The sequence below is a fragment of the Salmo salar genome, chromosome ssa10 (assembly GCF_905237065.1).
Source record: "Salmo salar chromosome ssa10, Ssal_v3.1, whole genome shotgun sequence".
Taxonomy (NCBI): domain Eukaryota; kingdom Metazoa; phylum Chordata; class Actinopteri; order Salmoniformes; family Salmonidae; genus Salmo; species Salmo salar.
The window spans coordinates 116,715,212-116,775,293 of record NC_059451.1 but is presented as its reverse complement, the minus strand read 5'-3'; the positions used below and the strand labels follow the sequence as shown (position 1 = coordinate 116,775,293).

The 60,082-nt window shown below is 46.4% G+C and overlaps 2 protein-coding genes across 2 annotated transcripts; both read left to right on the top strand.

Moving 5' to 3' along the window:
- Positions 1–3,916: 3,916 nt before the first annotated feature.
- LOC106561675 (shaker-related potassium channel tsha2) lies at positions 3,917–6,972 on the top strand. The gene is given in 2 exon segments (XM_045688473.1): positions 3,917–4,161; positions 4,163–6,972. Coding segments are annotated over 2 exon segments (1,452 nt in total). The 5' UTR covers positions 3,917–3,930; the 3' UTR covers positions 5,384–6,972.
- A 4,879-nt stretch (positions 6,973–11,851) lies between these two features.
- Positions 11,852–17,560, top strand: LOC106561674 (potassium voltage-gated channel subfamily A member 1-like). The gene is made up of 2 exons (XM_014125857.2): positions 11,852–12,505; positions 12,942–17,560. Exon 2 carries the CDS (start codon positions 13,204–13,206, stop codon positions 14,680–14,682), a length of 1,479 nt encoding a protein of 492 aa, XP_013981332.1. The 5' UTR covers positions 11,852–12,505; positions 12,942–13,203; the 3' UTR covers positions 14,683–17,560.
- Positions 17,561–60,082: the final 42,522 nt, after the last annotated feature.

The window sequence follows — 60,082 nt, the reverse complement described above, 5'->3', positions numbered from 1 at the left end:
GCGGTTCTAGACCATTTCAACTGGGGGGGCCAAGCTGGGGCCAGTTACATTTACATTTACATTTTAGTCATTTAGCAGACGCTCTTATCCAGAGCGACTTACAGTAGTGAATGCATTTTTTTTCCGGTAACAGTTGTACTGTTAGAGGGGCCAGTTACTTTAGACGTTATTGTTGTCATCGTTTTCTTCACTGCATTGCAGGCATTAGCAGGCAAAAGACCATGTTCATAATCATCATCGTTGCCACTGTCTAATAACGGATGTAAAAAAAAGAACGATAGCAAAAATTTGTTATGTAAAAATTATTTCATACTCCAGATTTAGGGGGGGCCACAAGGGGGTCCAAAATTGTAGTCACAGGGGCACTGCCCCCCCCCCCCAGAACCGCTAGTGGCCCTCACTAATTGTTTGGTTCTGCCTGCTGTAGTGCTGTCCGGTTACAACATGATGTTGAGGACCATCAGTGTACTCCTGATAGTCACCACCACACAGACACAGCTGTTTCCATTTCAGGATGTTTATATCATTTTTGTAATCCAAATGATTTGGAATCTTATTGGTGTGGTTATTTCAATGCATGCACAACATTCAGACATTTGTGTTACTGTCGACAATAAAAAGTCCTCAGAAACATGGCGTCTTCTCCCTTCAGACGACAATATCGCTCTGACCTGAATGGGTGGGTGCAGTGTCCAGATGTGCATTTCCAAGCGCTCTGATTGGTTTGGAATGGCAGGGCTATGATGGGTGAGGGATAACTTAGGTAGGCTGAGCAGCCAAACTAACGGGACTTAAGGGAAACTGAAGAGGCTGTGAGGGGAAGTTGGGTAGAGAGGAGAGGAGCAAGACAGCCTTTTTTTACACTTCTTCTCTGCCTTAGTCCTGCTTGTAACCAAAGTATTTTGTTATCGGAACAACTTAGTCCTTTTTTAACAGACTAAGGGAAATGTATCTATTTGATAAGAATTATAAATAACTTGTTAACCATAGCAAATCTACTGTGACAATTTACCCGACACTTTGTATGAACGAAAACTAATGTTGGTCTAGCCTACTTGTCACGACCTGACCAATATAAGTTGTTATTTTCTATGGTAGAGTGGTCAGGGCGTGACAGGGGGTGTTTTTGTGTTTGTTCTATGTTCTGTATTTCTATGTTTGAGTTTCTAGTTTATCTATTTCTATGTTGAGGTTTATTGGGTTGACCTTCAATTGGAGGCAGCTGTTCCTCGTTGCCTCTAATTGAAGGTCATATTTAGTAGGGGTGTTTTTTCCTGTGGTTCGTGGGTAGTTATTTTCTCTTTTGTTCTTTGTACCTGACAGAACTGTTGTCGGTCGTTTTGTTGTTTTTGTATTTAGTGTTTCATTAAACGTAAATTATGAGCACTTCACACGCCGCGCCTTGGTCCCCTTTGTACGACCCGCGTTACACTACTGTTATTATTTTATTAGTTTCCTATTTATGTTATCCAACATTGTCTGGTATGATCATTTCTTATCAAGATCGGGGTAAAATATCCCTTGACTGTCCATTTGGTAATGTGACCCTAAATCAAGTCAATAGGGGGATTGAGTTATTTGTGCCAGAAGGGTGTACTCTGGAATCGAACCCATGATGACTCGGTATGTCTATATGTGCACACGGAAGGCAGAGGCTCTAACAGCTCTGAATATATTCATGCTTGTGCACTGTGTACATGTGAGCCCTGTGGAACCTGGCATCGACCTCTATGTTGCCTTCCATTCTTGGTGTGAATGACTTGAGGATATCCTGTTGACATGAGGGTCTCCTGCACCCGTATGTGTGTGTGTGTGTGTGCCCCACAGCAAACTGAATAATTTTTTCAGCACACCTATAGTAAACCACTACAGTTCCTTATTTACCGATTCACATCTGCCATATTTACTCTGGGAAAGAAGTGAGTCTTTCAGAGGCAAATGAGGTGACTGGTCATCAGTTAGGTCTATTTTCAGCTTCATCGCCGATGGGGAAAATGATGGAGAAATTCTTCAACTGGATTCCTAACAGTAATGATGAAAGCGGCATTCTTAGAACCCTTTTTTTTATTGTAACCCATTTATCATCCTGCAGTAAAGCCATTACTCAGACTGTTTGTTTACTGTTTGTTTCCGTGGAGACAGAAGCCCCCGATGCCTTGGCCTGACCTAGACGGTTGTTGGGTAACAGATTATAGCAGGCGGCACGACGTCCTTTTACACTGACATTTAACTCTGACATCCAACCCTGGGTCTGTATAGATAGAGGGGGCAGTTAAGCTGTGTCCACTATGTTCATGGTCACCCATTCACAAAACATTTGATCACCACAAAAGTGAACTTCATTGGCCATCAATTAGCAAGCTGTTAGCATGGGTTGGGTACATAGGCTATTGCATCAAAAAATGGTTCCCTTGTGGAGTGTAGATGCATAGCCTATCTTGGGTTTGGTGCTTCAGTTTTGACACAGACATTAATCAACTGTGTTCCTAGGAAAGATTGTTGATCTTGTTTCGGATTATTTCTCACAGTCTTCAAAGTACATCATGTGTGAAGCATATGAAACCGGAGCTCCAAGTTGATGGACAATGTTGTGTAAGAGAGAGATGTATTTACAGTGTGGGCCTACCCTACACTCATTTTTAGGAACATGACACAAACAAAAAAGAAAACTCTCCCTTAGAGGGTTGTAGCCATTCTTAATTGTAGAGGTATGTAACGCTGCTTACCACATGTTACTTACAGAACATATTAAACTGTAAACATGGTGCACTTTAATGCACAACTGCTTTTGACTTAGGCCTACATCCAATCTCAGGGGATATTAAAATCTAAATTTGGGGAGCTAAACTCTTGACTACTTCTCCTCTTACAGGCCTCGTCCAGTTCGATTCAGAATCAGTGGTTCTTATTAGGACGACATGGGCACCGAACGCAGCACGGAAAGTGTCATTCAACCTTTCTCACTATCTCTCTCACCTCTCTTACAAACCACTAGCGAGCCGTTCCAGGCCTACTGTTACGGAGGCAACAGGGTCTGAGTGGAGGTTACACTATAATTGGGGTGAGCATACATGTAGCTGTTTTTTTATACCCCCAGTCTCTCTGGGACCCAAATGCTAGGTCACATTTCTGCGAGAGGCCCCCCTGCTCCAAGTTGTAAAATGGAACCCTTTAAGTGCTGGGAATAGGGGGGGGGGATATTTTGGCTGAGGTTTCCTGAAGACGTTATCCACTGTGGGTGCTCAGGTGTCAGTCAAGCTAGCAGTTTCCATTGGCCCGGTCCAGGAGGGCCCCTGGTTGGATATGTGAAGCTGGGGCTTTACACTCTGCTTTCTGCTTTAGTTTAGAGCCCCTAGTAATCTGCTTTAGAACCCCTGTGGTTATTTCAGATTGGTAACAAACATTCAAAATGCAACAGGAAAAAAATACCTTGTAAAATCTACAGAGTTATGATTTTTTTGTGTAGGCAGGGAATACAGTTTATAAGGTTAACTAAAGGACACTTGGACAGTCCTTTCAAAAAAATTATGGCTGTGATTTGTTTGTCTGAAATATGATATTAGAGAACTGATCAACACTGCAAGTCCTGAGTTGAGGAAACTTTAAGAAGTGTAATAGGTGTTTACTAGTTGAGTTAGATTTAACAACATGTCACAGGGAGAGCAGTGAGTGAGCAGGGCAGCAAGTGTCATCACGTCAGTCAACCTGGGGAAGGCATCTGGTAGTTTAAAATGGTGTGAATATGATCAGCATCAGTGTAGACAGCCAACGGTAGCAAGTAGACTCCCTGGATTAGATGTCAGTACCTTCTGCAACTAAAAAGTGTATGAATTTAAATGGAGGAAACCATCAAGAAGCAAACTTTTCCTGGGCAGTAAAAAAAAAAAAATACAGAGAAAGTGACCTCCACACCATTGAGAAAGGTAAAAGATGACTGTTGTGTCCTGTGAGAACCAGGACGAGACTGTGGTAGTTTCTCCCCTCTACCAGGATGATTGCGACGCGGAGCGGGGAGATCAGGAGTGCAGCGAGAGGGTCGTCATTAACATCTCGGGATTGCGCTTCGAAACTCAACTGAAGACCCTGTCGCGCTTTCCCACCACGCTCTTGGGAGACCCACGTAAACGGATGCGCTTTTTCGATCCGTTGAGAAATGAGTACTTTTTTTGACAGGAATAGACCCAGCTTTGATGCCATCCTCTATTATTACCAGTCTGGAGGAAAGCTTAGGAGACCTGTCAACGTTACCATGGACATTTTCATGGAAGAAATGACATTTTATGAAATTGAAGAGGAAGCCATAGATATGTTTAAAGAAGATGAAGGTATGATCATAGAGGTGGAACGTCCGATGCCTGACAACGAGTTTCAGCGCCAGATGTGGCTGTTGTTTGAGTACCCGGAGAGCTCAGGGCCTGCCCGGATGATCGCTGTCGTATCAGTCAGTGTGATTGTAATATCCATTGCGATCTTCTGTCTAGAGACTTTACCACAGTTCAGGGAAGATACCAGCGCAGGCACACCATTAAGTAATCGCCTTACCACGAATGGGACTACTCTCCATAAAAAACCCAATCTATTCACAGATCCGTTTTTTATGGTGGAGACACTTTGCATCGTGTGGTTTTCCTTTGAGTTTCTCGTCAGGTTTTTATCTTGCCCTAGCAAACCGGCTTTTTTCAAAAACGCAATGAACTCCATCGATATCTTAGCGATTGCACCTTATTTCATCACCCTTGGCCTGGAACTAGCAGAGCAACAGGGAGCAGGAAGCGAGCAGGCCATGTCGTTAGCCATACTCAGAGTCATCCGTTTGGTTCGAGTGTTCAGGATTTTTAAACTTTCCAGGCACTCCAAGGGTCTCCAAATTCTGGGCCAGACACTCCACGCCAGCATCAGCGAACTCGGGCTTTTGATATTCTTCCTTCTCATAGGGGTTATTCTGTTTTCCAGCGCCGTTTACTTTGCAGAGGCAGACGACCCTGAATCGGGATTCTCAAGTATCCCCGCCGCTTTCTGGTGGGCGGTGGTGTCCATGACTACGGTTGGATATGGAGACATGTGCCCGGTTACTATTGGTGGCAAAATAGTGGGATCTATGTGTGCCATCGCAGGAGTGTTGACCATAGCCCTACCTGTCCCTGTTATCGTGTCCAATTTTAACTACTTCTATCACAGAGAGCGTAATGACGAGGAAACCGCGGTGTATACCCACGTGACTTGTGGTCAACAGAACGTTTCGTTCGGAGAGTTCAAATCGACCAGCGACAGCAGACAGTCCCTCACCAAATCAGAGTACATGGAAGAGAATTGTTGCGAGACTATCAGATTAACAAACGTCAACCCATTTGAACATTACACTGGCAAGCTGACGGATGTATGAAAAACAAGCATCGGCCTAGTTGAGCAGGAAAAACTGTCTCCGTGAGTGGCCCCTGAGTACTTTATTAAACGCGCATTTACGCACGCTGTTAGTTGGCATGTAATCTTCAAATATCTTGAATTAATTTGTTGGATACCTACAGTAGGCTTATAGCTTCGTTACAGTAATGCCAGGTCAGTGCCAGCCCTATGTGCATGTTTGAATATTTGCGCGCGTTTTTACTCACGCTATTACTCAGTGTTTTTGTTGTCATATAATCTTCAAATAGCTGGAATTAATTTGTTTGACACCTTCAGTAGGCCTATAGCTTTATCACCACAACAATTTTTAGAACTGGGTTTCTTTTGCATAGCCTATAGAATTTCTGAACTCGGAGCGCCACTGTGTGGTTGAAACGCAGTCGTTTAGCAGACGCTTCTAAGGCAAAAATTCTAACCGCTATTTAGGTTATCTGAACAAATCAAATCAAATGTATTTATATAGCCCTTCTTACATCAGCTGATATCTCAAAGTGCTGTACAGAAACCCAGCCTAAAACCCCAAACAGCAAGCAATGCAGGTGTAGAAGCACGGTGGCTAGGAAAAACTCCCTAGAAATGCCAAAACCTAGGAAGAAACATAGAGAGGAACCAGGCTATGAGGGGTGGCTAGTCCTCTTCTGGCTGAATATAACAGCCAGAATATAACAGCCAGAATATAACAGCACATGGCCTAGATGTTCAAATGTTCATAAATGACCAGCATGGTCAAATAATAATAATCATAGTAGTTGTCGAGGGTGCAACAAGTCAATGCATTATCTTCTTTGAACAGTGTGCAAGACATTGCTGATGATCAAAGTGTGTGTATTATTTACTCATGACTATACATACATTGTCCCTAACAAGCTTGTTAGGAACATTCTGGATTGAAGTGATGGAATATAACCGCACAAAAAAGCATTATCTTCTTTCTACTTGTAGGGTACAAGATCAAAGAGCCTTGCCTTTCTGCTACACTTGAAAGAAAATGCAAGCAATTCCATATATATTTGTAACTGGAAAAGTCAAGATAGTGAACAAACATCACACACTTGTCCCATGAACTACTGGCCAGCAATGTGAGATGACAGGTGCTGCTACATTATCAAATGGAGAGTGCCTTGAAAAAACTACCAATCTGAATGTTCAATGAACCTTTCAATGTACTTTGCAATGTATTCAATGAACTGAAATGACTACTGTGTAGATATCCTGTAATATATTGTTGTAAATATGCCTTTTTTTGAAATGCTAACCTTATGTTCTCAGCTCAGAATCTAAATGCGAACATGCCTTGCTCTGTGTGCCTTTGTGGAAAATTTTGAAGGAACTATTTGTGTAGTCCTTTATTTTATATAACTATTTATTGCACACAAATTCAGATTTAGCTGTAAATGGTCCTTGGGAAGGAATCACTGGTGTTAAAATAACTTGCCCATAGGAATCTGAATTATGTCTGCATGTAAAGAGAAATCAATTGTTCTCTAAAATGTTAATGAAAGGTCTATTTCTATTTTTCTAAGATTGTAACTTTTGAACTATATTTTTTAAATAAATAAATCCTCATTATTTAGTTTTTATATTAACTACAGATCCTCCCAATTGGGGGGGGATAGGGCCGTGGGATGAGACAGGGATGCAGCTTGAGCCCCAACCTCTTCAACATATATATTAACAAATTGGTAAGGGCACAAGAACAGACTGCAGCACCCGGCCTCACCCTACTAAAATCTGAAGTCAAATGTCTACTGTTTGCTAATGATCTGGTGCTTTTGTCCCCAACCAAGGAGGGCCTACAGTAGCACCTAGATCTTTTGCACAGATTCTGTCAGACCTGGGCCCTGACAGTAAAAATTGTGTTCCAAAAAAGGTCCAGTTGCCAGGACCACAAATACAAATTCCATCTAGACACCGTTGCCCTAGATCCCACAAAAAACAATGCATACCTCGGCCTAAAAATCAGCACCACAGGTAACTTCCACAAAGCTGTGAACGATCTGAGAGACAAGGCAAGAAAGGCCTTCAATGCCATCAAAAGGAACATAACATTTGACAAACCAATTAGGATCTGGCTAAAAATACTTGAATCAGTTATAGAACCCATTGCCCTTTATCATTGTGAGGTCCGGGGTCCGCTCACCAACCAAGAATTCACAAAATGGGACAAACACCAAATTGAGACTGCAAAATGATTCTCCGTGTACACAAAATAATTACTTGACACATTGGAAAGAATTAACAAAAAAACTGAGCAAACTAGAATGCTGTTTGGCCCTAAAAAGAGAGTACACAGTGGCAGAATACCTGACCACTGTGACTGACACAAAATTAAGGAAGGCTTTGACTATGTACAGACTCAGTGAGCATAGCCTTGCTATTGAGAAAGGCCACCGTAGGCAGACCTGGCTCTCAAGAGAAGACAGGCGATGTGCACACTGCCCACACAATGAGGTGGAAACTGAGCTGCACTTCCGAACCTCCGCCAAATGTATGATGATATTAGAGACACATATTTCCCTCAGATTACACAGATACACAAAGAATTCGAAAACAAATCCAATTTTGATAAACTCCCATATCCATTGGGTGAAATACCACAGTGTGCCATCACAGCAGCAAGATTTGTGACCTGTTGCCACAAGAAAAGGGCAACCAGTGAAGAACAAACACCATGGTAAATACAACCCATATTTATGTTGATTTATTATCCCCTTTGTACTTCAACCATTTGCACATCGTTACAATTCTGTATATACACTGCTCAAAAAAATAAAGGGAACACTTAAACAACACAATGTAACTCCAAGTCAATCACACTTCTGTGAAATCAAACTGTCCACTTAGGAAGCAACACTGATTGACAATAAATTTCACATGCTGTTGTTCAAATGGAATAGACAACAGGTGGAAATTATAGGCAATTAGCAAGACACCCCCAATAAAGGAGTGGTTCTGCAGGTGGGGACCACAGACCACTTCTCAGTTCCTATGCTTCCTGGCTGATGTTTTGGTCACTTTTGAATGCTGGCGGTGCTTTCACTCTAGTGGTAGCATGAGACGGAGTCTACAACCCACACAAGTGGCTCAGGTAGTGCAGCTCATCCAGGATGGCACATCAATGCGAGCTGTGGCAAGAAGGTTTGCTGTGTCTGTCAGCGTAGTGTCCAGAGCATGGAGGCGCTACCAGGAGACAGGCCAGTACATCAGGAGACGTGGAGGAGGCCGTAGGAGGGCAACAACCCAGCAGCAGGACCGCTACCTCCGCCTTTGTGCAAGGAGGAGCAGGAGGAGCACTGCCAGAGCCCTGCAAAATGACCTCCAGCAGGCCACAAATGTGCATGTGTCTGCTCAAACGGTCAGAAACAGACTCCATGAGGGTGGTATGAGGGCCTGACGTCCACAGGTGGGGGTTGTGCTTACAGCCCAACACCGTGCAGGACTTTTGGCATTTGCCAGAGAACACCAAGATTGGCAAATTCGCCACTGGCGCCCTGTGCTCTTCACAGATGAAAGCAGGTTCACACTGAGCACATGTGACAGACGTGACAGAGTCTGGAGACGCCGTGGAGAACGTTCTGCTGCCTGCAACATCCTCCAGCATGACCGGTTTGGCGGTGGGTCAGTCATGGTGTGGGGTGGCATTTCTTTGGGGGGCCGCACAGCCCTCCATGTGCTCGCCAGAGGTAGCCTGACTGCCATTAGGTACCGAGATGAGATCCTCAGACCCCTTGTGAGACCATATGCTGGTGCGGTTGGCCCTGGGTTCCTCCTAATGCAAGACAATGCTAGACCTCATGTGGCTGGAGTGTGTCAGCAGTTCCTGCAAGAGGAAGGCATTGATGCTATGGACTGGCCCGCCCGTTCCCCAGACCTGAATCCAATTGAGCACATCTGGGACATCATGTCTCGCTCCATCCACCAACGCCACGTTGCACCACAGACTGTCCAGGAGTTGGCGGATGCTTTAGTCCAGGTCTGGGAGGAGATCCCTCAGGAGACCATCCGCCACCTCATCAGGAGCATGCCCAGGCGTTGTAGGGAGGTCATACAGGCACATGGAGGCCACACACACTACTGAGCCTCATTTTGACTTGTTTTAAGGACATTACATCAAAGTTGGATCAGCCTGTAGTGTGGTTTTCCATTTTAGTTTTGAGTGTGACTCCAAATCCAGACCTCCATGGGTTGATAAATTGGATTTCCATTGATTATTTTTGTTTGATTTTGTTGTCAGCACATTCAACTATGTAAAGAAAAAAGTATTTAATAAGATTATTTATTTCATTCAGATCTAGGATGTGTTGTTTAAGTGTTCCCTTTATTTTCTTGAGCAGTATATATACATAATATGACATTTGAAATGTCTCTATTCCTTTCGAACTTTTGTGAGTATAATGTTTACTGTTAATTTAAATATTGTTTATTTCACTTTTATTTATTATCTATTTGACTTATTTTGGCAATGTCAACAAACATATGTTCACCTTGCTAATAAAGCCCATTGAATTGAATTGAGCGAGAGCGAGAGAGAGAGAGATAGAGAGAGAGAGATAGAGAGAGAGAGGAGAGAGAGAGAGAGAGAGAGAGAGAGAGAGGGAGAGAGATAGGGAGAGAGAGACAGAGAGAGATAGAGAGAGAGAGAGACAGAGAGAGAGAGAGGGAGAGAGAGACAGAGAGACAGAGCGAGAGAGAGATAGAGAGATCCAGAGGAAAGAGAATAGTGTAAGAGAACACCTATAAGATGGCTTCCGTCTCTGTAACATTATTTATGGTTTGGAGTGTTAAGCACAATGGTACCTACATAGCTGAGCTTTACAGTGAGTGGGCTTGATCCCTCCAATTACTCCCAATTCCATTCTCATATGTCACATACAGTGATGCTGTTGTCAGATGTGTGCTTTGTGCTTTATAACAACCACAATACAATGTATTATACATCTGTCTGATCCTGTAATACTATGTCAGTGATTAGGTAATGGTAATATCACGGAGAGAGTGTCATGGAGATGTGTTGTGCAGAGAGGGAGGGTTGGGAATACGGTCCATTTCTTATTAATGATATTCTATCAAGGGATTGTCAATGGATCATGTCCATAGCTGCCTTCCTTATTGTTGAGTGCCCAGTTGACTGTAACAATCTAAAAAGGATATTGTTGATTTACAATTGTAATTTCGAATGAAATAGGTGACCTAACTCCCAAAACGCGTTTTACATTTTAATACTAGGCCTACAGAACACTATTTGAGTTGTAGCATTAATCCTAGACTCGTTCCTAATGGATATATCGATAAAGCTACACAGATGTGATGAAATTACAATGTGTGGTAATAAATATTAAGTTGTGGGATATTGATACAATTAGCTTAATCTGCTGGCTACATTGGCACATGGCCATTGGTGTATTTATGCCTATAGGCCTACTTCTACAGTATGTACAATTAATCATGCTTTGTAAATTATCATGTCTTTTTTGTTTATTCAGTTTATTTCATCCATAAGATCCAAAAGTAATGACCCTAGATATTCAAATTCGAATTTGGTATGTTAATTAAATCAATTTTAAAAACACACATAACAAAAGACAATTTCACAAAATCATCGTGGATGACACGAAAGAGTTAGTTATTCGCTTATAAATGATCAGACAACTCCTAACATTCACTAATGCAAGCCTTCTAAAATAAAAAATATAAAAAGTTAATTAAATGAACTCACTGCAACCTGACACAGATCTATCTTAAAACAGTGACGTGCCTATTTTCAATTAGTCCTATCGATTAGATTGACCGTAAGAACAACATAACATTGCGCCATGCACTAGGAAGGGCAGGGGGTAGGTGGTCAGGATAATGGTCGAGCGCGCTCTGTTCGGAGACGCGCTGCTCGAGACCGCTGTCCGTGGTGCTGAAACAGGCACTCCTGCTGAAATGGTCTGTACCGCAACCGCTCTTTCCGGTCAGTGGCCACTCACAGAATTGAGCTGAGAAGAGAGTATGAACAACTGCGAAGTTGAGAGAGAAACATGTAAACTGTATGAATTAATTACTGTAGTTTAAGTTATAAAATATTAGTTTATCAGTAGCCTATCATTAGGGACCATTGTTGATTGGTTGGGAAATAATGATTAAGGTACTGGCTGGCTCATAACCCTTCCTTCAGAAGAGCAGATATTACGCCAATGCTGGCACACACAATGCTCTTGCTTTTGTGGTGTAGAGAGACCTCGTGGCAGCGTGCTTTAGTATAGCCGGTCTGCATTGCGTCGAACCGCGCTCTCCTCCCTCCCTCCCTCCCTCCCTCCCTCCCTCCCTCCCTCTCCTACGCTCACCCCCGCCCCACCACCCTCAAACTCAAACACACACACACTCCACTTTCTCTCCACCTCCACTCTCCTTGCATGTGAAATACCTAACAACAATATGCTGAACCATTATTATGAACTGATTCTCTCTTCACATAATCGATTCCTCACTCTATAATCGATTCCTCCCTCTATTTAAGCACCTCCAGTCTCCATTCCCTCTTAACAGTGTGCCGGCTCGAGGTAAATCACATCCCAGAATGCCCGTCATCTTGTCTAGGCTACTAGTAACAGGACATTTCTGCTGATGCGGTAATGTCTGAAAATGGCAAGGGTTCGCTTATTGCCCCTTAATGTATCTCCCCTCTGAACGGCAGAATAATACTTTCTCCTGCGGTATAAGCCGTTCAGTTCGAAGTGCCCAACCGCAAAAGCGGCTACAGACGTTGCGGCTTATAGTTACTTTTTCTCCGTTTTTTTCCATCTTCACGTTTCTCCTCTGACTCCCGCGTGATTTTACATCGAATATGAAGAAGAGACGACAGGATCAAGATGTAGACAAATAAGACATTTAAATTATCCGAGACGAACAGCTCAGACAGTGATGCCGTGAGAGTTTTAGTCTACCAGGGCGATCTGACGCTGCAGAGGAAAGCTCCAATGTGTTGCGGTGGGGTGCAACGTAAAGTGTTAATGTATTAACACATGACAACAACTCTCCGGATGTCCTAGCGTTGAATGACTGTGCTGAGTCGCGGACAAGACGCATTCCGTCAGGATTCCTTCACGATCATCCTGAGGTAAGCATTGAAACTGGTGCACTCTGTCTGTCTGTCATTTGAGGGTTAGGGTCAAGAGGAATACTTCCAAGGCTCTTGTTATCTATTACTATTAGGCCATTTATAGACTGTTACTTTTAGTGTATTTAACACTTCATTATTTGCGTGAGGCAAGTTTCAAACAGCGTTATGTGACAAAACATGCATATAAAGTGGTGCAATTATATAACATTTAACCCTGTCAATTACAATATGCATAGTCGATTACTTTATGTCTAGATTATCACCAATAAAACAATACAGTTTGCCCCTTTAAACGCTGATAAATAAACAGACAGGAAATGTAGCCTAGAGGCCAAATAAATAAATAAATGGCAGAAATTGCTGAGCCAGCAAATATCTCCACTGCTCCTTAGATCCGTTATTTTCTCTTTTTTTCTCTCTGACTGTGTGACAGAGGCATCAGCAGCAGCAGCAGATGCAGCGGAGAGCAGCAATGCTTGAGTCAGCCAGAACCGCAGTGGAGCCGCACTGAGGCAAAGCAAGTTATACCCCCCCCTATCTGGGGACTAGCACAAGAAATAGGGGGAGAAGAAGAAGAGTGGAGAAGGAAATTGTACCCTGCCAAAACCTGAATGCCGCCTGTTCAATCAGATTAACCGGACAACCGGAATTCCACAACTCCTGCTGCAACAGAGCTCCCGAATTCGAGCTACAAGATGACCGTAGTGGCAGGAGATAACATGGACGAGACCGTGGCAGTGCCGGGGCACCCGCAGGACTCGTACCCCCCCGACCACGAAGACCACGACTGCTGCGAGAGGGTGGTCATCAACATAGCGGGGATGCGGTTCGAGACGCAACTCAAAACTCTCTCCCAGTTCCCCGAGACATTGCTAGGCAACCCCAAGAAGAGGATGCGCTACTTTGACCACCTGAGAAACGAGTATTTCTTTGATAGAAACCGTCCCAGTTTCGATGCCATCCTCTACTATTACCAGTCTGGCGGTAGGCTGAGAAGGCCCGTCAACGTCCCGTTGGATATGTTCTCGGAAGAGATCAAGTTTTATGAGTTGGGAGTGGATGCCATGGAGAAATTCCGTGAGGATGAGGGCTTCGTCAGGGAGGAAGAACGTCCTTTACCTGAGAAGGAATTCCAGCGTCAGATCTGGCTGCTTTTTGAGCACCCAGAGAGCTCGGGTCCGGCCAGAGGGATTGCTATAGTATCTGTTATGGTCATTCTGATTTCTATAGTCATCTTTTGTTTAGAGACTTTACCTGACTTGAAAGAAGACCCTAGGGGTCGGTTTAAGACTGTAGGGAACCATACTTTTTACTACAAACCAAACATCCTAACCGATCCCTTCTTCATTATTGAAACTCTTTGCATTATCTGGTTCTCGTTTGAGTTGTTAGTGCGTTTTTTCGCGTGTCCAAGCAAGGCGGTCTTCTCCAAAAACATGATGAACATCATTGATATAGTGGCCATCATTCCTTACTTCATCACACTGGGCACGGAGCTGGCTGAGGACCCCGAAGACCAAGACGAGGGCATGGGGGAGCAGGCGACATCTCTGGCCATCCTCAGGGTGATCCGTCTGGTCAGAGTGTTTAGAATCTTCAAGCTGTCGCGACACTCCAAAGGATTGCAGATCCTGGGACAAACCCTCAAGGCCAGTATGCGCGAGCTCGGATTGCTGATCTTCTTCCTCTTCATCGGAGTCATCCTGTTCTCCAGCGCGGTGTATTTCGCAGAGGCCGAGGAGAAAGGGTCGTTCTTCGGCAGCATCCCAGAAGCCTTCTGGTGGGCCGTGGTATCTATGACAACTGTGGGCTATGGGGACATGGTGCCTGTCACTATAGGGGGTAAGATAGTGGGTTCCCTTTGCGCCATAGCTGGTGTGTTGACGATTGCGCTCCCAGTGCCTGTCATTGTGTCCAACTTCAACTACTTCTACCACAGGGAGACCGAGGGAGAGGAGCAGGCCCAACTCTTAAACGTTAGTGAACCAAACATTAGTGAAAGCAATTCTAGTCGCCGTAGCTCGTCCACTGTCAGCAAATCAGAATACATGGAGATTGATGGAGATATAAATAATAGCATCGACAACTTTAGAGAGGCAAACCTCAGAACTGGCAATTGCACTATAGCCAACCAAAACTGTGTAAATAAAAGCAAGCTGCTTACAGATGTGTAGAATTAGACGCCATGGGACTTTAATGATGCCGTCACATCAACTGCCGTTAACTGCCGTTAACTGCACTAGACCATCAGGGCTGAAAGCTTCATTCGCCTCCTATAAGCGTTCTAGCATTACAACAACAAACATGCTCAGCAATTTGAAAGTAATTATTACAGGGAAAAAAAGAAAATTAAGCTGTTACTAGAGAATATAACATATAGATAGAGTAAATTAATTATTCTAAAATGATCCTTTAAATAAGTATTGAAAAAGAAAAAAGAAACAACTTCTATTTAACACGCACAAGCAAATGCGGGCGTCCTTGGAGGAACACTAACCAACAGCACTCATGAGGACATATCTGTCTTTATCAGACGAAGCCAGGCGTCGTAATTAAAATGTTATGCATGGATTACAGATAACATTTCAGCAAGTTGCACAATGCATCCAGGAGAAAATGCATCAGAAATACGCTCTGCTGCCTGCAGAGAGACAGAGAGAGACGCAAGTCAGCATCTGTAGCAGTCAGACAGTGGTCGGATCGAGCGACGCCTCGCCTGAAGTCAGAGGCTACTCCTCTACCCCTCTGTCATCAAAGGATTTACTATCCAGCAAAGCGACCAGGGAAAAGACTGATCACTGATCTCCTGGTTTGGATGATGACGAGGAGGATCTAGGATACGGACATCCGCAATGCTGCTATTTTCCAGCAGTAAGATGCTGTAATTATGATATCACTAAGTGATTCAATGGGATTTTATCCCTTTAAATGCAAGACAGCAGAATTATATAACAAAAGAGCTTCACATGAGCATGTTTAGAAACTCCCCATACATGTTGATATTGGCATGCGTGATGAGACATAACCTCATAATAATGGAGAAAAAAAAATATTTTGGATATTTGCATCCCCCTTATGCCTTCATTCGATTCTTCCACCCCTTTATGCTTTTGTTTCACTGAGAGTGCAGTACTGGTTTCAAATCGTTTTTCATTTCAAAATGCTAATCGTTTAGAAGAATCTAGGGAGTGAATGTTAAAAATCGTAAGGGAAACAGTAACTAAACTAAGATCATAGCATGAGAAAAAGCAACCTGCATTACGGCCTATCGACGAGATACTGTGTATCCTAGTATATCTAATGCATGACGTCAGTATTCAGCTTGTTGCAGTTACAGACACTGAATAGTGTCTAATACTGTCATGGAAACGAAACGTGGGCAATTAAAAAAAAAATCCTGAAACGTTTCTGAAATGTGACAAAATACAGTATATCCAAAACCAACTCGGGGGTTCAGAATTAAAACGTTCTCGATCAAAGAAGCAAAATAAATACCTATTATCAAAAATGCATATTCTCATAAATACGCACCAAGTATTACAGTATTACTTCAATAGTGCAGTGCATGGACCTTCTTTGAACAAAGAAAAAGTAAACATATTATGAGTCATGTCTTCCATTTCACCACTAAATTTAGGGACGTTTGTTTATTTTCACAAACAAAACAATCGAAATAGCTCTAATTTTAATGAAATTAGCGTTTGTTTAATAAATATTGCAAATCATTATTTTGCACTTTAGTTGCTAGTGCCTTTACCCTTCTCACCATGCAACAGGCTCAGTGAAAGTGCCTCTGTGTATATAGCCTACAACATAAATACATGTTGAACAGATCAGGTGCAGAAGATCTTGTTTCCGCATTATGCTGTTATTAATGCTGTTATTAATGCTGTTATTGATGTGGATGGTGATGATGGTTATTAATACAGTGAGAGAATGTTCAGTGAAAACAACCATGGAAGTCCATTACCAACATGACCCATGATTGAGTTTACCCAAGATTCTAGAACAAGATTCTAGAACAACTCAAGTTGTTGTCCTCATGATGCACTTATGCTCTTCCTGGAACCAACCACCCTCCTGTGCTTTATCTTTCTTCACCCATGCACCACTTCAAATCCAAAGGGAATATCCATTGCTTTGCATTTGCTTTGCATTGCATTGTTGCTATTGATTTATGTGCCATAAGTCTTGCGTGTCCACCTCAGTGAGGTTACTGCAGAACTCACTGCAGAACTGAAGCCAGACTCCTAGCCAGGCAGAGCTGCAAGCAGGCTATATCGATGCAGAGCAGAGCTTACTTCTTCCACAACATGAAAAATTGCCTTTTAGTGGACTAGGCTGTGGTCATCTAGGGCCAGCACTTACAAAGTGCCTCAGAGTAGGAGCGCAGATCTAGGATCAGGTCCCCCATTTTCCATGTAATCTTATTCATTCTGATCTAAAAGGCTAATCTGATCCTAGAGCTGCACTCCTACTCTGAGACACTTTGTGAATACAGGCCCAGATGCTGAATTGTTAGAAGCACTTAAAATATACTCTAGCACCCTTAACCCTATCCCTTTTCCTTCCAAGCTATGCATAATCCAAAAAGAAAACAAACAAACATTTCTATACAGATGTAGGATCTTAATTTGATCACTCTTTTGTTGATGATACTTTTCCTGCGTGGCAGGAAATGCAAACTTGTTGTGTATTCAAGGTTTTAAAAGGCTTTTAAAGTTTGTAATTTCTGCTTTAAAAATGTCAGATTTGATTTGCCCTAATGGAAAATGTATCAACCCTTACAAAAAAATGTCCATTAATTATAATCCACATTTCCTGTTGCTGCAAAATTATTTTCCTGCTGTAGAAAACTAGCTCAAATTAAGACCCTACATCTGTAGTAGCAGAGTAGACCAGAGCAAATGATATAGACTGGCTGATTCTCGAAAAACATGTTAATACAAGTGGTTTGGTTTCAAATCAAATCAAATCAAATTGTATTGGTCACGTACACATATTTAGCAACGGAAGGAGAGTTGTAGGAGGTTAGTTAACACAGTGTCCAAAGAGGGGCCAGAAGTATACAGAATGGTGTCGTCTGCGAAGAGGTGGATCAGAGAATCACCAGCAGCAAGAGCAACATCATTGATGTATACAGAGAAGAGAGTCGGCTCGAGAATTGAACCCTGTGGCACACCCATAGAGACTGCCAGAGGTCCGGACAACAGGCCCTCCAATTTGACACACTGAACTCTATCAGAGAAGTAGTTGGTAAACCAGGCGAGGCAATCATTTGAGAAACCAAGGCTGTCGAGTCTGCCAATAAGAATGTGGTGATTGACAGAGTCAATGGCGGTTATGATGTCGTTTAGGACCTTGAGCGTGGCTGAGGTGCACCCATGATCAGCTCTGAAACCAGATTGCATAACAGAGAAGATACGGTGGGATTCGAAATGGTCGGTAATCTGTTTATTAACTTGGCTTTTGAAGACCTTAGAAAGACAGGGTAGGATAGATATAGGTCTGTAGCAGTTTGGGTCTAGAGTGTCACCCCCTTTGAAGAGGGGGATGACCACGGCAGCTTTACAATCTTTGGGAATCTCAGACGATACGAAAGAGAGGTTGAACAGGCTAGTAATAGGGGTTGCAACAATTTCGGCAGATAATTTTAGAAAGAGAGGGTCCAGATTGTCTAGCCCGGCTGATTTGTATGGGTCCAGATTTTGCAGCTCTTTCAGAACATCAGCTTTCTGGATTTGGGTGAAGGAGAAATGGTGGGGGCATTGGCGGGTTGCTGTGGAGGGTGCCGGGCAGTTGACTGGGGTAGGGGTAGCCAGGTGGAAAGCATGGAAAGCATTTCATCATTGTGTCTTCCAGCTTTCAGCAAAGCTTACGGATGCTTTGTGAATGCTGTTATGTTGTTTAAGCAACATTTTGGCTGTCATAATCAAAATCAATATGAAATGACAAGAAGATTTAGAATCAAGGCATGCCACTGGTATCACTCCTAGAAATGTTTGTGACACTGAAGTCAAGGGATTACACACAACAGATGTAATGACGCCCACACATCAACATAGCTAAAGATTCAATTACCCTTATGACTGTATGTTACTTGGATGAAAAGGACTGTACCATATTTCCTTTTGGGTCTCCACGACAGTGTGAAAAGGGTCTTAGTGGACTAACAGCAAGCTGGCAAAGCAGGCTAATGTACACATTGTTTGGCGAAGAGGCCTTGTTTGATTCTGTGAATCTAGTCGCTCGTTATTTGCTATGCTTATTTTGATTTGCTGTCATTATTGATTTGCTGCATACTTAGAATGTGTCTGTCTATCAGAGAGCCTTCCTAGATGTCACTTCAGTTGACATATCACTTCAATATGTCAGTGAAGTTGACATTTGAGTCAAAAAAATAAATAAAATAAGTGTTACTTCTGTGTCAGGGATTTTCAGGGTTTCTGACCAAGAGAATGTCATCAAGTCTTAAGAACAGACACGGAATCTCCCAAATACAACCAATACAAAGTCGCTCTCCTATCTCAAGTTTTAAGTGTCAACGTTTATCCGCCACTTTGACAAGATACAACAGCTGTAAAACAGTATAGTAAAATTCTCACCTTGAGAGCTATTTCCCAATAACACAGTGATAATAATAATAGATACGGTCGATACTAATAGAAAGAAACATTTAAATAAAAACCACACAAGAACTACGATGTGAGTTAAAGAAACAAGAGAATGCAAGTATATACAGGCCACTGCCAGGACCTTAGTCAATGTCCAGGGGTACTGGAGTGGTTGTATATACAGGCCACTGCCAGTACCTTAGTCAATGTCCAGGGGTACTGGAGTGGTTGTATATACAGGCCACTGCCAGTACCTTAGTCAATGTCCAGGGGTACTGGAGTGGTTGTATATACAGGCCACTGCCAGTACCTTAGTCAATGTCCAGGGGTACTGGAGTGGTTGTATATACAGGCCACTGCCAGTACCTTAGTCAATGTCCAGGGGTACTGGAGTGGTTGTATATACAGGCCACTGCCAGTACCTTAGTCAATGTCCAGGGGTACTGGAGTGGTTGTATATACAGGCCACTGCCAGTACCTTAGTTAATGTGCAGGGGTACTGGAGTGGTTGTATATACAGGCCACTGCCAGTACCTTAGTCAATGTCCAGGGGTACTGGAGTGGTTGTATATACAGGCCACTGCCAGTACCTTAGTCAATGTCCAGGGGTACTGGAGTGGTTGTATATACAGGCCACTGCCAGTACCTTAGTTAATGTGCAGGGGTACTGGAGTGGTTGTATATACAGGCCACTGCCAGTACCTTATTCAATGTGCAGGGGTACTGGAGTGGTTGTATATACAGGCCACTGCCAGTACCTTAGTCAATGTGCAGGGGTACTGGAGTGGTTGTATATACAGGCCACTGCCAGTACCTTAGTCAATGTGCAGGGGTACTGGAGTGGTTGTATATACAGGCCACTGCCAGTACCTTATTCAATGTGCAGGGGTACTGGAGTGGTTGTATATACAGGTCAGTACCTTAGTCAATGTGCAGGGGTACTGGAGTGGGTGAGGTGGGTTTATACATACAAGGTATCTCTGCCATGTACAGTAGCTAGCTGACCATCAGGTAAATTATATGTTTTTACCATATGTGGTTTCCCTTATGGCCCAGAAGAGTGGTTGGACAAAATATGTCCTGTTCCACCAAATACCCATGATGCAACAGTTCACAGTGAGGTTGAGGGCCGTCACTAGTTACCCCAGCCACAAAGTCATAATTATGGCTAAACCTTTGAATTTGTGGCTGTGGTAGCTAGTGACATCCAAGTTTGAGGGAACCCATGCGAAACCCCTCACGTCACGATACCAGTACATCCATTGCTCTTGCCGTGAGGGCAATCTATGCATGGTGCTATGCATTTAACTATTCTATACAAAATACTAAAAAACAATGCATTCTTATAGCAATAGAATTACAGGTACCTGTTTCTTAGAAACTTTTGTAAAATAAGAGATTCATTAATCTATTTTAAAAAGATATGGAGAAGACAGATGGTCTCGATGTCGTTACAGATATTTACAACATGGCTGTCTGTATATGTTGTTTGTTGTATTCTTTGATTTCATTAAGGTCAGTGGGGTCAAAGGTTAAAGATCAAAGTTAACATCTGGGTCATGTTCATTAGGGAAAACAGTTGTAAAACATTTTGCAACAGGAACATTTTGAGTTTCTTATTGGACAGAGAGTAAATCCCCAAAGTAAAAAAAAAATGTTGGTACAGAAAATGAAAAATAGTTTTTCTTATCTGACAAGTTGGCCTACAAGATGTAGGCCAACTTGGCCAACTCCCCATTTCACTCCGGTTTAGAGTGGTTTATTCTATTTGGTGCCTAATGAACACGACCTTGTCCTAACACTAAGCGGAGAAAAGCTATGAAATGGCTAAATATAGGTATTGTACAGTGGCCATCCTATCCCCATCAACCTCATAGGTTAACCTGGAGTAGTTTTCCAGGAAGCTATGTTGACAAATGGAGCAAAGTAGTCAGTAGCACTCTCCCACAGGACGGAAGGGCTGTGTGTTTACTGGGAATTTAGTGTGAACGAGAGTCTGAGATGGTGCCTATATAGGTTTGTTTGTATAATGTATATTATTCAAAAGAAAAACGAGTGAGAAGGTCTTTTAAAAATACCATTCAGAGAAACTAAAGTAAAAGTAAACTATAAGAAGAAAGAAACACTGTTAAATAGAGTATTACAAGCAACTTTTTAGAGCAACATGTCAAAACCAATGATATCTATGTTTTTATTGTGTATCTTATTTTTTGTTTTCTTTGTCACCATACTACGGTGGATTCCCACTGGGCACAGACGTCAATTCAAGGTCTATTCCACATTGGTTCAAAGTAATTTCATTGAAATTACGTGGAAACAACGATGATTCAACCAGTGGGTGCCCAGTGGGTTGTATTTAGGAAGAACATGACAGAATATGAAATATCAAAGACAATAATAATATGTTCCTTTGCCAAGCCATGATGATTAAACTGAAGTACTATTGTTATCAATTTACTGTACTGACAATGTACTGTACTGTCAATTTACTGTACTGACAATTTACTGTACTGACAATTCAGTATACTGACAATTTACTGTACTGACAATTCACTGTACTGACAATTTACTGTACTGACAATTTACTATACTGTCAATTCAGTATACTGACAATTTACTGTACTGACAATTCACTGTACTGACAATTCACTGTACTCTCAATTCACTGTACTGTCAATTCACTGTACTGCCAATTTACTGTACTGTCAATTCACTGTACTGTCAATTCACTGTACTGTCAATTCACTGTACTGTCAATTTACTGTACTGTCAATTCACTGTACTGCCAATTTACTGTACTGTCAATTCACTGTACTGTCAATTCACTGTACTGTCAATTCACTGTACTGTCAATTTACTGTACTGTCAATTCACTGTACTGTCAATTCACTGTACTGTCAATTTACTGTACCGGACTACAAACAACTGTGTTAGCATCAAGATGTATGGATAGTCTTTTTATTTAATTTAAAGAATCACTGGAAAACCCATCCAAACAAACCACACCATTTAAGAGAGTTTCCAAACTTCCATCACTGAAAACCAACTGATAATGTATAGATAATGAATACATATCTCTATGGCAACCAAAAACTGCATGGTCAACAGAAGACTGCATGAGCTTATAACCTTTCCAAACTGTGGATCAATTATAATAACGGTTGCATCGTTTAAAGAAAACCCTTGCTTTCATCTAAACCAAAGGCTTCTATATCAAATACTTACCTTTATTTTGAATGTATTTTTGAAATTTTTATTGAGAAACATTCTTGTTTGCTTAAAGAAATGTTTTCATCTCAGACCAGACGTACGTTCTGATTGGTGCTTGCTGCAGTATGGCAACACTATGTACTGAATCTGATCAGTTCTGATGTAAGTATTAACATCACTCCATGTTCAAACTAGCCTGGCCTCAGATCTGTTTGCGCTGTCTTGCCAACTATATGCTCATTGTCAGGCCAAACACGGCAATTACCAATGACAACAATCATAGGAGTTGGCTATACAGCACAAACAAATCTGTGACCAGGCTATACGTTCAAACCTGTCTTTACTAACATGCTGCGTGAGCGTGTGCGAGCGTTGCAAAATAAATGTACACATACATGTTATTCAATCATTGCACCCACACTGCACACGTGCGTCAATGAGCATCTGCGTAGCCAGGCGCTAAAATAGAACTTGGTTCTATTTGTGATTCTTGACGCGCTGCAAGTCCCGCCTCTCCCATCTACTCATTGGTTTTTAGTAGCATATACCCATGTGGGTGATTGAAAGATGAACTGAGGTCCACACTCCAGTCCAGTTGGTGGTGGTAATGCACCTTAAAGTTGGTCGCTAACCGCAATATAAAGTCCAAAGAAGAATAAGAAGCCTGAAAGAGGAGAGATTAGTAGAAACAAACTCGGTTTACCCTTTTGTCTGTGGATTAATTGTCGGAGTAGAGGACCTTGTGCATTTCAGGTAAAATAACAACCAAATGTTTATATCCCAGGACAAATTAGCTAGCAACAGCAAGCTAGCTAAATTGCCATATATGTTTAATGCTTTTCGACATGTCCCCAAATTAATGTAGTTGGTTCAGAATTCGTTTTGATATTTCAACCTGGTCTAATCAGCATGTAGAATGGTGATGAGAGGTGACTAGTTCCTGTTCGATGACAGGCAGTGATGTGATTGGTAGATGTGATTGATACATGTTTCTCTTACCGTCCGTCCGTCAGACATTATTTGTGTCCGAAATGGCACCCTATTCCCTCTATAGTGCACTACTTTTCACCAGAGTCCTATGGCCCCTGTAGTAATAGTAGTGCACTAGAGTCCTATGGCCCCTGGTGGTCAAAGTAGTGCACTAGTCCTATGGCCCCTGGTGGTCAAAAGTAGTGCACTAGTCCTATGGCCCCTGGTGGTCAAAAGTAGTGCACTAGTCCTATGGCCCCTGGTGGTCAAAAGTAGTGCACTAAAGAAGCAATAGGGTGCCTTTTAGCATGCTACCATTGTGCATCTATATAGGAAATGTGATCCAATAAGATATCTATAACAACCGATAGAAAACCTATTGGACGCTATGGGAATGTGACCGAGCAGCTCAGAGACAAGAGAGACTGTTAACTCCCGGGGTCTGTTAAATCTAAATCCAATCGAATCAAATGTTATTTGTCACATGCTTTGTAAACCACAGCTGTAGACTAACAGTGAAATGCTTCCTGACGGGCCCTTCACCAACAATACAGAGAGAAACATAGAAAACATTATAGAAAGATAATATTATAGATATATAAAATGTTTTGTCTAGATCAGGTATGAGTGTCATGTAGAACTGAGTCCTGTCAGCTCTACTCGTTACATTTCTACCTGAAATGTTGTTGACGTTTAACCTCATCAAAACACCCCTGCTCTTTTTATTTGTATTATAAGTAATCCATTTGCCTACTACCAATGTTTGTTTGTCATTTTTTCACATTGTATATTGAGGATTACACTATGGTATGTTGGGCTTGGCAGACGTCAGAGAAAAACACGGTCTGCGATATATGCAAAGGTATTTCTTTTCTAAGTTATGTCACACTGTATGATTTCATCGTTCATCAAATTCAATAAATGTTAAGGATCAGATTGTGTATTGTCATTAGTTACTTGGAAAACAAGGTCATTTGGGTGTCTAGTCAAGTCTATAGCTGCTGAATGTTTGTGTACTTGTGAGCCATTAAGAGTTTAAGTTTCTATCGAACCCCAATGGTGACTTTCCCAAGGACACGGTAAGTGGTCCACATTCTTGATCGATGTTACAAACATCTTAGTAGTTCAATATTGATTAACACCTGCATTAAATAATTTGGATTGAAAACGATGTACCCTGCATTCAAGTACTGCATTCAGTACCTGGCTACAGAACCTGGCAACAGAACCTGCCTTCAGTACCTGGCTACAGTACCTGGCTACAGAACCTGGCAACAGAACCTGACTACAGTACCTGGCTACAGAACCTGGCTACAGAACCTGGCTACAGAACCTGGCTACAGTACCCGCCTTCAGTACCTGGCTACAGTACCTGGCTACAGTACCTGGCTACAGAACCTGGCTTCAGTACCTGGCTACAGAACCTGGCTTCAGTACCTGGCTACAGAACCTGGCTTCAGTACCTGGCTACAGTCCCTGGCTACAGAACCTGGCTTCAGTACCTGGCTACAGAACCTGGCTACAGTACCTGGCTACAGAACCTGGCTACAGTACCTGACTACAGTACCTAGCTACAGTACCTGACTACAGTACCTGACTACAGAACCTGGCTACAGTACCTGACTACAGTACCTGGCTACAGAACCTGGCTTCAGTACCTGACTACAGAACGTCATATCTGTGTCTTCTCGTTTCTTCTCTGCCCTCCAGCCAATCCTGTAAAAAAGATAAGGAGAGAATTAAAACACTACAAGTTAGATACTGTAAGAAGGTTATTAAATAAGAATTAAAACACTACAGGTTAAATACTGTTAGAAGGTTAAATAAGAATTATAATAATACAGTTAGAAGATTCAATAAGGCCATGATATTACCTAATCAATTACATAGTATTACATGACCTTTCCTCTGGTCCTCTCTCTTTGCTCCTGGCCCTCTCTGCTCCTGGCCCCCTCTCTGTGCTCCTGGCCCCCTCTCTCTCTGCTCCTGGCCCTCGCTCTCTGCTCCTGGCCCTCTCCCTGGCCCTGGCCCTCTCTCTGCTCCTGGCCCCCTCTCTCCCTGGCCCTCTCTCTCTGCTCCTGGCCCTCTCCCCGGCCCTGGCCCTCTCTCTCTGCTCCTGGCCCTCTCTCTCTGCTCCTGCCCCTCTCCCCGGCCCTGGCCCTCTCTCTGCTCCTGGCCCCCTCTCTCCCTGGCCCTCTCTCTTTTCTCCTGGCCCTCTCCCCGGCCCTGGCCCTCTCTCTCTGCTCCTGGCCCTCTCTCTGCTCCTGGCCCTCTCCCCGGCCCTGGCCCTCTCTCTGCTCCTGGCCCCCTCTCTCCCTGGCCCTCTGTCTTTGCTCCTGGCCCTCTCCCCGGCCCTGGCCCTCTCTCTTTGCTCCTGGCCCTCTCTCTCTGCTCCTGGCCCTCTCTCTGCTCCTGGCCCTCTCTCTCTGCTCCTGGCCCTCTCTCTCTGCTCCTGGCCCTCTCTCTTTGCTCCTGGCCCTCTCTGCTCCTGGCCCCCTCTCTCTGCTCCTGGCCCTCTCTCTCTCTGCTCCTGGCCCTCTCTCTCTCTGCTCCTGGCCCTCTCTCTCTGCTCCTGGCCCTCTCCCCGGCCCTGGCCCTCTCTCTGTTCCTGGCCCCCTCTCTCCCTGGCCCTCTCTCTCTGCTCCTGGCCCTCTCCCCGGCCCTGGCACTCTCTCTCTGCTCCTGGCCCTCTCTCTCTGCTCCTGGCCCTCTCCCCGGCCCTGGCCCTCTCTCTGCTCCTGGCCCCCTCTCTCCCTGGCCCTCTCTCTTTGCTCCTGGCCCTCTCCCCGGCCCTGGCCCTCTCTCTCTGCTCCTGGCCCTCTCCCCGGCCCTGGCCTTCTCTCTCTGCTCCTGGCCCTCTCCCTGGCCCTGGCCCTCTCTCTCTGCTCCTGGCCCTCTCTCTCTGCTCCTGGCCCTCTCCCCGGCCCTGGCCCTCTCTCTCTGCTCCTGGCCCTCTCCCCGGCCCTGGCCTTCTCTCTCTGCTCCTGGCCCTCTCCCTGGCCCTGGCCCTCTCTCTCTGCTCCTGGCCCCCTCTCTCTGCTCCTGGCCCTCTCTCTCTCTGCTCCTGGCCCTCTCTCTCTCTGCTCCTGGCCCTCTCTCTCTGCTCCTGGCCCTCTCCCCGGCCCTGGCCCTCTCTCTCTGCTCCTGGCCCCCTCTCTCCCTGGCCCTCTCTCTCTGCTCCTGGCCCTCTCCCCGGCCCTGGCCCTCTCTCTCTGCTCCTGGCCCTCTCTCTCTGCTCCTGGCCCTCTCCCCGGCCCTGGCCCTCTCTCTGCTCCTGGCCCCCTCTCTCCCTGGCCCTCTCTCTTTGCTCCTGGCCCTCTCCCCGGCCCTGGCCCTCTCTCTCTGCTCCTGCCCCCTCTCTCCCTGGCCCTCTCTCTTTGCTCCTGGCCCTCTCCCCGGCCCTGGCCCTCTCTCTCTGCTCCTGCCCCCCTCTCTCCCTGGCCCTCTCTCTCTGCTCCTGGCCCTCTCCCCGGCCCTGGCCCTCTCTCTCTGCTCCTGCCCCCCTCTCTCCCTGGCCCTCTCTCTCTGCTCCTGGCCCTCTCCCTGGCCCTGGCCCTCTCTCTCTGCTCCTGGCCCTCTCTCTCTGCTCCTGGCCCTCTCCCCGGCCCTGGCCCTCTCTCTGCTCCTGGCCCCCTCTCTCCCTGGCCCTCTCTCTTTGCTCCTGGCCCTCTCCCCGGCCCTGGCCCTCTCTCTCTGCTCCTGGCCCTCTCCCCGGCCCTGGCCTTCTCTCTCTGCTCCTGGCCCTCTCTCTCTGCTCCTGCTCCCATCTCTCCCTGGCCCTCTCTCTCTGCCCCTGGCCCTCTCCCCGGCCCTGGCCACCTCTCTGCTCCTGGCCCCCTCTCTCCCTGGCCCTCTCTCTCTCTCTCTCTCTCTCTCTCTCTCTCTCTCTCTCTCTCTCTCCATCCCACCAGAGCTCTGCTGTACTGTAGTACAGAATACAGACACTGCTATCAGCCAGGCCTGTCACACACATACACACAAAACAGCTGTCTCACACCACGTGACTGCTAAAAACAGGGCATTGTCTGAGTTATACAAACACGAAGGGAGTGGGTGTTGTGTTTCCGTGGGCGTGAGTTGCATACTCAAACAGTGTGTAGACCCAAGCTTGCGCTGTGTCCAAGCATGGAGCTGTAATGACGCAGCCTACTGTACAAAGAACCACCCCACCACATCCCTAGCTATCTCTACCGTGCGAGTCCGCGAGGAATGAGTTTCAATATTTAATTGAAACTGTGGTGGAAGCCGCTGTCTTGGTAATCCCTCTCCGTCTGTCTGCTACAGCAATTGAGGGACTGTGGGTCAGGTCAGTGGTACAACAGTAATCCGTCCCCTAGTGTCCATCTCATTTTTGAATGGTACTGCATATTTGAATGGTAGTGCATATTTGAATAGGATAGTATATTTGTATTGGTACTGCATATTTGAATAGGATAGTATATTTGTATTGGTACAGTATATTTGAATGGTATTGCTGGTCATATTGGTTTTTATCCGAGTGAGTGCTAATAACCACACAAAAACAAATGAGTGCACAAACAAGCATGCGCAAACAAACAAATTAACACACACACACACACACACACACACACACACACACACACACACACACACACACACACACACACACACACACACACACACACACACACACACACACACAGACACACACACACACAAGGACCTGTCGTTTTCCCTGACTCAGGCTTCTGGCTCACTTGATATTCCTGATCGATTCCCATAAAGACTCTCACCCCATATCCCCTTTAGACAGGAAGCCCATGCTATTCCCATAAAGACTCTCACCCCATATCCCCTTTGACAGGAGCCCTGCTTCCTTTCTTTTAGGAAGCCCATGCTATTCCATAAAGACTCTCACCCCATATCCCCTTTAGACAGGAAGCCCATGCTATTCCCATAAAGACTCTCACCCCATATCCCCTTTAGACAGGAAGCCCATGCTATTCCCATAAAGACTCTCACCCCATATCCCTTAGACAGGAAGCTCATGCTATTCCCATAAAGACTCTCACCCCATATCCCCTTTAGACAGGAAGCTCATGCTATTCCCATAAAGACTCTCACCCCATATCCCCTTTAGACAGGAAGCTCATGCTATTCCCATAAAGACTCTCACCCCATATCCCCTTTAGACAGGAAGCTCATGCTATTCCCATAAAGACTCTCACCCCATATCCCCTTTAGACAGGAAGCCCATGCTATTCCTACGTATATAATCCCAAAAGTTTCTCAAACTACATTTGATTATGGACAGCATTTATGATGACATCTCTAAAACCACAGAAGTATTTATTCATTGACAAAATATTTTACAGTGAGGAGTATAGAATTTCATAGACACAGAGAAAAACTGTCCTGGCTTGATTTGTTTCCCGCATTCGACAATGTTGGCAAAGCACTTCCTAACTGCCAAAGTAAAGGAAACACTTGAGCAAATGAGGGATACAAAGTACACTACATGACCAAAACCATGTGGAAACCTGCTAGTCAAACATCTCATTCCAAAATCATTGGCATTAATATGGAGTTGGTCCCCCTTTTGCTGCTATAACAGCCTCCACTCTTCTGGGAAGGTTTTCCACTAGATGTTGGAACATTGCTGCGGGGACTTGCTTGGATTCAGCCACAAGGGGATTAGTGAGGTCGGGCCGTGATGTTGGGCGATTAGGTCTGGTTCGCAGTCGGCGTTCCAATTCATCCCAAAGGTGTTTGATGGGGTTGAGGTCAGGGCTCTGTGCAGGCCAGTCAAGTTCTTCTACACCGATCTCAACATACCATTTCTGTATGGACCTCGCTTTGTGCACGGTGGCATTTTCATACTGAAACAGGAAAGGGCCTTCCCAACCTGTTGCCACAAAGTTGGAAGTGCAGAATCATCTAGAATGTCATTGTGCTGTAATATTAATATTTCCCTCCACTGGAACTAAGGGACCTAGCCCGAACCATGAAAAACAGCCCCAGGCCATTATTCCTCCTCCCCCAGACTTTACAGTTGGCACTATGCATTCGAGCAGGTAGCGTTCTCCTGGCATCCGCCCAACCCAGATTCGTCAGTTGGCAAATGGTGGTCACACCAGATACTGACTGGTTTTCTGATCCATGCCCCTATGCTTTTTTAAAGGTATCTGTGACTAACAGATGCATATCTGTATTCCCAGTCATGTGAAATCCATAGATTAGGGCCTAATGAATTTATTTAAACTGACTGATTTCCTTACATGAACGGTAACTCAGTAAAATATTTTAAATTGTTGCATGTTGAATTTATATTTTTTGTTCAGTGTATATACAGTACCAGTCAAAAGTTTGGACACAGGATGGAATTTAGAAATGAAATTAAATACGTTTTCTCCATGACAATGTACATTGTACATCCAACAATGAACAGTACCTCTCAAAAGTTTGGACACACTTACTCATTCAAGGGTTTTTCTTTATTTTTACTAGTTTCTACATTGTGGAATAATAGTGAAGACATCAAAACTATGAAATAACACATATAGAATCATGTAGTAACCAAAAATGTGTTAAACAAATCAAAATATATTTTAGATTTGGATTCTTCAAAGTAGCAACCCTTTGCCTTGATGACAGCTTTGCACACTCTTGGCATTCTCTCAACCAGCTTCATTAGGAATGCTTTTCCCACAGTCTTGAAGGAGTTCCCACATATGCTGAGCACTTGCTAGCTGCTTTTCCTTCACTCTCCGGTCCAACTCATCCCAAACTATCTCAGTTGGGTTGAGGTTGGGTGATTGTGGAGGTCAGGTCACAATCAGCTTTGTCAGCGATAGTGTAGTAATTCCACTTCCGATATGGCCCTAACCAAGGGATTTCCAACCCTTTTCCTGTAGAGCTACCCTCTTGTAGGTCTTGGCTTCAACCCCAGCTGTAACTAAGCTGATTCAGCTTATCAACCAGGTAATTATAAGAATCAGGTGCGCTTGATTAGGGTTAGAGCAAAAACCTACAGGATGGTAACTCTCCAGGAACAGGGTTGGAAAGCCTTGCTCTAACTCCACCCCACCCTTAGGCCCTAACCACACCCCATTCAGCCTTAGACCCTAACCACACCCCATTCAGCCTTAGACCCTAACCACACCCCATTCAGCCTTAGACCCTAACCACACCCCATTCAGCCTTAGGCCATAACCACACCCCATTCAGCCTTAGGCCCTAACTCCAACCCATTCAGCCTTAGGCCCTAACTCCACCCCATTCAGCCTTAGGCACTATCCTCAACATACTCCATTATCCCTTAGGCCATATACTATGGATTAATATATGAAATTGCTTCTTCCAATTATTGATAAACATGTACCTGTTAAGAAACTGACTGTTAGAACTGTCAAGGTTCTGAGGATTGATGAGGAATTGAACAACTGTATGGTTGAAAGAAGTGGGGCAAAAGGAGTGGCTAATAAGTCTGGCTGCACATCTGACTGGCTGACTTACTGCAAATGTAGAAATGATGTGATTAAACTCAACACAAAGAATAAACTTTATTTTGAAGCCAAGATCAATGATATAAAGAATGATGGGAAAAAAGTTGAGTACTTTAAATGAAATTATGGGCAGAATTCAACCCCATCTGTCATCGAATCAGATGGCTTATGCATCACAAAACCATTTTATGTCGGCAATTATTTTAATGATTAATTCATTGGTAAAGTGGACAAAACTTAGGTAGTAAATGCCAACAACGAACAGTGAGCCATCGTACTCATGCATAAAAAAAACGAATAATGAAAGAAAAGCATTGGAAATAAGAATTTTATAGAATTTTATGCGGATATCATAAGGTGAATGCACCAATTTGTAAGTCGCTCTGGATAAGAGCGTCTGCTAAATGACGTAAATGTAAATGTGGGAGGGTTGGAAAAAGTATTGTTATTGATCAATAATGACAAGTGTCCTGGCATTGACAACTCAGACGAAAAGCTACTGAGGATGGTAGCTGACTCTATAGCCACTCCTATCATATATTTAGTCTGAGCCTAGAGGAAAGTCTTTGTCCTCAGGCCTGGAGAAAAGCCAAAGTCATTCCGCTACCTAAGAGTGGTAAAGTGGCCTTTACTGCTTCTAACAGCAGAACTATAAGCTTGCTGCCAGCTCTTAGCAAACTGTTAATAAAAATGGGGTTTGACCACATAAAATGCTATTTCCCTGCAAACAAATTAACAACAGACTTCCAGCATGCTTATAGAGAAGGGCACTCAACATGTACTGCACTGACACAAATGTCTTATTATTGGTTGAAAGAAATTGATAATAAGAAGATTGTGGGAGCTGTACTGTTAGATTTCAGCCTTTGATATTATTAACCATAACCTGTTGTTGAGAAAACTGATATGTTATGGCTTTTCAACCTCGTCCATATCGTGGATCCAGAGCTATCTTTCTAAGAGAACTCAGAGGGTTTTCTTTAACGGAAGCTTCTCTAATGTCAAACATTTAAAGTGTGGTGTACCACAGGGCAGCTCTCTAGGCCCTCTACTATTTTCACCAATGACCTGCCACTGGCATTAAACAAAGCATGTGGGTCCATGTATGCTGATGATTCAACCATATATACGCACCAGCATCCACAGCTTATGAAGTCACTGAAACCCTTAACAAAGAGTTGCAGTCTGCTTTGGAATGAGTGGCCAGTAATAAATTGGTCCGTAACATCTCGAAAACTAGTCAGTTTACACACAAATTTGACACACACACTTACCCCACCAGACATGCCACCAGGGGTCTTTTCACAGTCCCCAAATCCAGAACAAATTCAAGAAAGCGTATAGAACTATATAGAGCCATTATTGCATGGAACTCCGTTACATCTCATATTGCTCTAATGAACAGCAAACCGGGTTTCAAAAAACAGATCCCCTCGTCCATCTACTCACAATACCCCAAAATGACAAAGCAAAGACTGGTTTTTAGACATTTTTGCAAATTTATAAGAAAATAAAAAACAGAAAATAGGGAAGGGGGAAGGGGGCTGAATACTTTCCGAATACACTGTATGTGCGAGTATGCGGGCTTAAATGCCGGTGTGTGTATTTATGTGTACCCCTCCTCACGCTCCTTTCTCCTCTGACCCCATTCATCTCTGCTTTACCTCCATCAGTGAGAGAGTAGAGGCAGGCTACTGCTACTGTGTTGCTGCTGACACACTTGTTTAATTATTAAGAACACTTCCATAATTCCCTTCCTTCGTCCTTGTGGAAGTCCACAGAGAGTACGCCCCAAATGGAATCCTATTCCCTATATACTTTCGTGCACTACTTTGTGGAGCTGTCAGTGGCCAGAGGTAAAATAGCAGGCATATTTGGGCCCTTGAGCCCTGTTCAAATGGGTGTTCCACTATATAGGGAATAGGGTGCCATTTGGGATGCAGCAACAGCCCACAAATTGTCTTTGTTGGAAGTCAGGGAGGCAGGCCGGGTAAATGTGCCTGCTCTTTACCTCTGGTCACTGACAGCTCTATATCACGGCAGTGATACAGCAAAGAAATTAATGAGAGATTTAGGACAGGCCAGGGGAAAACTATCAACAAGGCAGGTCCTACAGGGTCTAGTTTTGACACACCATAACTACTGTTCAGTCGTGTGGTCAGGTGCCTCAAAAAATGACTTTTTTCCTTTTTTTGGCTCAGAACAGGGCAGCACGGCTGGCCCTTGGATGTACACAGAGAGCTAATATTAATAATATGCATATCAATCTCTCCTGGCTGAAGGTGAAGGCGAGATTGACTTCATCACTACTTGTATTTATGAGAGGTATTGACATGTTGAATGCACCGAGCTGTCTGTTTGAACTACTGGCACACAGTTTGGACACCCATGCATACTCCACAAGACATGCCACAAGAGGTCTCTTCATAGTCCGCAAGTCCAGAACAGACAATGGGAGGCACACAGTACTACATAGAGCCATGACTACATGGAAATCTATTCCACATCAAGTAACTGATGCAAGCAGTAAAATTAGATTTAAAAAACAGATTAAAAAACACCTTATGGAACAGCGGGGACTGTGAAGCAACACAAACATTAGCACAGACACACGCATATACACACACACACACACACACGATAACATACGCACTATACATACACAGGGAATTAGTACTGTAGATATGTGGTAGTGGTGGAGTAGGGGCCTGAGGGCACACAGTGTATTGTGAAATCTGTGAATGTATTGTAATGTTTTAAAACTGTATAAACTGCCTTAATTTTGCTGGACCCCAGGAAGAGTAGTTGCTGCTTTGGCAGCAGCTAATGGGGATCCATAATAAATACAAACACATAGTGAGATAAGGAAGTGGCCTAGAACCACCTCTTCATTCATTCATCTATTCATTAATTCAATCATCCATCCGTAGTGCCTTTGCCGTGAGTAAATGGTCAAATGTGCTTAAGGAAACCATCTGTAAAGCAGCACCATTGAAGCAGACAGCGACTGAATTGTAATTTTGAAGTTCCTCACCACAGGACAGTGGACAGCGGTCATCTAAGGCTCTACCCATCCACTCACCTGCAGAAAAGTCCTTCCATTCCTCTCTGCCTCCTCCTGCCGGCTCTGAAAGCTAGATCAGTACACCAGTCTAGATCCAGTCCAGTCTATCAAATCTCATTTTATTTGTCAAATGCGCCAAATACAACAGGTGTAGACCTTACCATGAAATGCTTACAAGCCCTTAACCAACAATACAGTTCAAGAAAGAGTTAAGAAAATATTTACTAAATAAGCTAAAGTAAAAAAATAAAATAAAAAAAGTAACACAATAAAATAACAATACCGAGGCTATATACAGGGGGTACCGGTATTGAGTCAATGTGCGGGGGTACAGATTAGTTGAGGGAATTTGTACATGTAGGTAGGGGTAAAGTGACTATGCATAGATCATAAACAGCAAGCAGCAGCAGCAAATCAAATTAAATTTTATTTGTCTCATGAGCCGAATACAACAGGTATTCACCTTACAGTGAAATGCTTACGTACAAGCCCTTAACCAACAACACAGTTTTAAGAGAATCCCTAAAAAAGTAAGAGATAAGAAAAACAAATAATTAAAGAGCAGCAGTAAATAACAATAGTGAGGTTATATACAGGCGGTACCGGTACAGAGTCAATGTGTGGGCACCGGTGTCGAGGTAATTATGTAGGTAGTTACTAAAGTGGCTATGCATAGATAATAAAAGAGAGAAGCCGCAGCGTGGGGGGGGGGGTGCAATGCAAAAAGTCTGGGTAGCCATTTGTTTAGCTGTTCAGGAGTCTTATGGCTTAGGGGTAGAAGCTGTTAAGAAGCCTCTTGGACCTAGACTTGGCGCTCCGGTACCACTTGCCTTGCGGTAGCGGAGAGAACAGTCTATGACAAGGGTGGCTGGAGTCTGACAATTTTTAGGGCCTTCCCTTTGACACCGCCTGTTATAGAGGTCCTGGATGGCAGGAAGCTTGGCCCCAGTAATATACTGGGCCGTACGCACTACCCTCTGTAGTGCCTTGCGGTCGGGCAGTTGCCATACCAGGCTGTGATGCAATCCGTCAGGATGCTCTCGATGGTGCAGCTGTAAAACCTTCTGAGGATCTGAGGACCCATACCAAATCCTTTCAGTCTCTTGAGGGGGAATAGGTTTTGTCGTGCCTTCTTCACGACTGTCTTGGTGTGCTTGGACCATGTTAGTTTGTTGGTGATGTGGACGCCAAGGAACTTGAAGCTCTTAACCTGCTCCACTACAGCCCCATCGTTGAGAATGGAAGCGTGCTCGGTCATCCTTTTCCTGTAGTCCACATTCATCTCCCTTTGTCTTGATCATGTTGAGGAGAGGTTGTTGTCCTTGCACCACACGGTCAGGTTTCTTACCTCCTCCCTATAGGCTGTCTCATCGTTGTCGGTGATCAGGCCTACAACTGTTGTGTCATCAGTAAACCTAATGATGATGTTGGAGTCGTGCCTGGCCGCACAGTCATGAGTGAACAGGGAGTACAGGAGGGGACTGAGCATGCACCCCTGAGGGGCCCCCGTGTTGAGGATCAGCGTGGCAGATGTGTTGTTGCCTACCCTTACCACCTGGGGGCAGCCTGTCAGGAAGTCTAGAATCCAGTTGCGGAGAGAGGTGTTTAGTCCCAGGGTCCTTAGCTTAGTGATGAGCTTTTGAGAGCACTATGGTGTTGAACTCAGAGCTGTATTCAATGAATAGCATTCTCACATAGGTATTCCTTTTGTACAGGTGGGAAAGGGCAGGGTGGAGTGCAATAGAGATTGCATCATCTGTGGATCTGTTGGTACGGTATGCAAATTGGAGTGGGTCTAGGGTCTCTGGGATAATGGTGGTGTTGTGAGCCATGACCAGCCTTTTAAAGCATTTCATGGCTACCGACGTGAGTGCTACAGGGCGGTAGTCATTTAGGCAGGTTACCTTAGTGTTCTTGGGGACAGGGACTATGGTGGTCTGTTTGAAACATGTAGGTATTACAGACTCAGACGGAGAGGTTGAAAATGTCAGTGAAGACACTTTCCAGTTGGTTAGCACATGCTGGGTGTACACGTTCTGGTAATCCGTCTGGCCCAGCGGCCTTGCGAATGTTGACCTGTTTAAAGGTCTTACTCACGTCGGCTTTGGAGAGCGTGATCACACAGTCGTCTGGAATAGCTGATGCGCTCATGCATGTTTCAGTGTTACTTGCCTCAAAGCGAGCATAGAAGTTATTTAGCTTGTCTGGAAGGCTCATGTCACTGGGCAGCTCTCGGCTGTGCTTCCCTTTGTAGTCTGTAATAGTTTGCAAGCCCTGCCACATCCGACGAGCGTCGGAGCCGGTGTAGTACGATTTGATCTTAGTCCTGTTTTGACGCTTTGCCTGTTTGATGGTTTGTCGGAGGGCATAGTGGGATTTCTTATAATCTCCCGGGTTAGAGTCCTGTTCCTTGAAAGCGTCAGCTCTACCCTTTAGCTCAGTGCGAATGTTGCCTGTAATCAATGGCTTCTGGTATGTACGTACAGTCACTGTGGGGACGGCGTACTCAATGCACTTATTGATAAAGCCAGGGACTGATGTGGTGTACTCCTCAATGCCATCGGAAGAATCCCAGAACATATTCCAGTCTGTGATAGCGAAACAGTCCTGTAGTTTAGCATCTGCGTCATCTGACCACTTTTTTATAGACCGAGTCACTGGTGCATCCTGCTTTAATTTTTCTTTGTAAGCAGTGTAAAAACAAAGGGGGGGGGTCAATGTAAATAGTCCGGGTGGCCATTTGATTAATTGTTCAGCAGTCTTGTGGCTTGAGGGTAGAAGCCGTTAAGGAGCCTTTTGGACCTAGACTTGGGGCTCCGGTACCGCTTGCCGTGCAGTAGCAGAGGGAACAGTCTATGACTTGGGTGACTGGAGTCTTTGACATCCTTACTGAGTCAACAAACCAGTCTAGAATGTGTCCATGTTGATACACTTTACTGTATATCCCATCTTACAGTTTCAGGTTGTTCATCATGCATTGTCAGGGGGCCTGTCTGGGGGAGAATAGCTGAAAGTTAGCATTATTACTTATCATCCGTCCATCCACCCATCCATCTAGCAAACCAGTCTAGAATGTGTCCTTGTTGATATCCAGGGTTAGATACACTACATTACCAAAAATATGTGGACACCTGCTCGTCGGACATCTCATTCCATAATCATGGGCATTAATATTGAGTTGGTGCCCCCTTTGCTGCTATAACAGCTTCCACCCTGTCATTGTATGCTGTAGCGTTAGGATTTCCCTTCACTGCCACTAAGGGGGCCTAACCTGAACCATGAGAATCTGTTCCAGACCATTATTCCTCCTCCACCAAACTTTACAGTTGGCACTATGTATTCAGGCAGGTAGCGTTCTCCTGGCACAGATTTGTCCGTCGGACTGCCAGATGGTGAACGTGTTTCCACTGCTCCAGAGTCCAATGGCTATGAGCTTTACACCCCTCCAGCTGATGCTTGGCATTGCACATGGTGATCTTAGGCTTGTGTGCGGCTGTTCGGCCATGAAAGAAACATTTCCTTAAACTCCCGATGAACAGTTCTTGTGCTGACGTTGCTTCCAGATACGGTTCCGTTCTGTGAGTTTGTATGACCTACCACTTCACAACTGAGCCGTTGTTGCTCCTAGACATTTCCACTTCAAAATAGCACTTACAGTTGACCGGGACAGCTCTAGTAAGGCAGAAATTTGACAAACTGACTTGCTGGAAAGGTGGCATCCTATGGCGGTACCACATTGAAAGTCACTGAGCTCTTCAGTAAAGCCATTCTATTGCCAATGTTTGGCTATGGAGATTGCATGGCGGTGTGCTCAATTTTATACATCTGTCAGCAACGGGTGTGGCTGAAATAGCCGAATCCACTAATTTGAAAGGGTGTCCACATACTTTTGGTGATGTGGTGAATCTCATTTTACAGTCATCATGCAGTGTCAGCGGACCTGTCTGGGGAGAAACGCTGAAAGTTAACAGTTAGCATCATCCCATCCAGGAATATATATGACCTTACCGATTAGATTACAGTACATCACTGCACAGGACACTGCACCACACAAGGGGTTAGCCAATAGAAACCACAGAGGAAAGGAAAGTCTGAGTGCAGAAACGAATGCTGATGTAGCTATACAATGTCCACAGGCACACCGTAGATTTATAGTACAGTAGAAAGCTTGGCAAACACATTACAATCTTTCTCATTGGTCAAGGCACTTCATTGATGAACACTATGCACACAAGCATACTGTAGATATACTATGGTAAAAATTAAACTGTATTATTGGTCAACGGTTTTGAAAAGTGTGTTTCTAAATAAAATGTGGGCCTGGTGCTTCGGAAAATTCCCTGGAGAAAAGACCCGCATCCAGTCACCTGGAGAAAAGACCCGCATCCAGTCACCTGGAGAAAAGACCCACATCCTGTCACCTGGAGAAAAGACCCACATCCAGTCACCTGGAGAAAAGACCCACATCCAGTCACCTGGAGAAAAGACCCACATCCAGTCACCTGGAGAAAAGACCCGCATCCAGTCACCTGGAGAAAAGACCCACATCCAGTCACCTGGAGAAAAGACCCACATCCTGTCACCTGGAGAAAAGACCCGCATCCAGTCACCTGGAGAAAAGACCAACATCCAGTCACCTGGAGAAAAGACCCGCATCCAGTCACCCACATGGAGAAAAGACCCGCATCCAGTCACCTGGAGAAAAGACCCACATCCTGTCACCTCCTGACTCCCCTCCTTACCCCATATCAACCTCCACCTTCTACTCACCCCACTAACCCCTCACCTCCACCCTCTACTCATCCCTCACCTCCACTAACCCCTCACCTCCACCCTCTACTCATCCCTCACCTCCACTAACCCCTCACCTCCACCCTCTACTCATCCCTCACCTCCACCCTCTACTCACCCCACTAACCCCTCACCTCCACCCTCTACTCATCCCTCACCTCCACTAATCCCTCACCTCCACCAACCCCTCACATCCACCCTCTACTCATCCCTCACCTCCACCCTCTACTCACCCCACTAACCCCTCACCTCCACCCTCTACTCATCCCTCACCTCCACTAATCCCTCACATCCACCCTCTACTCAGCCCATCTCCACCCTCTACTCACCTCTCTCCCCAACCCGCCCGCCCGTGGTCCACCGCCTTCTCCTAGACCCCTCTCCTCTTCCCCTCACGCATTGATCAAATAGCAGGCAGTCCCATCAGCTCAACTTGCTCTTAATTCATTTAAGGTGTCCTCTCCTACACTATAGATTTTGTGTCACTTTACATACTTCTGTGGAAAACCACCGCATTGGGTGACTTTTTACCAGAGACTTTGGTCTTGACTTCTGAGAGGAATATCTACAGAATTAAATATAACACATTATCACATGGGATTATATTCTCTATGGGAATATCTTTGTTGTTACTGTGACGACCCTCCCACTCTGTCTGCCGTATTCCCTCTCTTTGTTCTTGTTTCCTTATTAGGATGCCGGTGGGCGGAGTTGGGAGGGTCGTCAGCTAGATGGGAAACACCTGGGCCCGGCTGTGTCCCAGGATAAATAGACCTCTTCCACAGTCATTGGGGAGACTCTCTCTCACGCAGACACCTTGTTGTTTTTGGTTGTGCTAGTTGTGGCTTTTTGGTTGTTTGCTTTGGCACATTTCAACACTCTCCATTATTACATTTATGCATGCAAACACTCACTTACACTACTGATTACACACATTGTTAATTACTTAGTTTACTTTATTTAATAAATATATATTTTGATACACGTTGTCTCCCTTTTTGTTGCGAACTCTGAGCCGGTTCGTAACATTACACTACAACTCTGCTGTTATGGGAGATAAACAGTTGTATTTAGCCAAACATTGTGATGTGAGGGTCAGATAGTGTTTCAAGGTTGGCGTTATGACAATAGGATTCCTCTTATATAAAGGAACACTACAGGAGAGAAGAGCTCCTCCAGGGGGACCAGATATCACCTATAGTCTCTCCACCACCAGGAACACTACAGGAGAGAAGAGCTCCTCCAGGGGGACCAGATATCACCTATAGTCTCTCCACCACCAGGAACACTACAGGAGAGAAGAGCTCCTCCAGGGGGACCAGATATCACCTATAGTCTCTCCACCACCAGGAACACTACAGGAGAGAAGAGCTCCTCCAGGGGGACCAGATATCACCTATAGTCTCTCCACCACCAGGAACACTACAGGAGAGAAGAGCTCCTCCAGGGGGACCAGATATCACCTATAGTCTCTCCACCACCAGGAACACTACAGGAGAGAAGAGCTCCTCCAGGGGGACCAGATATCACCTATAGTCTCTCCACCACCAGGAACACTACAGGAGAGAAGAGCTCCTCCAGGGGGACCAGATATCACCTATAGTCTCTCCACCACCAGGAACACTACAGGAGAGAAGAGCTCCTCCAGGGGACCAGATATCACCTATAGTCTCTCCACCACCAGGAACACTACAGGAGAGAAGAGCTCCTCCAGGGGACCAGATATCACCTATAGTCTCTCCACCACCAGGAACACTACAGGAGAGAAGAGCTCCTCCAGGGGGACCAGATATCACCTATAGTCTCTCCACCACCAGGAACACTACAGGAGAGAAGAGCTCCTCCAGGGGACCAGATATCACCTATAGTCTCTCCACCACCAGGAACACTACAGGAGAGAAGAGCTCCTCCAGGGGGACCAGATATCACCTATAGTCTCTCCACCACCAGGAACACTACAGGAGAGAAGAGCTCCTCCAGGGGGACCAGATATCACCTATAGTCTCTCCACCACCAGGAACACTACAGGAGAGAAGAGCTCCTCCAGGGGGACCAGATATCACCTATAGTCTCTCCACCACCAGGAACACTACAGGAGAGAAGAGCTCCTCCAGGGGGACCAGATATCACCTATAGTCTCTCCACCACCAGGAACACTACAGGAGAGAAGAGCTCCTCCAGGGGGACCAGATATCACCTATAGTCTCTCCACCACCAGGAACACTACAGGAGAGAAGAGCTCCTCCAGGGGGACCAGATATCACCTATAGTCTCTCCACCACCAGGAACACTACAGGAGAGAAGAGCTCCTCCAGGGGGACCAGATATCACCTATAGTCTCTCCACCACCAGGAACACTACAGGAGAGAAGAGCTCCTCCAGGGGGACCAGATATCACCTATAGTCTCTCCACCACCAGGAACACTACAGGAGAGAAGAGCTCCTCCAGGGGGACCAGATATCACCTATAGTCTCTCCACCACCAGGAACACTACAGGAGAGAAGAGCTCCTCCAGGGGGACCAGATATCACCTATAGTCTCTCCACCACCAGGAACACTACAGGAGAGAAGAGCTCCTCCAGGGGGACCAGATATCACCTATAGTCTCTCCACCACCAGGAACACTACAGGAGAGAAGAGCTCCTCCAGGGGGACCAGATATCACCTATAGTCTCTCCACCACCAGGAACACTACAGGAGAGAAGAGCTCCTCCAGGGGGACCAGATATCACCTATAGTCTCTCCACCACCAGGAACACTACAGGAGAGAAGAGCTCCTCCAGGGGGGACCAGATATCACCTATAGTCTCTCCACCACCAGGAACACTACAGGAGAGAAGAGCTCCTCCAGGGGGACCAGATATCACCTATAGTCTCTCCACCACCAGGAACACTACAGGAGAGAAGAGCTCCTCCAGGGGGACCAGATATCACCTATAGTCTCTCCACCACCAGGAACACTACAGGAGAGAAGAGCTCCTCCAGGGGGACCAGATATCACCTATAGTCTCTCCACCACCAGGAACACTACAGGAGAGAAGAGCTCCTCCAGGGGACCAGATATCACCTATAGTCTCTCCACCACCAGGAACACTACAGGAGAGAAGAGCTCCTCCAGGGGGACCAGATATCACCTATAGTCTCTCCACCACCAGGAACACTACAGGAGAGAAGAGCTCCTCCAGGGGGACCAGATATCACCTATAGTCTCTCCACCACCAGGAACACTACAGGAGAGAAGAGCTCCTCCAGGGGGACCAGATATCACCTATAGTCTCTCCACCACCAGGAACACTACAGGAGAGAAGAGCTCCTCCAGGGGGACCAGATATCACCTATAGTCTCTCCACCACCAGGAACACTACAGGAGAGAAGAGCTCCTCCAGGGGGACCAGATATCACCTATAGTCTCTCCACCACCAGGAACACTACAGGAGAGAAGAGCTCCTCCAGGGGGACCAGATATCACCTATAGTCTCTCCACCACCAGGAACACTACAGGAGAGAAGAGCTCCTCCAGGGGGACCAGATATCACCTATAGTCTCTCCACCACCAGGAACACTACAGGAGAGAAGAGCTCCTCCAGGGGGACCAGATATCACCTATAGTCTCTCCACCACCAGGAACACTACAGGAGAGAAGAGCTCCTCCAGGGACCAGATATCACCTATAGTCTCTCCACCACCAGGAACACTACAGGAGAGAAGAGCTCCTCCAGGGACCAGATATCACCTATAGTCTCTCCACCACCAGGAACACTACAGGAGAGAAGAGCTCCTCCAGGGGGACCAGATATCACCTATAGTCTCTCCACCACCAGGAACACTACAGGAGAGAAGAGCTCCTCCAGGGGGACCAGATATCACCTATAGTCTCTCCACCACCAGGAACACTACAGGAGAGAAGAGCTCCTCCAGGGGGACCAGATATCACCTATAGTCTCTCCACCACCAGGAACACTACAGGAGAGAAGAGCTCCTCCAGGGACCAGATATCACCTATAGTCTCTCCACCACCAGGAACACTACAGGAGAGAAGAGCTCCTCCAGGGGACCAGATATCACCTATAGTCTCTCCACCACCAGGAACACTACAGGAGAGAAGAGCTCCTCCAGGGGGACCAGATATCACCTATAGTCTCTCCACCACCAGGAACACTACAGGAGAGAAGAGCTCCTCCAGGGGGACCAGATATCACCTATAGTCTCTCCACCACCAGGAACACTACAGGAGAGAAGAGCTCCTCCAGGGACCAGATATCACCTATAGTCTCTCCACCACCAGGAACACTACAGGAGAGAAGAGCTCCTCCAGGGACCAGATATCACCTATAGTCTCTCCACTACCAGGAACACTACAGGAGAGAAGAGCTCCTCCAGGGGGACCAGATATCACCTATAGTCTCTCCACCACCAGGAACACTACAGGAGAGAAGAGCTCCTCCAGGGGGACCAGATATCACCTATAGTCTCTCCACCACCAGGAACACTACAGGAGAGAAGAGCTCCTCCAGGGGGACCAGATATCACCTATAGTCTCTCCACCACCAGGAACACTACAGGAGAGAAGAGCTCCTCCAGGGGGACCAGATATCACCTATAGTCTCTCCACCACCAGGAACACTACAGGAGAGAAGAGCTCCTCCAGGGGGACCAGATATCACCTATAGTCTCTCCACCACCAGGAACACTACAGGAGAGAAGAGCTCCTCCAGGGGGACCAGATATCACCTATAGTCTCTCCACCACCAGGAACACTACAGGAGAGAAGAGCTCCTCCAGGGGGACCAGATATCACCTATAGTCTCTCCACCACCAGGAACACTACAGGAGAGAAGAGCTCCTCCAGGGGGACCAGATATCACCTATAGTCTCTCCACCACCAGGAACACTACAGGAGAGAAGAGCTCCTCCAGGGGGACCAGATATCACCTATAGTCTCTCCACCACCAGGAACACTACAGGAGAGAAGAGCTCCTCCAGGGGGACCAGATATCACCTATAGTCTCTCCACCACCAGGAACACTACAGGAGAGAAGAGCTCCTCCAGGGGGACCAGATATCACCTATAGTCTCTCCACCACCAGGAACACTACAGGAGAGAAGAGCTCCTCCAGGGGGACCAGATATCACCTATAGTCTCTCCACCACCAGGAACACTACAGGAGAGAAGAGCTCCTCCAGGGGGACCAGATATCACCTATAGTCTCTCCACCACCAGGAACACTACAGGAGAGAAGAGCTCCTCCAGGGGGACCAGATATCACCTATAGTCTCTCCACCACCAGGAACACTACAGGAGAGAAGAGCTCCTCCAGGGGGACCAGATATCACCTATAGTCTCTCCACCACCAGGAACACTACAGGAGAGAAGAGCTCCTCCAGGGGGACCAGATATCACCTATAGTCTCTCCACCACCAGGAACACTACAGGAGAGAAGAGCTCCTCCAGGGACCAGATATCACCTATAGTCTCTCCACTACCAGGAACACTACAGGAGAGAAGAGCTCCTCCAGGGGGACCAGATATCACCTATAGTCTCTCCACCACCAGGAACACTACAGGAGAGAAGAGCTCCTCCAGGGGGACCAGATATCACCTATAGTCTCTCCACCACCAGGAACACTACAGGAGAGAAGAGCTCCTCCAGGGGGACCAGATATCACCTATAGTCTCTCCACCACCAGGAACACTACAGGAGAGAAGAGCTCCTCCAGGGGGGACCAGATATCACCTATAGTCTCTCCACCACCAGGAACACTACAGGAGAGAAGAGCTCCTCCAGGGACCAGATATCACCTATAGTCTCTCCACCACCAGGAACACTACAGGAGAGAAGAGCTCCTCCAGGGGGACCAGATATCACCTATAGTCTCTCCACTACCAGGAACACTACAGGAGAGAAGAGCTCCTCCAGGGGGACCAGATATCACCTATAGTCTCTCCACCACCAGGAACACTACAGGAGAGAAGAGCTCCTCCAGGGACCAGATATCACCTATAGTCTCTCCACCACCAGGAACACTACAGGAGAGAAGAGCTCCTCCAGGGACCAGATATCACCTATAGTCTCTCCACTACCACTGTACACATCGTCTAATTCTCCCTTGTGGTCATAGCAAACTGCCGATAAATTGCCAGCCTGTATGCTCTGCAAACAAAATCAGAAGAAAAGTTAGTCTGATACTGAAACTAAATCAAAAGTTTTAGAACACCTACTCATTCAAGGGTTTGTCTTTATTTTTACTTTTTTATACATTGTAGAATAATAGTGAAGACATCAAAACTATGAAATAACACATATAGAATCATGTAGTAACCAAAAACATAAAAAATACATTTTATATTTGAGATTCTTCAAATAGCCACCCTTTGCCTTGATGACAGCTTTGCACAATATCGGCATTCTCTCAACCAGCTTCCCCAGGAATGCTTTCCAACAGTCTTGAAGGAGTTCCCACATATGCTGAGCACTTGTCTGCTTTTTCCTCCAGTCCGATTCATCCCAAACCATCTAAATTTGGTTGAGGTCGGGGGATTGTGGAGGCCAGGTCATCTGATGCAGCACTCCATCACTCTCCTACTTGGTCAAATAGCCCTTACACAGACTGGAGGTGTGTTGGGTCATTGTCCTGTTGAAAAACAAATGCCTGAATCACACAGTCTCCTCTGAACAGTTGATGTTGAGATGTGTCTGTTACTTGAACTCTTAAGCATTTATTTGGGCTGCAATTTCTGAGGCTGGTAACTCTAATGAACGTATCCTCTGCAGCAGAGGTAACTCTGGGTCTTCCATTCTTGTGGCGGTCCTCATGAGAGTCAGTTTCATCATTCATCATTTTTGCAACTGCACTTGAAAAACTTCCGAAGTTCTTGAAATTTTCCGTATTGACTGACCTTCATGTCTTAAAGTAATGATGGATTGTTGTTTCTCTTTGCTTATTTGAGCTGTTCTTGCCATAATATGGACTTGGTCTTTTACCAAATAGGTATTTTTTCCGTATACCGCCCCTACTTTGTCACAACTGATTGGCTCAAATGCATTAAGAAGGAAAGAAATTCCACAAATGAACTTTTAACAAGGCACACCTGTTAATTGAAATGCATTCCAGGTGACTACCTTATGAAACTGGTTGAGAGAATGCCAACAGTGTGCAAAGCTGTCATCAAGGCAAAGGGTGGCTATATGAAGAATCTCAAATATAAAATGTATTTGAATTTGTTTAACACTTTTTTTGGTTACTACATGATTCCATGTGTAATTTCATAGTTTTTATGTCTTCACTATTATTCTACAATGTAAAAAATAGTAAAAATAAAGAAAAATCCTTGAATGAGCAGGTGTTCTAAAACTTTTGACCGGTAGCGTATTTAGAATGAGCTCACCCATTATTGGTTAAAATGAGATTTCATGAATTATGATGTTGTCTGTGATTTGAAGTCCGGTAAATATGTTACCATCGCACCAAACAGCACTGGTGATAAATAACATTGTAGGATATAGATTATATATATTGAGCACATACCCACTACTGATTTTAACCTTAAACAATTTATAAAATTAAGCAAAAATTGTCTAATTCTTTAAACGGAACATCTGCTGTTGACTGGTCGAGTAATTTCTTCTCCCAGGAAGTCGTTCATAAGGATTAGTGACACGTTCAATAAATACAGTCACCATCCAGACAGACTGACAGGAACCTCTGACTGGATGTAATACAGTCACCATCCAGACAGACTGACAGGAACCTCTGACTGGATGTAATACAGCACCATCCAGACAGACTGACAGGAACCTCTGACTGGATGTAATACAGTCACCATCCAGACAGACTGACAGGAACCTCTGACCTGGATGTGATACATCACCATCCAGACAGACTGACAGGAACCTCTGACTGGATGTAATACAGTCACCATCCAGACAGACTGACAGGAACCTCTGACTGGATGTAATACAGTCACCATCCAGACAGACTGACAGGAACCTCTGACTGGATGTAATACAGTCACCATCCAGACAGACTGACAGGAACCTCTGACTGGATGTAATACAGTCACCATCCAGACAGACTGACAGGAACCTCTGACTGGATGTAATACATCACCATCCAGACAGACTGACAGGAACCTCTGACTGGATGTAATACATCACCATCCAGACAGACTGACAGGAACCTCTGACTGGATGTAATACATCACCATCCAGACAGACTGACAGGAACCTCTGACTGGATGTAATACAGTCACCATCCAGACAGACTGACAGGAACCTCTGACTGGATGTAATACAGTCACCATCCAGACAGACTGACAGGAACCTCTGACTGGATGTAATACATCACCATCCAGACAGACTGACAGGAACCTCTGACTGGATGTAATACATCACCATCCACTGGGATTTTGTGCTGTATCGCCACCATCTCTCTACAGACACATACTCCTACTCTAGCCATTATCTGGCGAAATTCCCACTCACACCAGTTTGTGTTTGGCTTCGCCGACAATCTATCTGAGGTGTTTCAGGCGGCATGCCTGTGTTACTGCTACGAGAACGAACTCTTTGATCTGGGGCAACGATCGGCTCAAACATGAACGGCTGAAGTAGGTTTATTGGCTCCCAAACTAACATGATTTATTTCTCTGTAATAAACTCATTCTCAGACTCGGAGCTTCTCGGTAAAATTCAGCCATTTTTTGGAGTTACAAACTGTTCTCTCCTTCCATTGACGCAACAATGCCAATATGGCGATTTACAGTTACAGTTAGCTGGTGTTCTAAATCCTACTGTTTCCATTCCCCTTTAAAATATGTGAATTTACAACAACAGAGGACCAATGTCTCGTTCTGCTTTAAAGAGCCTGGGTTATTCCCAAACGGCCCCCTATTCCCTATATAGTTCACTACTTTTTAACAGCCCTATGGGCCCTGGTCCCTGTGGGCCCTGCTGACAGAGAGTGCTGTCCCTACAGGTTTCACCACCCTGCACCAGGTAATTATCACCTGGTCATTATCATAAGATCCTAAAATGGATTGTGTGTGTGTGTACAGTGTGTGTATGTATGTGATCCTGAGATAGAGAGTGTGTGTGTGTGTTGTCACGGCCCCTCCTCTGCAGTGCAGGGGCGGTTCCTCCTGCAGGCAGAGGAGGGTCGTTAGTGATTGGAGCCACCTGGGCTCAGGGTATTTAAACTGCTTCACTAACCACTCTTCTCTCTCTCTCTCTCTGCTCCTCCAGGTATGATCCTGTTTTGTTTGTTCCTTTGTAGTTTTACGTAGTTTCCACTCAGTCATATTCACACACAGATTCATGCATCCCTGCACTTTACATACACGTATTTGATACACTGCCGATTTTGCAGGTTTTCCTACTTACAAAGCATGTAGAGGTCTGTAATTTTTTATCATAGGTACACTTCAACTGTGAGAGATGGAATCTAAAATCCAGAAAATCACATTGTATGATTTTTAAGTAATTCATTTGCATTTTATTGCATGACATAAGTATTTGATCACCTACTAACCAGCAAGAATTCCGGCTCTCACAGACCGTTCTCCACTCATTACCTGTATTAACGGCACCTGTTTAAAACTCGTTACCTGTATAAAAGACACCTGTCCACACAATCAAACAGACTCCAACCTCTCCACAATGGCCAAGACCAGAGAGCTGTGTAAGGACATCAGGGATAAAATTGTAGACCTGCACAAGGCTGGGATGGGCTACAGGACAATAGGCAAGCAGCTTGGTGAGAAGGCAACAACTGTTGGCGCAATTATTAGAAAATGGAAGAAGTTCAAGATGACGGTCAATCACCCTCGGTCTGGGGCTCCATGCAAGATCTCACCTCGTGGGGCATCAATGATCATGAGGAAGGTGAGGGATCAGCCCAGAACTACACGGCAGGACCTGGTCAATGACCTGAAGAGAGCTGGGACCACAGTCTCAAAGAAAACCATTAGTAACACACTACGCCGTCATGGATTAAAATCCTACAGCGCACGCAAGGTCCCCCTGCTCAAGTCAGCGCATGTCCAGGCCCGTCTGAAGTTTGCCAATGACCATCTTGGATGATCCAGAGGAGGAATGGGAGAAGGTCATGTGGTCTGATGAGACAAAAATATAGTTGTTTGGTCTAAACTCCACTCGCCGTGTTTGGAGGAAGAAGAAGGATGAGAACAACCCCAAGAACACCATCCCAACCGTGAAGCATGGAGGTGGAAACATCATTCTTTGGGGATGCTTTTCTGCAAAGGGGACAGAACGACTGCACCATATTGAGAGAAGGATGGATGGGGCCATGTATTGCGAGATCTTGGCCAACAACCTCCTTCCCTCAGTAAGAGCATTGAAGATGGGTCGTGGCTGGATCTTCCAGCATGACAACGACCCGAAACACACAGCCAGGGCAACTAAGGAGTGGCTCCGTAAGAAGCATCTCAAGGCCCTGGAGTGGCCTAGCCAGTCTCCAGACCTGAACCCAATAGAACATCTTTGGAGGAAGCTGAAAGTCCGTATTGCCCAGCGACAGCCCCAAAACCTGAAGGATCTAGAGAAGGTCTGTGTGGAGGAGTGGGTCAAAATCCCTGCTGCAGTGTGTGCAAAACCTGGTCAAGAACTACAGGAAACGTATGATCTCTGTAATTGCAAACAAAAGTTTCTGTACCAAATATTAAGTTCTGCTTTTCTGATGTATCAAATACTTATGTCATGCAATAAAATGCAAATTAATTACTTAAAAATCATACAATGTGATTTTCTGGATTTTTGTTTTAGATTCCGTCTCTCACAGTTGCAGAGTACCTATGATAAAAATAACAGAACGCTACATGCTTTGTAAGTAGCAAACCTGCAAAATCGGCAGTGTATCAAATACTTGTTCTCCCAAAGGTATGTGATCCTGAGATAGTGTGTGTGTGTGTATATATGATCCTGAAATGGAGAGAGAGTGTGTGTGTGTGTGTGTGTGTGTGTGTGTGTGTGTGTGTGTGATCCTGAGATGGATTATCCCCAGGTACAGAGGAGCAGTCAAGGACAGCAAGGACACAAACTATTACATATAGAGACAATAAACTCCGCTCTGCAGCTAGAGAGAGAGTATACCCTCCGCTCTGCAGCTAGAGAGAGAGTATACCCTCCACTTTGCAGCTAGAGAGAGAGTATACCCTCCACTCTGCAGCTAGAAAGAGAGTATACCCTCCACTCTGCAGCTAGAAAGAGAGTATACCCTCCACTCTGCAGCTAGAGTGAGAGAAAGAGAGTATACCCTCCACTCTGCAGCTAGAGAGAGAGAAAGAGCGTATACCCTCCACTCTGCAGCCAGAGAGAGAGAAAGAGAGTATAGCCTCCACTCTGCAGCCAGAGAGAGAGAAAGAGAGTATACCCTCCACTCTGCAGCCAGAGAGAGAGTATACCCTCCACTCTGCAGCCAGAGAGAGAGTATACCCTCCACTCTGCAGCCAGAGGGAGAGTAGACCCACCACTCTGCAGCTAGAGAGAGAGAGAGTATACCCACCACTCTGCAGCTAGAGAGAGAGAGAGTATACCCTCCACTCTGCAGCTAGAGAGGGAGAGAGTATACCCTCCACTCTGCAGCTAGAGAGGGAGAGAGTATACCCTCCACTCTGCAGCCAGAGAGAGAGTATACCCTCCACTCTGCAGCCAGAGAGAGAGTATACCCTCCACTCTGCAGCCAGAGAGAGAGTATACCCTCCACTCTGCAGCCAGAGAGAGAGTATACCCTCCACTCTGCAGCCAGAGAGAGAGTATACCCTCCACTCTGCAGCCAGAGAGAGAGTATACCCTCCACTCTGCAGCCAGAGAGAGAGTATACCCTCCACTCTGCAGCCAGAGAGAGAGTATACCCTCCACTCTGCAGCCAGAGAGAGAGTATACCCTCCACTCTGCAGCCAGAGAGAGAGTATACCCACCACTCTGCAGCTAGAGAGAGAGAGAGTATACCCACCACTCTGCAGCTAGAAAGAGAGAGAGTATACCCACCACTCTGCAGCTAGAGAGAGAGAGAGTATACCCACCACTCTGCAGCTAGAGAGAGAGAGAGTATACCCACCACTCTGCAGCTAGAGAGAGAGAGAGTATACCCTCCACTCCACTCTGCAGCTAGAGAGAGAGAGTATACCCTCCACTCTGCAGCCAGAGAGAGAGAGAGAGTATACCCTCCACTCTGCAGCCAGAGAGAGAGAGAGAACACCCTCCACTCTGCAGCCAGAGAGAGAGAGAGAACACCCTCCACTCTGCAGCCAGAGAGAGAGAGAGAGTACACCCTCAACTCTGCAGCCAGAGAGAGAGAGAGTACACCCTCCACACTGCAGCCAGAGAGAGAGTATACCCTCCACTCTGCAGCCAGAGAGAGAGTATACCCTCCACTCTGCAGCCAGAGAGAGAGTATACCCTCCACTCTGCAGCCAGAGAGAGAGAGTATACCCTCCACTCTGCAGCCAGAGAGAGAGTATACCCTCCACTCTGCAGCTAGAGAGAGAGAGAGAGAGAGAGTATACCCACCACTCTGCAGCTAGAGAGAGAGAGAGTATACCCACCACTCTGCAGCTAGAAAGAGAGAGAGTATACCCACCACTCTGCAGCTAGAGAGAGAGAGAGTATACCCACCACTCTGCAGCTAGAGAGAGAGAGAGTATACCCACCACTCTGCAGCTAGAGAGAGAGAGTATACCCTCCACTCCACTCTGCAGCTAGAGAGAGAGAGTATACCCTCCACTCTGCAGCCAGAGAGAGAGAGAGAGTATACCCTCCACTCTGCAGCCAGAGAGAGAGAGAGAACACCCTCCACTCTGCAGCCAGAGAGAGAGAGAGTACACCCTCAACTCTGCACCCAGAGAGAGAGAGAGAGTACACCCTCCACTCTGCACCCAGAGAGAGAGAGAGAGTACACCCTCCACTCTGCACCCAGAGAGAGAGAGAGTACACCCTCCACTCTGCAGCCAGAGAGAGAGAGTACACCCTCCACTCTGCAGCCAGAGAGAGAGAGAGTACACCCTCCACTCTGCAGCCAGAGAGAGAGAGAGTACACCCTCCACTCTGCAGCCAGAGAGAGAGAGAGTACACCCTCCACTCTGCAGCCAGAGAGAGAGAGAGTACACCCTCCACTCTGCAGCCAGAGAGAGAGAGAGGTACACCCTCCACTCTGCAGCCAGAGAGAGAGAGAGTACACCCTCCACTCTGCACCCAGAGAGAGAGAGAGAGTACACCCTCAACTCTGCACCCAGAGAGAGAGAGAGTACACCCTCCACTCTGCACCCAGAGAGAGAGAGAGTACACCCTCCACTCTGCAGCCAGAGAGAGAGAGAGTACACCCTCCACTCTGCAGCCAGAGAGAGAGAGAGTACACCCTCCACTCTGCAGCCAGAGAGAGAGAGAGTACACCCTCCACTCTGCAGCCAGAGAGAGAGAGAGTACACCCTCCACTCTGCAGCCAGAGAGAGAGAGAGTACACCCTCCACTCTGCAGCCAGAGAGAGAGAGAGTACACCCTCCACTCTGCAGCCAGAGAGAGAGAGAGTACACCCTCCACTCTGCAGCCAGAGAGAGAGAGAGTACACCCTCCACTCTGCAGCCAGAGAGAGAGAGAGAGAGAGTACACCCTCCACTCTGCAGCCAGAGAGAGAGAGAGTACACCCTCCACTCTGCAGCCAGAGAGAGAGAGAGAGTACACCCTCCACTCTGCAGCCAGAGAGAGAGAGAGAGTACACCCTCCACTCTGCAGCTAGAGAGAGAGAGAGTACACCCTCCACTCTGCAGCCAGAGAGAGAGAGAGAGTACACCCTCCACTCTGCAGCTAGAGAGAGAGAGAGAGTATACCCTCCACTCTGCAGCTAGAGAGAGAGAGATACACCCTCCACTCTGCAGCTAGAGAGAGAGAGAGTATACCCTCCACTCTGCAGCTAGAGAGAGAGAGTATACCCTCCACTCTGCAGCTAGAGAGAGAGAGTATACCCTCCACTCTGCAGCTAGAGAGAGAGAGAGTATACCCTCCACTCTGCAGCTAGAGAGAGAGAGAGTATACCCTCCACTCTGCAGCTAGAGAGAGAGAGATATACCCTCCACTCTGCAGCTAGAGAGAGAGAGAGTATACCCTCCACTCTGCAGCTAGAGAGAGAGAGAGAATACCCTCCACTCTGCAGCTAGAGAGAGAGAGTATACCCTCCACTCTGCAGCTAGAGAGAGAGAGAGTATACCCTCCACTCTGCAGCTAGAGAGAGAGAGTATACCCTCCACTCTGCAGCTAGAGAGAGAGAGTATACCCTCCACTCTGCAGCTAGAGAGAGAGAGAGTATACCCTCCACTCTGCAGCTAGAGAGAGAGAGTATACCCTCCACTCTGCAGCTAGAGAGAGAGAGTATACCCTCCACTCTGTAGCTAGAGAGAGAGTATACCCTCCACTCTGCAGCTAGAGAGAGAGAGTATACCCTCCACTCTGCAGCTAGAGAGAGAGTATACCCTCCACTCTGCAGCTAGAGAGAGAGAGTATACCCTCCACTCTGCAGCTAGAGAGAGAGAGTATACCCTCCACTCTGCAGCTAGAGAGAGAGAGATATACCCTCCACTCTGCAGCTAGAGAGAGAGTATACCCTCCACTCTGCAGCTAGAGAGAGAGTATACCCTCCACTCTGCAGCTAGAGAGAGAGAGAGTATACCCTCCACTCTGCAGCTAGAGAGAGAGAGTATACCCTCCACTCTGCAGCTAGAGAGAGAGAGAGTATACCCTCCACTCTGCAGCTAGAGAGAGAGAGTACACCCTCCACTCTGCAGCTAGAGAGAGAGTATACCCTCCACTCTGCAGCCAGAGAGAGAGAGTACACCCTCCACTCTGCAGCTAGAGAGAGAGAGTATACCCTCCACTCTGCAGCTAGAGAGAGAGAGGTATACCCTCCACTCTGCAGCTAGAGAGAGAGAGAGATATACCCTCCACTCTGCAGCTAGAGAGAGAGAGAGTATACCCTCCACTCTGCAGCTAGAGAGAGAGAGTATACCCTCCACTCTGCAGCTAGAGAGAGAGAGAAGTATACCCTCCACTCTGCAGCTAGAGAGAGAGAGTATACCCTCCACTCTGCAGCTAGAGAGAGAGAGAGTATACCCTCCACTCTGCAGCTAGAGAGAGAGAGTATACCCTCCACTCTGCAGCTAGAGAGAGAGAGATATACCCTCCACTCTGCAGCTAGAGAGAGAGAGTATACCCTCCACTCTGCAGCTAGAGAGAGAGAGTATACCCTCCACTCTGCAGCTAGAGAGAGAGTATACCCTCCACTCTGCAGCTAGAGAGAGAGAGAGTATACCCTCCACTCTGCAGCTAGAGAGAGAGAGAGTATACCCTCCACTCTGCAGCTAGAGAGAGAGAGAGTATACCCTCCACTCTGCAGCTAGAGAGAGAGAGAAGTATACCCTCCACTCTGCAGCTAGAGAGAGAGAGAGTATACCCTCCACTCTGCAGCTAGAGAGAGAGAGAGTATACCCTCCACTCTGCAGCTAGAGAGAGAGAGAGTATACCCTCCACTCTGCAGCTAGAGAGAGAGAGTATACCCTCCACTCTGCAGCTAGAGAGAGAGAGAGAGTATACCCTCCACTCTGCAGCTAGAGAGAGAGAAGTATACCCTCCACTCTGCAGCTAGAGAGAGAGAGAGTATACCCTCCACTCTGCAGCTAGAGAGAGAGAGTATACCCTCCACTCTGCAGCTAGAGAGAGAGAGAGTATACCCTCCACTCTGCAGCTAGAGAGAGAGAGGTATACCCTCCACTCTGCAGCTAGAGAGAGAGAGAGAGTATACCCTCCACTCTGCAGCTAGAGAGAGAGAGTATACCCTCCACTCTGCAGCTAGAGAGAGAGAGAGAGTATACCCTCCACTCTGCAGCTAGAGAGAGAGAGAGAGTATACCCTCCACTCTGCAGCTAGAGAGAGAGAGTATACCCTCCACTCTGCAGCTAGAGAGAGAGAGAGTATACCCTCCACTCTGCAGCTAGAGAGAGAGAGTATACCCTCCACTCTGCAGCTAGAGAGAGAGAGAGTATACCCTCCACTCTGCAGCTAGAGAGAGAGAGAGAGTATACCCTCCACTCTGCAGCTAGAGAGAGAGTATACCCTCCACTCTGCAGCTAGAGAGAGAGAGTATACCCTCCACTCTGCAGCTAGAGAGAGAGTATACCCTCCACTCTGCAGCTAGAGAGAGAGAGAGTATACCCTCCACTCTGCAGCTAGAGAGAGAGAGTATACCCTCCACTCTGCAGCTAGAGAGAGAGAGTATACCCTCCACTCTGCAGCTAGAGAGAGAGAGTATACCCTCCACTCTGCAGCTAGAGAGAGAGAGTATACCCTCCACTCTGCAGCTAGAGAGAGAGAGTATACCCTCCACTCTGCAGCTAGAGAGAGAGAGAGTATACCCTCCACTCTGCAGCTAGAGAGAGAGAGTATACCCTCCACTCTGCAGCTAGAGAGAGAGAGTATACCCTCCACTCTGCAGCTAGAGAGAGAGAGGTATACCCTCCACTCTGCAGCTAGAGAGAGAGAGGTATACCCTCCACTCTGCAACTAGAGAGAGAGAGTATACCCTCCACTCTGCAGCTAGAGAGAGAGAGTATACCCTCCACTCTGCAGCTAGAGAGAGAGAGTATACCCTCCACTCTGCAGCTAGAGAGAGAGAGTATACCCTCCACTCTGCAGCTAGAGAGAGAGAGAGTATACCCTCCACTCTGCAGCTAGAGAGAGAGAGGCATACCCTCCACTCTGCAGCTAGAGAGAGAGAGTATACCCTCCACTCTGCAGCTAGAGAGAGAGAGAGTATACCCTCCACTCTGCAGCTAGAGAGAGAGAGAGAGTATACCCTCCACTCTGCAGCTAGAGAGAGAGAGAGTATACCCTCCACTCTGCAGCTAGAGAGAGAGAGAGTATACCCTCCACTCTGCAGCTAGAGAGAGAGATATACCCTCCACTCTGCAGCTAGAGAGAGAGAGAGTATACCCTCCACTCTGCAGCTAGAGAGAGAGAGAGAGTATACCCTCCACTCTGCAGCTAGAGAGAGAGAGAGAGTATACCCTCCACTCTGCAGCTAGAGAGAGAGAGTATACCCTCCACTCTGCAGCTAGAGAGAGAGAGAAGTATACCCTCCACTCTGCAGCTAGAGAGAGAGAGAGTATACCCTCCACTCTGCAGCTAGAGAGAGAGAGTATACCCTCCACTCTGCAGCTAGAGAGAGAGAGAGTATACCCTCCACTCTGCAGCTAGAGAGAGAGATATACCCTCCACTCTGCAGCTAGAGAGAGAGAATATACCCTCCACTCTGCAGCTAGAGAGAGAGAGAGAGAGTATACCCTCCACTCTGCAGCTAGAGAGAGAGAGTATACCCTCCACTCTGCAGCTAGAGAGAGAGAGAGTATACCCTCCACTCTGCAGCTAGAGAGAGAGAGGAGTATACCCTCCACTCTGCAGCTAGAGAGAGAGAGTATACCCTCCACTCTGCAGCTAGAGAGAGAGAGAGTATACCCTCCACTCTGCAGCTAGAGAGAGAGAGATATACCCTCCACTCTGCAGCTAGAGAGAGAGAGATATACCCTCCACTCTGCAGCTAGAGAGAGAGAGGTATACCCTCCACTCTGCAGCTAGAGAGAGAGAAGAGTATACCCTCCACTCTGCAGCTAGAGAGAGAGAGAGTATACCCTCCACTCTGCAGCTAGAGAGAGAGAGTATACCCTCCACTCTGCAGCTAGAGAGAGAGAGATATACCCTCCACTCTGCAGCTAGAGAGAGAGAGTATACCCTCCACTCTGCAGCTAGAGAGAGAGAGTATACCCTCCACTCTGCAGCTAGAGAGAGAGTATACCCTCCACTCTGCAGCTAGAGAGAGAGAGTATACCCTCCACTCTGCAGCTAGAGAGAGAGAGAGTATACCCTCCACTCTGCAGCTAGAGAGAGAGTATACCCTCCACTCTGCAGCTAGAGAGAGAGAGAGTATACCCTCCACTCTGCAGCTAGAGAGAGAGAGATATACCCTCCACTCTGCAGCTAGAGAGAGAGAGTATACCCTCCACTCTGCAGCTAGAGAGAGAGAGTATACCCTCCACTCTGCAGCTAGAGAGAGAGAGTATACCCTCCACTCTGCAGCTAGAGAGAGAGAGATATACCCTCCACTCTGCAGCTAGAGAGAGAGGTATACCCTCCACTCTGCAGCTAGAGAGAGAGAGAGTATACCCTCCACTCTGCAGCTAGAGAGAGAGAGTATACCCTCCACTCTGCAGCTAGAGAGAGAGAGTATACCCTCCACTCTGCAGCTAGAGAGAGAGAGTATACCCTCCACTCTGCAGCTAGAGAGAGAGAGAGTATACCCTCCACTCTGCAGCTAGAGAGAGAGAGAGAGTATACCCTCCACTCTGCAGCTAGAGAGAGAGAGTATACCCTCCACTCTGCAGCTAGAGAGAGAGTATACCCTCCACTCTGCAGCTAGAGAGAGAGAGTATACCCTCCACTCTGCAGCTAGAGAGAGAGAGTATACCCTCCACTCTGCAGCTAGAGAGAGAGAGAGTATACCCTCCACTCTGCAGCTAGAGAGAGAGAGAGTATACCCTCCACTCTGCAGCTAGAGAGAGAGAGTATACCCTCCACTCTGCAGCTAGAGAGAGAGAGAGTATACCCTCCACTCTGCAGCTAGAGAGAGAGAGTATACCCTCCACTCTGCAGCTAGAGAGAGAGGTATACCCTCCACTCTGCAGCTAGAGAGAGAGTATACCCTCCACTCTGCAGCTAGAGAGAAGAGAGAGATATACCCTCCACTCTGCAGCTAGAGAGAGAGAGAGTATACCCTCCACTCTGCAGCTAGAGAGAGAGAGAGGTATACCCTCCACTCTGCAGCTAGAGAGAGAGGAGTATACCCTCCACTCTGCAGCTAGAGAGAGAGAGAAGTATACCCTCCACTCTGCAGCTAGAGAGAGAGAGAGTATACCCTCCACTCTGCAGCTAGAGAGAGAGAGAGTATACCCTCCACTCTGCAGCTAGAGAGAGAGAGAGTATACCCTCCACTCTGCAGCTAGAGAGAGAGTATACCCTCCACTCTGCAGCTAGAGAGAGAGAGTATACCCTCCACTCTGCAGCTAGAGAGAGAGAGAGTATACCCTCCACTCTGCAGCTAGAGAGAGAGAGAGTATACCCTCCACTCTGCAGCTAGAGAGAGAGAGAGAGTATACCCTCCACTCTGCAGCTAGAGAGAGAGAGAGTATACCCTCCACTCTGCAGCTAGAGAGAGAGAGAAGTATACCCTCCACTCTGCAGCTAGAGAGAGAGAGTATACCCTCCACTCTGCAGCTAGAGAGAGAGAGAGAGAGTATACCCTCCACTCTGCAGCTAGAGAGAGAGAGAGTATACCCTCCACTCTGCAGCTAGAGAGAGAGAGAGTATACCCTCCACTCTGCAGCTAGAGAGAGAGAGAGAGTATACCCTCCACTCTGCAGCTAGAGAGAGAGAGAAGTATACCCTCCACTCTGCAGCTAGAGAGAGAGAGTATACCCTCCACTCTGCAGCTAGAGAGAGAGAGTATACCCTCCACTCTGCAGCTAGAGAGAGAGAGAATACCCTCCACTCTGCAGCTAGAGAGAGAGAAAGTATACCCTCCACTCTGCAGCTAGAGAGAGAGTATACCCTCCACTCTGCAGCTAGAGAGAGAGAGAGTATACCCTCCACTCTGCAGCTAGAGAGAGAGAGAGTATACCCTCCACTCTGCAGCTAGAGAGAGAGAGTATACCCCTCCACTCTGCAGCTAGAGAGAGAGTATACCCTCCACTCTGCAGCTAGAGAGAGAGAGTATACCCTCCACTCTGCAGCTAGAGAGAGAGAGAGTATACCCTCCACTCTGCAGCTAGAGAGAGAGAGTATACCCTCCACTCTGCAGCTAGAGAGAGAGAGTATACCCTCCACTCTGCAGCTAGAGAGAGAGTATACCCTCCACTCTGCAGCTAGAGAGAGAGAGTATACCCTCCACTCTGCAGCTAGAGAGAGAGAGTATACCCTCCACTCTGCAGCTAGAGAGAGAGAGAGTATACCCTCCACTCTGCAGCTAGAGAGAGAGTGTATACCCTCCACTCTGCAGCTAGAGAGAGAGAGAGTATACCCTCCACTCTGCAGCTAGAGAGAGAGAGTATACCCTCCACTCTGCAGCTAGAGAGAGAGAGATATACCCTCCACTCTGCAGCTAGAGAGAGAGAGAGTATACCCTCCACTCTGCAGCTAGAGAGAGAGAGATACCCTCCACTCTGCAGCTAGAGAGAGAGAGAGAGTATACCCTCCACTCTGCAGCTAGAGAGAGAGAGAGTATACCCTCCACTCTGCAGCTAGAGAGAGAGAGGTATACCCTCCACTCTGCAGCTAGAGAGAGAGAAGTATACCCTCCACTCTGCAGCTAGAGAGAGAGAGAGAGTATACCCTCCACTCTGCAGCTAGAGAGAGAGAGTATACCCTCCACTCTGCAGCTAGAGAGAGAGTATACCCTCCACTCTGCAGCTAGAGAGAGAGAGAGTATACCCTCCACTCTGCAGCTAGAGAGAGAGAGTATACCCTCCACTCTGCAGCTAGAGAGAGAGAGAGTATACCCTCCACTCTGCAGCTAGAGAGAGAGAGTATACCCTCCACTCTGCAGCTAGAGAGAGAGAGAGTATACCCTCCACTCTGCAGCTAGAGAGAGAGTATACCCTCCACTCTGCAGCTAGAGAGAGAGAGATATACCCTCCACTCTGCAGCTAGAGAGAGAGGTATACCCTCCACTCTGCAGCTAGAGAGAGAGAGAGAGTATACCCTCCACTCTGCAGCTAGAGAGAGAGAGAGTATACCCTCCACTCTGCAGCTAGAGAGAGAGAGTATACCCTCCACTCTGCAGCTAGAGAGAGAGAGTATACCCTCCACTCTGCAGCTAGAGAGAGAGAGAGTATACCCTCCACTCTGCAGCTAGAGAGAGAGAGTATACCCTCCACTCTGCAGCTAGAGAGAGAGAGATATACCCTCCACTCTGCAGCTAGAGAGAGAGAGTATACCCTCCACTCTGCAGCTAGAGAGAGAGAGAGTATACCCTCCACTCTGCAGCTAGAGAGAGAGAGTATACCCTCCACTCTGCAGCTAGAGAGAGAGAGAGTATACCCTCCACTCTGCAGCTAGAGAGAGAGAGTATACCCTCCACTCTGCAGCTAGAGAGAGAGAGAGTATACCCTCCACTCTGCAGCTAGAGAGAGAGAGAGAGTATACCCTCCACTCTGCAGCTAGAGAGAGAGAGTATACCCTCCACTCTGCAGCTAGAGAGAGAGAGTATACCCTCCACTCTGCAGCTAGAGAGAGAGAGTATACCCTCCACTCTGCAGCTAGAGAGAGAGTATACCCTCCACTCTGCAGCTAGAGAGAGAGAGTATACCCTCCACTCTGCAGCTAGAGAGAGAGAGAGTATACCCTCCACTCT

Excerpts from the sequence above, each read along its gene's own strand:
- LOC106561674 (XM_014125857.2), top strand. The coding sequence starts at position 13,204 with ATGACCGTAGTGGCAGGAGATAACATGGACGAGACCGTGGCAGTGCCG.